We start from the raw sequence: 72,089 nt of genomic DNA on the forward strand, positions 1-72,089 counted from the left end.
GGTCAATTTTTTAGGGAAATTCATCCCTAACCTCGTCTCTCATACCACGACTCTCAGGAACCTGGTCAGGAAGACGACAGACTTCCAATGGCTCCCTGCCCACGAGCGCGAATGGAGGGAACTCGAGGCAAAACTGACCATGGCCCCGGTCTTAGCCTTCTTTGATCCAGCAAAGGAGACCAAAATTTTGACCGATGCCAGTCAATCCGGCATTGGGGCAGTGCTCCTTCAACGTGATGAGGTCTCATCATGGGCCTCCGTTGCATATGCGTCACTTGCGATGACCCCCACGGAGCAGCGCTACGCGCAGATAGAAAAGGAGTGCCTGGGCCTTCTGACTGGTGTTGTTAAATTTCACGATTATGTCTACGGACTTCCTCAATTCACCGTCGAGACTGACCATCACCTGCTGGTCAATATAATACAGAAAGACTTGAACGACATGACGCCTCGCCTCCAGCGTATTCTTCTCACGCTCCGGCGATACGACATCCAGCTGGTATACACCCCAGGCAAGGACGTCATCATTGCTGACGCTCTCTCCAGGGCAGTCAGCACTCCATGTGACGCAGCGGGATTTGTCTGCCAGGTTCTCGCCCATGGACCACATTGTCATCCCGCATAGCATGCGCCAGCTTGTCCTGGAACAACTACACGAGGGCCACCTTGGCGTGGAAAGGTACCGCCGACTGGCCTGAGAGGCAGTGTACTGGCCCGGCATTATGACGACATAGCCAACACAGTGCTCAACTGCCCCACTTGTCAGCGCTTCCAGCCGGCCCAACCACGTGAGACCCTGCAGCCCCATGAGTTGGTCACGTCACGGACTTGCGGTTGTGGCTACACGGAGCTAAGTCGCACGTTCGGCAGCTCCCGCTAAAAATTGACTTTTGGGCTCTTTTTAGGGCCTGTAACGGCGCTTGTTCGACGTTTCCCGGTGTGGGAAGGGGACAGCAACATTCCGTTGTTAGTGTATGGATTGGACCAGGAGTGGGGCGATTAAAAAAAGTGGCATTGAAGCAAAGAAAGGTGCGAGGGAGGAGGACCAAGATGGCGGTGGGCGGAGACCAGGCAGCATGGAGGCAGTGGGCGCGAGAGTAGCAGGAGCTTCTCCAGCGCTGTTTTAAGGAACTGAAAGCCGAGCTGCTGGAGCCAATGAAGGGTTCAATCGATAAGCTGCTGGAGACCCAGACGGCCCAAGGGGCGGCGATCCGGGAGGTCCGACAGACGGTCTCGGAGAACGAGGACGAGATCCTGGGCCTGGCGGTGAAGGTGGAGGTGCACGAGGCGCTCCACAAGAAATGGCAGGCGAGGTTCGAGGAGATGGAGAACCGGTCGAGGCGGGAAAACCTGCGGATCCTGGGTCTCCCGGAGGGGCTGGAGGGATCGGACGTGGGGGCCTACGTGATCACCATGCTGAATTCAATTCGCTGATGGGAGCGGGGGCCTTTCAGGGGCCCTTGGAGCTGGAGGGGGCCCACCGGGTGCTGGCGAGGAGGCCCAAGCCCAGCGAGCCGCCGCGGGCGGTGCTGATGCGGTTTCACCGGTTTGCTGATCGAGAGTGTGTGTTAAGGTGGGCCAAGAAGGAGCGGAGCAGCAGGTGGGACATCGCGGAGGTCTGGATCTACCAGGATTGGAGCTCGGCGGTGGCAAAGAAGAGGGCCGGTTACAACCGGGCGAAGGCAGTGCTGCACAGGAAGGGGGTGAAGTTCGGTATGCTGCAGCCGGCACGTCTGTGGGTCACCTATAAGGATCGACACCATTATTTCGAGTCCCCGGAGGAGGCGTGGGCCTTTGTTCAGGCCGAAAAACTGGACTCAGACTAAGGGTCGGGGATGAGGGGTCGCGGTGGAGGGATGGTTGGGGATTGTTGGGTTGTGTTTCGAGGGGGCGGTTCTTTGTTTTTTGGGGGTTGATTGGGCATTGTTTTAATTAGGTCCGCCAGGCAGGCTCGTTGGGGGGGGGGGTGGGGGTAGGTAAACTGCTGGGGGGGTTGATGTCGGTAAGGGAGATGCGGCCCCACAGGGGGGGGGAGGCCTGGGTTGGGGGTAGTGGACCGGGCCTGGAAAGGGTGCTGCGCCATGGGAGGCAGGGCCGGGCGAGAGGAAAGCGCGGGCTTTTTCCCACGTTCAGGGCTAAAAGGGGCGGGGCCGGAGCTGGGAAGCATGGGCTTTTATTCCCGCGCTGGGAGTGGAATGGATGAGATCCCGCTGGTGGACCGGGGGGGGGGGGGGGTGTTCCACACTGGGGGGGGTTGATGGAGCGGCGGGAGTGGCCGGGGTCAGCAGGAGTCAGCTGACTTACGGGAGTGCAATTGGGGGAGCAATGCAGCTCGGCGGGGACCTAGCTGGGGCAGGAGGGGTGGGGCCGGGTTGCTGCTGGAATGGCCAAGAAGGAGCTGGAGTTGGTAGAGGAGGTGGGGGCGGGGGTCTGCCGCTGTGGGGAACGGGCCGTGCGGGGGGTGCGGGCACGTGGCTGGCCTAGGAAGGGCTATGGCTAGTCGGCGGGGGAGTGTGGTGAGTAGCCCCCTGATCCGGCTGATAACCTGGAATGTAAGGGGACTGAATGGGCCGGTCAAGGGGGCCCGCGTGTTCGCGCACCTGAAGGGGCTGAAGGCGGATGTGGCCATGCTTCAGGAGACGCACCTGAGGGTGGCGGATCAGGTAAGGTTGAGAAACGGGTGGGTAGGGCAGGTGTTTCATTCGGGTTTGGATGCAAAAAATCAGGGGGCGGCGATCTTGGTGGGGAAGAGAGTGTCGTTCGAGGCGTCGAGCATTGTGGCAGACAATGGCGGTAGGTATGTGATGATAAGTGGCAAGTTGCAGGGGGAGCGGGTGGTGTTGGTCAATGTATGTGCCCCGAATTGGGACAATGCGTGGTTCATGCGGCATATGCTGGGCCGGATTCCGGACCTGGAGACAGGGGGCCTGATAATGGGGGGGGATTTCAACACGGTGCTGGATCCGACATTGGATCGCTCTAGGTCTAGGACGGGCAGGAGGCCGGCGGCGGCCAAGGTGCTGAGGGGGTTCATGGACCAGATGGGAGGGGTGGATCCATGGAGGTTTGCGAGGCCGGGGGCCAGGGAATTTTCATTCTTCTCCCATGTCCACAAGACCTACTCCCGGATTGACTTTTTTGTCATGAGCTGGGCGCTGATTCCGAGGGTGGAGGATACGGAGTTCTCAGCGATAGCCATTTCTGATCATGCTCCGCACTGGGTGGACCTCGAGTTGGGGAGGAGAGGGACCAGTGCCCGCTGTGGCTCCAGACGAGGAGGTGAGCGGGCTGGTCCGGAAGTGTATAGAGAGGTAATTGGAGGCTAATGACAATGGGGAGGTGCAAGTAGGGGAGGTCTGGGAGGTGCTGAAGGCGGTGGTCAGAGGAAAGCTGATCTCCATTCGGGCACACAAGGAGAGGGGGGAGAGGAGAGAGAGGGAGAGGTTGGCGGGGGAGATGGTGAGGGTGGATAGGAGGTACGCGGAGGCCCCGGAGGAGGGATTGCTTAGGGAGCGGCGTAGCCTCCAGGCTGACTTGTTGACCACCAGGAAGGTGGAGGTGCAGTGGAGGAAGGTGCAGGGGGCAGTATCTGAATACGGGGAATAGGCGAGCCATATGCTGGCGCACCAGCTTCGGAAGCGAGAGGCAGCTTGGGAGATCGGGGGAGTTAGGGATGGAGGAGGGAGCACGGTGCGAAGTGCGGTGGGTATCAATGGGGTCTTCAGGGACTTCTACGAGGAACTGTACCGGTCTGAGCCCCCACTGGAAGAGGGAGGGATGGGGCGCTTCCTGGACCGGCTGGGGTTCCGAGGGTAGAGGAGGGGCAGGTGACGGGGTTGGGGGTGCCGGTTGGGTTGGAGGAGTTGGTCAAAGGGATAGAGAACATGTAGGCTGGGACGGCACCGGGGCCGGATGGGTTCCCGGTTGAATTTTATAACAAGTATGCGGACCTGCTGGGCCCGCTGTTGGTAAGGACCTTTAACGAGGCAAGGGAAGGGGGGGCTCTGCCCCCGACGATGTCTAGAGCGCTGATTTCCCTGATCCTGAAGCGGGGCAAGGATCCCCTGCAGTGTGGGTCATATAGGCCGATCTCACTCCTAAATGTAAACGCAAAGTTGCTGGCAAAGATTTTGGCCATGAGGATAGAGGACTGTGTGCCGCAGGTCATACACGAGGATCAGATGGGGTTCGTGAAAGGGAGGCAGTTGAATACTAATGTACGGAGGCTCTTGAATGTTATAATGATGCCGGCGATGGAAGGGGAGGCGGAGATAGTGGCGCCGATGGATGCGGAGAAGGCCTTTGATAGGGTGGAGTGGGGGTACCTGTGGGAGGTGTTGGAAAGGTTCGGGTTTGGGGAGGGGTTCGTCAGGTGGGTGAGGCTGCTGTATGAGGCCCCGGTGGCGAGTGTGGCCACAAACAGAAGGAGGTCAGAGTATTTCCGGCTACACCGGGGGACGAGGCAGGGGTGTCCCCTGTCCCCCCTGCTCTTTGCACTGGCGATTAAACCCCTGGCCATGGTGTTGAGGGAGTCGAGGAACTGGAGGGGGCTGGTGCGGGGTGGGGAGGAGCACGGGCGTCGCTCTATGCGGATGATTTACTGCTGTATGTGGCGGACCCGGTGGGTGGATTGCCGGAGGTGATGAGGATCCTTAGGGAGTTTGGAGATTTCTCCGGGTACAAGCTTAATATGGCGACGAGTGAGTTGTTCGTAGTGCACCCGGGGGACCAGGAGAGGGGGATTGGTGAGCTCCCGCTAAAAAGGGCGAAGAGGAGTTTCATGTACCTGGGGGTCCAGGTGGCTCGGAGCTGGGTGGCCTTACATAAGCTTAACTTCACGAGGCTGGTGGAGCAGATGGAGGAGGAGTTTAAGAGTTGGGACGTGCTGCCACTCTCCCTGGCGGGTAGGGTGCAGTCAGTTAAAATGAAGGTGCTCCCGAGGTTTTTGTTCCTGTTCCAATGCCTCCCCATCCTGATCCCTAGGGCCTTCTTCAGGCGGGTTAACAAGAGTGTTATGGGGTTTGTGTGGGCGCAGAAGACCCCGAGGGTGAGAAGGGTGTTCCTGGAGCGGTGCAGGGATGGGGGGGTTGGCGCTGTCTAACCTCTGTGGGTATTATTGGGCCGCCAACGTGTCAATGGTGCGTAAGTGGGTGATGGAGGGGGATGAGGTGGCATGGAAGAGGCTGGAGATGGCGTCCTGTGTGGGCACGAGCCTGGAGGCGCTGGTGACGGTGCCGCTGCCGCTTCCTCCAACGAGGTACACCACGAGCCCGGTGGTGGCGGCTACCCTCAAATATTGGGGGCAATGGAGACGTCACGGGGGGGGAAGTGGGGGCCTCGGTGTGGTCTCCGATTTGGGGGAACCACCAGTTTGTCCCGGGGAGGATGGATGGAGGGTTTCTGAGCTGGCACAGGGTAGGTATTAGAAGGATGTTTGTGGACGGGAAGTTCGCGAGCCTGGGTGAGCTGGAGGAGATGTTTGGGCTCCCCCCGGGGAACACCTTCAGATATATGCAGGTAAGGGCGTTTGTTCGGTGGCAGGTGGTGGAGTTCCCACTGTTGCCGCCACGCGGGGTCCAGGACAGGATGCTGTCGGGGGTGGGTTGGAGAGGGAAGGATCTCGGCAACGTATCAGGTGATGCAGGAGGAGGAGGAGGCCTATGCGGAGGAGCTGAAAGGTAAGTGGGGGGAGCAGTTGGGGGAGGAGATCGAGGCGGGGACGTGGGCAGATGCCCTAGGGAGGGTGAACTCTTCCACTTCGTGCGCGACTCAGCCTCATACAATTTAAGGTGCTGCACAGGGCTCACATGACCGGGGCAAGGATAAGCCGGTTCTTTGGGGGCGAGGACAGGTGTGTTAGGTGCTCAGGGAGCCCAGCAAATCACACCCACATGTTCTGGGCCTGCCCAGCGCTGGAGGACTTTTGGAAGGGTGTAGCGAGGACGGTGTCGAGGGTGGTAGGTTCCAGGGTCAAGCCAGGCTGGGGGCTTGCAATATTTGGGGTGGCAGAGGAGCCGGGAGTGCAGGAGGCGAAAGAGGTCGGTATTCTGGCCTTTGCGTCCCTGGTAGCCCGCGAAGGATTCTTCTTCAGTGGAAGGATGCGAGGCCCCCAAGCGTGGAATCCTGGAACAGCGATATGGCGGGGTTTATTAAATTGGAGAGGGTGAAATTCACCTTAAGGGGATCGGTACAGGCGGTGGCAACCGTTCCTAGATTCCTGGCAGAACGTTAGAAGGTGGTCAGCAGTGGCACAGTGCTCAACTGCCCCACTTGTCAGCGCTTCCAGCCGGCCCAACCACATGAGACACTGCAGCCCCATGAGTTGGTCACGTCACCATGGACCAAGGTGGGCATCGACCTGTTCCACGTGCTGGGTAGAGACTATGTCCTGATCGTGGACTACTTTTTGAATTACCCGGAGGTGATACGGTTACATGCCCTCACCTCGTCTGCAGTCATTCGTGCATGTAAAGAAACCTTTGCTCGACACGGCATCCCGCTCATGGTTATGTCGGACAATGGCCCCTGCTTCGCCAGCCAAGAATGGTCCAACTTTGCCAGGTGGTACAATTTTGCCCATGTGACGTCCAGTCCCCTGTACCCCCAATCCAATGGCAAAGCAGAGAAGGGAGTACATATCATCAAACGGCTCCTATGCAAGGCTGCCGATGCTGGATCTGATTTCTACCTTGCCTTGCTGGCCTATCACTCCGCCCCACTGTCCACTGGCCTGTTGCCAGCCCAGTTACTCATGAGTCGCACCCTGAGGACGACGGTGCCGTCCATCCATGTCCCAGACCTCGACCACGTTCCGGTCCTTCGCCGGATGCAGCTGTCTCGTGCACAGCCCAAGGCGGCTCATGACTCCCGTGCAGCTGATCTCCCTGCTCTGGCTCCAGATGACAACGTTCGCGTCCATCTTCCGGATGGTGGCTGTTCTGCAACCGCTGTTGTCCTTCGGCAGGTGGCACCCCGCTCGTTCCTGGTTCGTCTACCGGATGGCTCTATTCTGTGCCGCAATCGACGCGTCCTTCGTCTTGTTCCACGCTCGCCACGTGATCCTCCAGTGTTGCCTCGCCCTCCTGCTGACCCTGCCACGGACTATGCAGAGCTCCCTGTCACTCTGCCTCCCCCTGACTTTGACGCAGTCCTGCCCGCTCCTGAACTGGCGGCTCTCGACCCACCCTTGAGGCGGTCACCAGAATTTGTCGCCCATCTCAGAGACTAAATTTACGAACTTTTCGAATTTATGGACTCTCTGAATTGTTTCGTTGCTTTGTTTGATCGTTTCCCTGGTTTGTATATAGTGTTGATCTGGTTACTCTTGTTGCATACTGCTTCTCTGCACCAGGCACCTTCCCATGTAAATAGCTTAGTTCTCATTTACGTAGTCCTCTAAATATGGCTTCGCACCCCACACGTAGTTAGGAACATTCTCACCAGACATTATTTATTGCCGCACACATACATTTTTTATAAAAGGGGGATGTCATAATATACACCAGTACATCATGGTGCAGACACACACACAGATGGACACACAGCAAGACCAATCAACACACACAACACCACAGCCAATCACCAGTTAGAGCACACTCACTATATAGACAGAGGGCATCAGAGTTCCCGCTCATTCGGGATGCAGCCTCTCAGAAGGACAGAGCTTACAGCTTACAGCACAGATCTTCACCATGTGCTGAGTGCATAGACTGGTTAGGACAGGTTTTTTGCTTAATCTAACATCGTGTTAACCCACAGTAAAAGTATGTTCAACAGTTTTTAACTTAATAAAATAGTATTGTACTATTTTAAGTGTTGGTGGCCTGTATGTGTTCCACGGATCCAGAGCTCCCAACACATCACTGAAGACTTTGAAAAAATAAAGCCTTCCACACTATCCAATGATTAGCATGCTTTAGACGAGGTGAAGCACTAAGCATCCCCACCCAACTTTGAGAGAATCCACTGCCAGCAACATTCTTCCCACAACCAACAGCAAAAGCCCCCACCACGGCATGGTGGCTCAGTAATTAGCACTGCTGCCTCACGACATTTGGTTCGATTCCAGCTTTTGGCGACTGTCTGTGTGGTGTTTGTATTTTTTCCCTATGTCTGTGTAGGTTTCCTCCGGGTGCTCTGGTTTCCTCCCACAGTCCATCAGTACAGACATGATGGGCTGAATGGCCTCCTTCTGCATTGCAGAAATTCTATGAATATTGCACATGATCTTTTTCTTTGACCATGTGCACCTGGAATGAGAGACTCACCATCAGCTGCTCTCTTGTGAAGAGGCCCTTGTAATTTTCATGGCCCTCTTCTCCACAACCTTGATTGCCCATAGCAGGGGCACCCCACCCTTTGTCTGGGTTATGACAAAGGGTGGGGTGCCCCTGCTTTGTTTACTCGTTTCTCCTCCAAGCACAACTGTTTACGAGAGATAAGGCAGTGCAGTCAAGCTAGGAGAAAGACAGCTTCTCCAGATGGTTTGAGTCAGCATTTAGCTGTTTCTAAGTGAGGCCAGGAGCACTAGGTAAATATTCTGGGCACTAATTTCTCCTAAATTGAGAAACAGCATGCAACTCGTGTCTTCTAACTGCTGAGGGTGGGTGTCAAAAGTGCCTCTTTGAATAGCTGGAGTTCTCATTCACCTTTCCAGACCTCAGTAGGTTGTGGCATTTCATCTTGCACTGGATCTAAATGTGGTGATCTGCTTCAGAGGCATTTACTGCCTCTGCTTTTTATACACCTGTCCTCTTTGTGAGAGTTGGGAACAGTTTGTGATCCTTTGGATACAGGATGTCTCTGCTCTCCTGGGATCAAAGTCCTGGTCACAGAAACTTGGCACTGATGAGCCCCATCATGGCAGCTGGGTTGCCATGATATTCTAGCACTAGAGTAATGAAGTACATTGAATCAGTATGTGTCTGCCTTGTGTGAGATGCATCATTAATCAGGTATAATTTCATGAAAGTGAAGGCTGGTGATTTGTGGATTGAGTACCAGTGATGGGTACGGAGAGTGTAGGCTTGGTGCCCTCCCCCCCCCCCCCCCCCCCGGCGTGTGAATGCCTGTGTGGCATGGTTTTATACTGTGCAGCAAATCTCTTGGGGGCCAGGGCTCATGAGGAACATACTTGCATGGGGACCATGTGTGGCTCAGAGGGGTCAGGACATTGCTCAGTTGTTGCTCTCCTCTGATGATGAAGTGATGGGGTACAGTCAGAGGCAGTTCCCTTGAGGGCAGTTGCTGAGCTGGGTTGCTGTGTTTTGACCTGCTGAAGCTGCACATGCCAGAATACAGCCACTTGCAGAGTAGAGCTGTGTGATGAACGGTTACTGCCTTATCATCATGTAAGGTGATGTCCCCTTTAAGACCAGGCTTGGAACCCTGGGGACTCCGCCTCTGGCTCCGCCCATCTGGGAGCCATACATAAAGGCCTGCCTCATGGTCTGTATAGCAGTCAGCTCTCGTCCAAATCTGTAGCATAGTTATTAGCCTAATAAAGCCTTCTTGACAGTTTAGTCTCTAAGCATCATTATTGAGGGTACCTCAATTTATTAGGCTAAACTAGATTCAGGATTGACGCAGGCCTAAAACCAGAGAAGCTCAATCTGGAAGCACGAACGCCGGAGGCAAAGGAAATTTTTAAATACTGGCTGCGGTGCTTCGAGGCCTACCTGGACTCCGCAGAGACTCCCATCCTGGGGCCACGCAAGCTGCGTCTACTCCACGCCCGGGTGAGTCACAGAATCTCCGCCACGCTCGAAAAGGCGACGAGTTATGAGGAAGCGATTGAGTTGTTCCGCAAGCGGTTTGTCAAACCCGTCAATGAGGTGCACGCCCGGCATCTGCTCTCTACCTGCCGGCAGCGCTCGGGGGAATCGCTCGACGAGTTTGTTGAGAAACTCACCGCGCTGGCCAGGGACTGTGACCATCAGGATGTGACAAGGGAAGTCCATATGAACCTGCACATCAGAGATTCTTTCGTGTCCGGCATCCGCTCGACCTACATCCGGCAGCGACTGCTCGAAAACGGGGCAAAAGACCTCCAGGAGACGCTAACGCTCGCCTCCTCGCTGGAGGTGGCCCAACATAACTTGGGTACGTACCCCGCGGACTCTGCCAGCCCCCCCCCGGACTTCCTCAGACTCGCCCGTATTACAGGCCTGCGCCACGCGGCGACCCGCTCACCATGGGGGCACACCTTGCTACTTCTGCGGGCAGGGCCAGCACCCACGTCCACGCTGCCCAGCCCGCTCCGCGATCTGCAGCGACTGCGGGAAGAAAGGGCACTTTGCGAGGGTCTGCCTGGCCAGACCCAGGGGCCAGAAAAACAAAGAACAGCCGGCCCGAAAATCAGGCTCTCAGGCCCGCAGGCCTCGCAATGCTGCTGCGCACCAACCCGACACGTCCTCTTCTGACGCGTCATCAGCCTCGTGCGAATCATGGGAGCGGCCATCTGGTCGGCGGCCATCTTCTCGACCCGACACGTGCGACCAACGGCAGTGGCCATTTTACGACTCCGACTACCCGCGACTGGGTGCGATCACCCTCGATCAAACTCGGCCAAAACACCTGCAGAACTCCATGATGCAGGTCCAGGTCAACGGGCACGACACTGCATGCCTCTTCGACTCGGGGAGCACGGAGAGCTTTATCCACCCTGAAACGGTAAGGCGCTGCTCCCTACGCACCCATCCCACATCCCAAACCATAGCCCTCGCATCTGGGTCCCACTCGGTACAAATCACGGGGTACTGTATTGCGGATCTCTCGATCCAGGGTGCCAAATACACCCGTTTCAAATTTTATATCCTCCCTCACCTCTGTGCCCCCCTGCTGCTCGGACTGGAGTTCCAGTGCAGCCACCGAAGCCTGACACTGAAGTTCGGCGGACCCTTGCCCCCCCTCACGGTGTGCTGCTTTGCGACACTGAAAGTCGCACCCCCCTCGCTATTCGCTAACCTCACTCCCGACTGTAAGCCCGTCGCCACCAGGAGCCGGCGCTACAGTGCCCAAGATATGGCTTTTATCATGTCAGAGGTCCAGCGTTTACTGGGAGAGGGGGTCATCGAGGCTAGCAACAGCCCTTGGAGAGCGCAAGTGGTGGTAGTCCGGTCCGGGGAGAAGAAACGGATGGTCGTGGATTATAGCCAGACCATAAACCGATTCACGCAGCTTGATGCGTACCCCCTTCCTCGCATTGCGGAAATGGTAAATCGGATCGCCCAATACCGAGTCTTTTCCACGGTCGACCTCAAATCTGCCTACCACCAGCTCCCCATCCGACCAAAAGACCGCCCCTATACTGCCTTCGAAGCAGCCGGCCGGCTCTTCCACTTCCTCAGGGTCCCCTTTGGTGTCACAAATGGGGTCTCCGTCTTTCAAAGGGCGATGGACCAAATGGTGGACCAGTACGGTTTGCGGGCTACATACCCGTACTTGGACAATGTCACCATCTGCGGCCATGATCAGCAGGACCATGACGCTAACCTCAAAAAGTTCCTCCAGACCGCCCGAGCCCTTAACCTGACCTATAACGAGGGCAAATGCGTTTTCCACACCACCCGGCTGGCCATCCTCGGCTATGTCATGGAAGACGGGGTCCTAGGTCCCGACCCCGACCGCATGCGCCCCCTTAAGGAACTCCCTCTCCCCCGCAGCCTCAAGGCCCTCAAACGGTGCTTGGGGCTTTTCTCCTATTACGCCCAGTGGGTCCCCAAGTATGCGGACAAAGCCCGCCCACTCCTAAAGACCACCACTTTTCCCCTCTCGGCTGAGGCTCAATTGGCCTTTAACCGCATCAAGGCCGACATCATCAAGGCCGCCATGCACGCGGTGGACGAAACCATCCCTTTCCAGGTAGAGAGCGATGCATCAGACATCGCCCTGGCTGCTACCCTCAATCAAGGAGGCAGACCAGTAGCGTTCTTCTCCCGAACCCTCACCGCCTCCGAGATTCGACACTCTGCAGTCGAAAAGGAGGCACAAGCCATTGTGGAGGCTGTGCGGCGCTGGAGACACTACCTCGCCGGTAGGAGGTTTACCCTCGTCACCGACCAACGGTCGGTCGCCTATATGTTCGATAACACGCAACGGGGCAAAATAAAAAACGATAAAATTTTGAGGTGGAGGATCGAACTCTCCACCTACTCGTACGATATCAAGTATCGTCCAGGGGAGCTCAACGAGCCCCCAGATGCCCTGTCCCGCGGCACATGCGCCAACGCGCAGGAGGACCGCCTGCAAGCCATCCACAATGACCTCTGCCACCCGGGGGTTACCCGGCTCGTCCATTTCATCAAGTCCCGCAACCTACCTTACTCAACCAAGGAGGTCAAGGCCATGGTCAGGGCCTGCCAGGTCTGTGCGGAGTGCAAACCGCACTTCTATCGGCCAGACAAGGTTTGGCTCGTGAAGGCCTCGGGCCCCTTTGAGCGACTGAGCGTGGACTTCAAGGGGCCCCTCCCGTCCACCAACCGTTATGCTTATTTCCTCACCGTGATCGATGAGTTCTCCCGTTTCCCATTCGCCATTCCCTGCACCGACATGACCTCAGCCACGGTGATTAAGGCACTGCACAGCATCTTCACCCTGTTCGGTTTCCCTGCTTATATCCACAGCGACCGGGGTACATCGTTCATGAGCGATGAACTGCGTCAGTATCTGCTTGGCAAAGGCACCGCCTCGAGCAGAACGACCAGCTATAACCCATGGGGAAACGGGCAGGTGGAGAGGGAGAACGCGACCGTGTGGAAGGCTGTCCTTCTGGCCCTGCGGTCGAGAAATCTCCCAACCACCCGCTGGCAGGAGGTCCTACCCGATGCCCTACACTCCATTAGGTCACTTCTCTGCACGGCCACAAATGAGACCCCTCATGAGCGATTGTTTCTCTTCCCCAGGAAGTCTACCTCCGGGGTCTCGCTTCCACCTTGGCTGACGGCTCCGGGACCTGTTCTTCTCCGAAGGCACGCGAGGAGCCATAAAACGGACCCCCTAGTTGAAAAGGTCCGACTGCTCCACGCCAACCCCAGTTACGCCTACGTGGAGTACTCCGACGGCAGGCAAGATACGGTTTCCCTCCGGGATCTGGCGCCCGCTGGATCCTCCACCACAGACGCCCCTTCCCGCGCCGCTCCCCTGCAGGACCCGTCGCCCCCTACAACACACCCCCTTCCAGCCCTACCACCCGTTGGTGAGCTCCTACCGTGCGCCTCCCCTTGTGCCCCCCCTTTACACACCCCGCCGGCGCCGGCTCCGCTACCCCCGGCCCTGCCTAGTTCCTCTGCCCCGACCCGGACCGAAGCTCCGACCGCTGTGCTCCCAGATGTGCCCTCAACCGGGACGTCCGTGCCCGCCGCACCACCGCCCGAACTGAGGAGATCGAGGAGGACGATCCGGCCGCCGAGACGGATGGACCTATGATGGCACTTCACCCCCGCCGGATTCCTTTTTAAACAGGGGGTGAATGTGATGAACGGTTACTGCCTTATCATCATGTAAGGTGATGTCCCCTTTAAGACCAGGCTTGGAACCCTGGGGACTCCGCCTCTGGCTCCGCCCATCTGGGAGCCATACATAAAGGCCTGCCTCATGGTCTGTATAGCAGTCAGCTCTCGTCCAAATCTGTAGCATAGTTATTAGCCTAATAAAGCCTTCTTGACAGTTTAGTCTCTAAGCATCATTATTGAGGGTACCTCAAGCTGAGAAAAGAATGGGCCATCAGTGGTGAATTTCGTTTTTAAAAAAAAATATGTTTATTAAAGTTTTTTAACACAGTTTTTCACCCTTACAAACAATAACCCCCCCCCCCCCTTGTAACAAGATAGAAAGAAAACGCACATAGCAAGATATATACATGGTAAAACGATCAGTGGTGAATTTCAACGGAAGCAGGGTAAGGACTTGAGGAAACCTGCAATGAGTTGGGAGTTTACTGAGGTTCTCTTCAAAGTTATCATAGTTATCATAGAATTTACAGTGTAGAAGGAGGTCATTCAGGACATCGAGTCTGCACCGGCCCTTGGAAAGACCACCCTACCTAAGCCCACACCCCCACCCTATCCCCGTAACCCAGTAATCTCACCTAACCTTTTTAGACACTAAGGGCAATTTATCATGGCCAATCCACCGAACCTGCACATCTTTTGACTGTGGCAGGAAACCGGAGCACCCGGAGGAAACCCACTCAGACACGGGGAGAACGTGCAGACTCCGCACAGACATATTTTTCAGCCAAAATCTCTGAAACTTAAAGGCCTGTATTTATATAGTACCTTACATGGCCTTAGAGCTTCCCAAATCAATGAAATCCTTTTGAAGTGTCATTGTTTTTATATTGGAAACAAAGCACATAATTGGCAATGTTCTCACAAACAGCAGTACAATAATCTGTCTTAATCTTGTTGGTTGAGAGATAAACATTTACTAACTGGGGAGAAATCATCTGTTTCTCTTCAAAGTAATGCCATGGGACCTTTTGCATCCACTTGAGAGGGCAGGTAGAAGCTCAGTTCAATGTCTTATTCTGAAGGCAGTACATTAAACCAATGTTCCCAATTACAAAGTTCCCACGCAGGCTGCAAGTTGGCCCCTGCACATCAGCCGTCGTCTTACTGAATAGCAGAACAGGCTCGAGGGACCGACTGACCTACTCCTGCTCTGGGTTTGTATTAAAAGTTCATTTTTACGAGATGTGGGCTTCGCTGTCTAGACCAGCATTTTTGACCGTCGCTAATTGCCCTTGAGAAGATGGTGGTGAGCTGCCTTCTTGAACCACTGCAGTCCATGTGGTGTAGGTACACCCACAGGGCTGGTAGGGAGGGAGTTCCAGGACTTTGATCCAGCGACAGTGAAGGAGCGGTGATATATTTCCAAGTCAGGATGGTGAATGACTTGGAGGGGAACATCCAAGTGGTGGTGTTTCCGTGTATCTGCTGCCCTCGTCCTTCTAGATGCTATGGTTATAGGTTTGGAAGGTGCAGCCTAAGGAGCCTTGGTGAGTTCCTGAAGTGCATCTTTTAGATGGTACACACGGCTACCACTGTGCACGGGTGGTGGAGGGAGTGAATGTTTGTGGAAGGAGTGCCAATCAAGTGGCTGCTTTGTCCTGGATGGTGTTGAGTTTCTTGAGTGTTGGTGGAGCTGTACTCCGGCTTGGGTCACTGTCTGTGTGGAGTCTGCACATCCTCCCTGTGTGTGCGTGGGTTTCCTCCAGGTGCTCCGGTTTCCTCCCACAGTCCAAAGATGTGCAGGTTAGGTGGATTGGCCATGATAAATTGCCCTTAGTGTTGGGTGGGGTTACTGGGTTATGGGGATCGGGTGGAGGTGTTTGACCTTGGGTGGGGTGCTCTTTCCAAGAGCCGGTGCAGTCTCGATGGGCCGAATGGCCTCCTTCTGCACTGTAAATTCTATGTTAATCCAGGTAAGTGGGGAGTTTTTCCTCACATTCCTGTCTTGTGCCTTGTGGGTTGTGAAGTCAGGCTTTGGGGAGTCAGGAGGTGAGTTACTCACCACAGGATTCCTCGCCTCTGACCTGCTATTGTAGTGTCTATATGGCTAGTCATCTCAGAACCTTGTTCTTTTAGAAGATTTTTTGTTCTTTTAGAAGATTTTAGTTTAGACGGGCAGCATGGTCGGCGCAGGCTTGGAGGGCCGAAGGGCCTGTTCCTGTGCTGTACTTTTCTTTGTTCTTTGTTCTTCTTTGTAGTCCAGTTCAGTTTCTGGTCAATGGTAACTCTCAGGATATTGATAGTGGGGGATTCAGTGATGGTAATGCCATTAAATGTCAAGGGCGATGGTGTGATTGTTTCTTATTGGAGATACATGGCACTTGTGTGCGAATGTTACTTGCCACTTGTCAGCCCAAGCCTGAATGTTGTCCAAGTCTTGCTGCATTTGCATGTGGACTGCTTCAGTGTCTGAGAAATCGAGAATGGTGCTGAACATTGTGCAATCATCAGCGAACATCCCACATCTGACCTTGTGTTGGAAGGAAGGTCATTGATGAAACAGCTGAAGATAATTGGACCTAGGACATTACCCTGAGGAACTCCTGCAGTGATATGCTGGGACTGAGATAACTAACCTCCAACAAGCACAACCATCTTCTTTTGTGCTAGGTATGACTCCAACCAATGGAGTTTTCATTGACTCCAGTTTTGCTAGGGCTTCTTGATGCCATACTCGATCTAATGCTGCCTTGATGTCAAGGGCAGTCACTTTCATCTCATCTCACCTTTGGAGTTCAGCACTTTTGTCCATGTCTGAAACAAGGCTGTAATGAGGTCAGGAGCTAAGTGATCCTGGCAGAACCCAAACTGTGCATTCATGAGCAGGTTTTTGCTATGTGTGAGCTGCTAGATAGCATTGTTGATGACTCATCCCATCACTTTAGTGATGATTGAGAGTGGTCTGATAGTGCGGTAATTGGCTGGGTTGGATTTGTCGTACTTTTCATGTACAGGACATACCTGGGCAACGTTGGGAGGGTTTCACGCCGGCGTCAACATGCCCTCAGGAGCAGTGATTCTGACCCCTACAGGGGTCCAGCACGGCACTGGAGCGACCTATGCCACTCCAGCTGCCAATACCGGTGTCAAATGGGCGTCGTGGGTTTGCGCATGCGCAGTGTGGCGGCGCGATTGCCGCATGTGCGGTGGCTCCCTTCTCCGCACCGGCTCCGACGCAACATGGCATAGGGTTACAGGGGCCGGCGCGGAGCAAAAGAGGCCCCCAGCCCAAGAGGCCGGCCCACCGATCGGTAGGCCCTGAATGCGGGTCAGGCCACAGCAGAGACCCCCATCCCCCCAGGGGTCGGACCCCCCCCTCCCCTCCCCACAGGCCGCCACTGGATGGATGCACGCCGAGGTCCCGCCGGGTAAGACCACATGTGGACGGCGGCGGCGGGACTTGGAGTTTTTTTACGGCTGCTCGGCCCATCCCGGGTGGAGAATCGGCAGGGGGGCCGCGTAGGGCGGCTCCCAATCGGCACTGCGCTGACCGCGCCAATGGTGTTGATTCTCTACTCTCCGGAGAAACGGCGGACCAACGTCGGGGCAGTGTCGGGCGATTCACGCCCGGCCTGGCATTCTCCGGTCCGGACTGGGCTGAGAGAATCCCACCCCATATCTGTAAAATTCTCAGACACTTCGACCAGTTTATTCTTCAAAAGCTTTACCCGGGTGCCTTTATTTGCAAGATGAACAAAGGACAAATACAAGTTTACAGATCAACCAAATTTATTATGAAACACAGTAAAAACCGTTACTCCCAAATTATCCCAATTACAATCATCCCAAGATTCTTAATACTACCCGTGTTCAGTTGAGCTGCGGATCCAATTCTCTGAGTCTCGGTTGGCTCAAGGCCTCCGTCCGCAAAGGTAGGTCTTGCACGCTGCTTCCTTCCACCCTCTGGTCCATCGTTGAACCTCCTCTGCCGCCTCTGTGCTGTGTCTTCTCTGGAGATGGTCCTGGTAATCGATTCTTATATTCCTCTTCGCGCCTTTCCAGAAAGTTCTCTGGCCCGCAGCCAATAGGTTCTTGGGGCGAGGGTCACAACACCCAATAGAGTTGCAACTCTGCAGGACACTAGGAGCCCACCCCCAGGTGCCCATCTCCAGGTACTGTCCGCACGTAATCTTACTCCATATATGGTTACGGTGGGAGATCTGGGTGCCAGAACGTCTAGCTTCATCTGGGTAATCCACAACAATTGATCCTTTTGAACGGATTATCTCCTGACATCCTGCTTACAGTCTATCACTTGCTGCTTATGTTGTTTGGCATGCAAGTCGTCCTGTGTTATATCTTTACCAGGTCGACACCTAATTTTTCAGTATGCCTGGTGTTGCTCTTGGCTTGTTCTCCTACAGTCTTCATTGAACCAGGGTTGATACCCTGGCTTGATGGTAATGATAGAGTGGGGGGATATGCCAGGCCATAAGGTTACAGGTTGTGGCTGAGTACAAGCCATTAGACTTCATGAAGTTCAGAGTCGATGTTGAGGACACCAAAGGCAACTCCCTCACAACTGTATACTACTGTGCCACATACCCAGGGATGGTGAAAGTGGTGTCTGGGATATAATCTGTAAGGCATGATTCCATGAGTATGGCAATATCAGGCTGTTGCTTAACTGGTCTATGAATCAGCTCTCCCAACCTTGGCACAAGCTCCCAGATGTTAGTAAGGAGACCTTTGAGTGTCGACAGGGCTGGGTTTGCTGTTGTCGTTTCCAGACCCTAGTTCGATGCCGGGTGGTCCGTCCAGTTCCTATCCTTTTTACTGACTTTGTAGCGGTTTGACAACTGAGTGACTTGCTAGGCCATTTCAGAGGGCATTTCAGAGACAACCACATTGCTGTGGATCTGAAGTCACAAGTGGGCCAGGCCAGGTAAAGATGACAGATTTCCTTCCCTAAAGGACATAAGTGAACCCCTGTTTTTTTTATGACAACTAAAATGCTTTTGTGGCCATCATTATACTTTTAATTACAAATATTTATTTGATTCCATTTCCACCACCTGCCATGGGGGGATTCAAACCTGGGTCCCCTGGGTTATTACCCTGGATCTCTGGATCACCAGTCCAGTGTCAATACCACTATGCCACTGCCTCCCCTCATGTTACCTCATGTGTGCAACCAAGCAAAAAAATTTAAAGGACCCTGCACTTATCTGGAATGGCCTCACACTACAAAAAAAAAAGGCTACATTGCCTCCAGCAGTGCAGCATTCCCTCAGTACTGCACTGGATTGGCAACCTGGATTACAAGCGCAAATCTCTGGAATAGGACTTGAACCCACAATCTCTGACTCAGTTGGTTATCACTGAGCCACAGCTGTGCCCTTTAGAAAGCCATCTATTATCTCTTTAAAACATTTGTACTACAATCTATACTGGCCTTATCTGATAACTTATTTCACTAGTTTAGTAAACTGTATTTAGAACCATGGCTCAATGAGAGTTAAGAAAATGCTGAACGTCACACACCATGAACATTTTATGTCTGCACTAAGCTATCTAGTCTCAGTGGAGCTACAATTGATCCCACTGCACATAAATGCATCACAAATCCCACTCTTGATTGCCATCCATTGATCTTACACTGAAAATGTGCATTTCTAATATCATTCAAGAACAGAATCAGAGTTACCGGTGATGCACCTCATGGTCACCACTTGCACACTGGCCATTTAAACTATTTTTTTTGAAAAATATTTTATTGAGGCATTTATATATTTACACATCAAACACAATCACAAACCAAAACAAGACAACAGGGCTGCAAGTAACCAAATCAACTAAATATCTAACACCCACCATCCCACACCCCACTCCCCAGCTCCCCTACCTACCTTTTATCCCCCCCCAACCCTAGTGGTTAACATTTTAACTGTTCTCAAAGAAGTCAATGGACGGCTGCTATCTCCGGGCAAACCCCTCCACAGACCCTCTCAAGGCTAACTTTATCTTCTCCAACCTGAGAAACTCCGCCAGGTCACTCACCCACACCTTCGGTTTCGGTGGCCCCGAGTCCCTTCATTCTAATAATATCCGTCTCCGGGCTACTCAGGAGGCAAAGGCCAAAAATTGGCCTCTCTCGCCCTGGATTCCCGGATCTTCTGGCACTCCAAAGATCGGCACTTCTGGACTCGGGACCACCTTCACCTTCAGGACCTCTGACATAACGTCGGCAAACCCCTGCCAGAATCCCCCAAGCTTCGGACAGGCCCAAAAACATGTGGACATGATTCGCGGGCCCACTTGCACAACGCCTACACCTATCTTCCACCCCTTCAAAACAGTTTGCTCATCCTGGTCACCGTCATGTGCCCCTGTGGTCCACCTTAAACTGAAAAGGCTAAGCCTAGCGCACGACGACGGTGCATTCAGCCTCCTCAGAGCCTCCTCCCACAGCCCAGCCTCTAAATCCCTACCTAACTCTTCCTCCCACTTATGCTTCACTATCCCTATCGGGACTCCCTCCCAAACCACCAGCTCCTTGTAAATTTCTGACACTTTATCCTCACCTACCTCTGTTCTTGACACCATCTTGTCCTGCAGCCCCTGGGGCGGCAGGTGAGGAAAGGACAGTACCTGCTTCCGGACAAAATCCCTCACCTGCAAATACCGGAACCCATTCCCGGTGGGCAACTCAAACTCTTTGACCAACCCCTCCAAGCTCGGAAAACTTCCCTCAACAAGTAGATCCCCAAACCATTCAATCCCATTCTGTTGCCACTCCCGAAACACCCACATCCAGCTCACCCGGAACAAACCGGTGATTCCCACAACTCGGTGCCCAAACCAGTTGCAGCCTGTGTTATCTCAGAGTACATAACATAACATGTTACCAGGAGACTGCTTAATCTAGGTGGTTTACATCAGTCCATTCCGTAGCGACCAGCGAATGTATCCCGGCACCATGGAGAAGATTCAGGCTCCTCACCAGTTCAGGGCCCGGCAATCTCAGTGCCAGCTGGTGGACATTCAAGCAAAAGTTTCAGCTTCAAACTTCGTGGGTGCGTCTGATGCAAGGAAGATCGCGCTTCTCCTCTCAACAGCGGGTGATCAAGCCATCGAACTCTTCAACTCTTTTCATTTCACTGAAGGCCAGGACAAGACAAAGTTTCAGACCATCCTGGACAAGTTTGACAGTCACTGTGAAGTGGACACTGATGAAATCTTCGAGCGCTACATATTCAAACAGCGTCTACAAGGTAAAGATGAATCTTTCAACTCCTTCTTAACTAACCTCCGCCTGCGAGCGCTGTCCTGCAACTTGGGTGATATTGCTGACTCCATGATCAGAGACCAAATCGTTTTTGGAGTTCACTCTGATCCTCTGAGAGAGCAACTACTGAAAATCAAGCATATGACCTTTCCAGTCGCGATTGAAACATGCACAGTGCATGAGCACGCCAAAAATCGCGATGCCCAGTACAAATCGGCTGAAAATAAGAAACTTTCCTCCCTCGAGGCAGAGAGTGTGCAGGTCAGCGCCTCAGCATTGATGAAAGTGGCCATTTTGCGCGCTTTTCCCGGAGCCCCACGCATGCGCGATGCGAACGGGATAACGAAGCGGCCGACACCCACACTGCGCAGGTGCAGACGTCTGCCAACCGCACAGCGCATGTGCGACGACGTGCGGAGCGTCAGGTAGGTGATGTTTAAACTGCGGGACCCTGGACACTATGCAGCCTTGTGCAGGTCTGCACCACCAGTCAGGGGCCAGCGCTCCCAATTCCGACAACGGTGCGTTCAGAGTGTGCAACAACGATTACAGGATTCTGATCCTGGCAGCACAATGGATCCAGAGGAAGAATGCCTGAACTCCGCCTACTGTGTGGGCATCATTACCAAATGTGAATATGCCACATCCAACTCATCACAAATTCAATCCATCCTCGCTGTGGATTCTGCGGACAAATGGCGTGCGGTGATGCAGGTCAACCACTGCTCCATCCAGTTTAAGCTGGATACAGGTGCTTCTGCCAACCTCCTCTCACAGGCAGATTTCAAACGCATCAAGAAGCCCCCCAAGGTCCTTCCTGCAGCCTGCAGGCTCCTGGACTACAACAGAAATGTCATCACGGCACTGGGATCCTGCCATCTACTCGTCTCCAACCGGAGCACCCATGCACGGTTACGTTTTGAAATTGTCAAGCCAGACAGGGCATCCCTACTTGGCGCGCATGCCTGCAAGCAGCTGAACCTCGTGCAGCGGGTTTACACAACAACATCCTCCAATGTGGATCTTCAGGCCGGCATTGCCGACGTCCTCGCTCAGTATCCGATGTGTTCGACTGGATGGGCACGCTGCCATATCGATACAAGATTCTGCTACGACCTGATGCCAAGCCAGTGGTCCACGCACCACGCCAGGTCCCGGCTCAGCTCACGGTGCGCCTGAAGGCACAGCTCAAGGATCTTCAGCAACAGGGCATCATTTCCAAGGTAACCGAACCAACTGACTGGGTCAGCTCGATGGTATGTGTTAGAAAGCCTTCGGGAGACCTGCGCATCTGCATTGATCCCAAGGATCTCAATAAGAATATAATGCGTGAACACTACCCCATCCCGAAGCGGGAGGAAACTCACCAGTGAGATGGCACACACACGTTTTTTCACCAAGTTAGATGCGTCACATGGATTTTGGCAAATCCAGCTGGATGAGTCCAGCAGAAGGCTCTGCATCTTCAACACACCGTTTGGCAGATACTGCTATAATCACATGCCATTTGGCATTGTCTCGGCATCGGAGATCTTCCATTGCATCATGGAGCAGAAGATGGAGGACATTGAAGTGGTTTGTGTGTACGTGGACAACATCATCATGTGGTCCACGACCCCTGAAGAGCATGTTTACCGTCTCCAGCATGTATTCTGCCGTGTCCATGCCAATGGCCTGAAGCTAAACAGGTCCAAATGTTGCTTTGGCATGTCGACACTCAAGTTCCTAGGTGACCAGATCTCTCAGTAGGGCATGCGCCCGGACACAGACAAGGTCAAGGCCATCAAAGCCATGAAGGTCCCTGAAGACAAGAAGGTGGTGTTGCTTCCTGGGCATGGTCAATTTTCTGGGCAAGTTCATCCCAAACATGGCCTCACACTCCACGGCCCTACAAAACCTGGTGAAAAAGTCCACTGCCTTTGAGTGGAAGGCAGCACATCAGGCAGAGTGATTGGAGCGGAAAGCCAAGGTCACCACTGCACCCGTCTTGGCATTTTTTGACCCAGACAGGGAGACAAAGGTCTCAACAGATGCGAGCCAGGATGGCATCGGTGCGGTGCTGCTTCAACGCGATGCCACTTCATCCTGGGCACCGGTAGCCTACGCATCGAGAACCATGATGCCCACCGAAACAAGGTATGCGCAAATAGAGAAGGAATGCCTGGGTCTTCTCACTGGCATTCCCAGGTTTTATGACTATGTCTACGGCCTGCCAACATTCACTGTCGAGACGGATCACAGGCCTCAGGTCCACATTATCCACAAGGACCTGAACGACATGACGCCTCAATTGCAGCGCATCCTCCTCAAACTCAGAAGGTACGACTTTGACTTCATGTACACGCCTGGCAAGGAGCTCATCATCTCTGATGCATTGTCCCGCTCCATCACATTGCCTAGTGAACCGCTGGAAATCATCCGGCAGATTGAATCACAAGTGCAGCTGTGCACTAGCACCCTCCCGCCGTCTGAGAAGGCGGTTTGTATCCGCAAGGAGACAGCCAAAGACCCCTCTTGCAGCGTGTCATGCACCACCTCGCCAATGGCTGGCAGAAAGGGCAGTGCCCTCAATTTTACAATGTAAAGGACTACCTGACGGTGATTGATGGTATCCTCCTCAAGCTGGACCGGATTGTCATTCCACTCACTCTCCAGAGCTTGGTGCTGCACCAAATCCATGATGGACACCTGGGCGTTGAGAAGTGCAGATGCAGAGCCAGGCAGGCTGTCTACGGGCCCGGTATTAGCCAGGACATCTCGAACATGGTCCTCAACTGTGCGACCTGTCAACGCTTCCAGCCAGCGCAGAGCAAGGAGACGCTCCAGCAGCATGAAATCGAGACTTCCCCGTGGTCCAAGGTTGGCATCGACCTCTTTCGTGCGAATGGTCGTGACTACGTGTTGATTATTCACTGTTTCTCCAACTACCCTGAAGTCGTGAAGCTCTCAGACCTCACATCTCGGACCGTCATCAAGGCCTGTAAGGAGATATTCTCCAGGCATGGTATCCCACTCACTGTCATGAGTGACAATGGCCCGTGCTTCAGCAGCCACGAGTGGTCTATGTTTGCCAAGTCATACCATTTCAAACATGTCACTTCCAGCCCACACTATCCGCAGTCCAATGGGAAGGTTGAAAAAGGGTTGCACATTGTGAAACAGCTCATCTGCAAGGCCACGGATTCTGCTTCTGACATCTACCTCTCGCTGCTTGCGTACAGGGCCACCCCACTGTCCACTGGCATGTCGCCGGCTCAACGCCTGATGAACAGTGACCTGCAGACGACACTTCCAGCCATACACTTGCCCAACCTGGATCACCACCCGGTGCTGCAGAAGGTGCAGCAGCTCCGAAACCAGCAAAAGCAGGGCTATGATGCTCATGCCACCGATTTGCCCGTGTTATCCCCGGCAGACACTGTCAGGAACAAGATACCGGATGGTGGCTGGTCTGCTCCAGCTGTCGTTGTTCGACAGGCTGCGCCCCACTCGTATGTTGTACTTACGGCTGATGGTTCTGTTGTGCGACGAAACAGACAGGCACTGCGCAAAGTTGCCTGCCCCAACCGCTTTCTTCTCCGTTTCTGTCCGTTGTTTTGCCACCTCCTGATAACTCAAACTACAAGGCCACCAGTCAGGCTTCCATCCCACCTGTCAAGGCGCCGTCATCCCCACCACCACCTCTCCGGCGGTCGACAAGGATCAGACGCAAGTCCCAGAGATTGGACTTATGAACACTTATTATGTTTGCTATGTTCTGTTTTCTCACATTAGACAGCTATCTTCACATGTAAATACGTTCACATATGCCGCCGCTTGTAAATATGTTAATATATACCAACACATGTAAGAGAGATGTCATGACATGCAGATAATGATATACAGACCGGCACAGAAAGGCAGCTAATGAACACAGAGAACAGGACATGACCAATGAGCAGGCAGGACACTCAGGGGTGGTATCTCACTATAAAAGGCACGAGGCACTCACACTCTGCCTCTTTCCACTGATGAACATCCACAGAGTGAGTCAGGGTGTATGTACAGTATCACACCTCCAGCACGTGGCCAAGAGCTAGTCTGGTTCAGTCAGACAGAGTAACCACACTTAGGTTAGCAGAGAGTCGAACTCATAGAGAACTGTGCTAACTGTGCTACTGGTTCAATAAATCAGATTGAACTAACTTCAAGATCTGGAGTATCTTTTGGTTAAAGCTGCATCCAGTTGCAGCCTGTGTTATCCCAGAGTACATAACACAACACTCTGCACTCCCGGTGTAGACAGCAGACTGAATGGTCATGGTTGTTCAGCTGTTGTGTTTGTAAATAAAAGGAATTCTGGTGATGGGACTTCGGCCTCCGTGGACTTATTACACTTGGCATGGATTGAGAGTTGTTTAATGGAGAGAAAACAGAAAGTATGGATAAAGGGTCACTCTCAGATTGGTGGGCGAAGCTTTGTGGGGTACTGCAAGGGCCAATGCTTGGGCTACAGCTATTCCCAACCTAATTCAATGATCTGGTTGTGGGAACCAAATGTAATATTTCCAAATTCGCTGATAACAGAAAACTTTGTGGGAATATGAGTTGTGAGGGTGCCAAGAAGCTTCAAGAATATTTAGATACATTGAATATCAAGTGGAACAATGTCAATTATCCACTTTGGTATGAAAACCAGAAATGCAGAATATCTTTTAAATGGGGAGAGACAGGGATGTGTTGATGTCCAAAGGGACCTGGGCATTCTTATTCATATGTCATTGAAAGTGTGATGAATGTCGACATTGTTCTATATTATATTTCATATTTGTGGCAGTAATCTTGTTAAAGATACTGGTTTAAAATACATATAGGCAGTGTATCTACTAAAGCTGTAATTAAGGAGTCATAAAAGGTGAGTTAAAGAATGATTTTAACCGTTTACTTGTTTACAGAGAGATGGTTAATGATATATTGTTTTGATTGCTGGAGATTCTCTTGAATAGATAATTTGAGTGATTGTATTTAATCCTAGCTAAGCAGGTGATGGGACATCTTAGTGAGATATAGATGATGTAATTAATGGGAGGAGCCAGGTCTGTCTGTAATTTGCAGTTTTGCCAAATGCTGTTAGGTTGAACAAAGGTCAGACAAGACAGGAGTGTACTGAATCTGCTCTGAAAAAGGATCTCTCTCTCCAAAGGTTTGCACAGATAAGCAACTGTTGTGGAAAAAAATAGCCAGCACTTCGAGGTTTCGCAAAGGTCTTTTATTATAACACAAAGTTCGTGGAGGGAGTTAGAGTGACCACCGTCCTTCTAATTGTCCCCACCTTACAAGAGTATAGCAGTACTTTATATGGTTTAATAAGCAATATTTAGAAAAAACGAGGCATTCCTTTGATAAGCCCAGAGACAGAAAAGCGAGCAGAGTTAAACAACAGGCCTTGAATTCCCAGCCTAAGAACAATAATAATTGTCTACTCTCAGCAAAATGTGCAGCTGTGCACTTGTTTACATAGTCTGACCTTCTGCCTATTACATGCAGAACTTCTTGACTGAAATAAAGCTAATATACCCATCATGCTTTGCCAAGTGCCTATTGCCATGAAATATAGTCAAGCAGCCAGTTAAGAAGGAATACAGGGTATTAAGATAACTAATCCGCCAATTAAAGTCCCTTCTACAGCAACTAACCTGTTTGTTAACTTTATTTATAAGTTGCATTTGAGCTGTATTGGGTTGCTAAATTGAAATTAATGGCAGGTGTAGATAGTAAGAAAGTTTTTACTTTTACTTAAGAACTGTTTAACTGTTCATTGTAAAGCTATGTATTTGATGTTAATGTGGTTAATTTGGTGTTTAAATTAAAGTTTTATTTAACATGAAAGATGCCTAATTGGCAGAGTCATCTGGGGTGAAGTATCTGTCGTGCTGGGTGTTCTGGTGTACAAACGATCCAACACGGCTGGAGATGGTGTAACTCAATTTTATTTACTACTTAACTATAACAGCACACAGCTAACTACCAGCTAATCTGTGGACCCTGTCCTATTAATATCTGGGTGAGGCACTCAGCACATGGTGATTGTCTGAGTGGCAGGCTCTGATCTCGGTGCTCTGAGCTGGCTGCTGCTGGAATGAACGGGAACTGTAATGTCCCCTGTTTTTATAGTGCGTGTGCTCTCACTGGTGATTGGCTGTGATGTGTGTGTGTCACAGTTTTACAAAAAAAACATTGGGGTCTGGTCTGGTATCCTAACAAAAGTTGGGGTCTAGTCCAGTATTCTAAGAAAAGCTAACATGAAGGTACAGCAAGCAATTAGGAAGGCAAATGCTACGTTAGGCTTTATTGCAAGAGGATTTGAGTCCAGGAGTAAGGAAGTCTTACTGCATTTGTGTAGAACCATGGTGTAACTGCACTTGGAACATTGTCTGCAGTTTTGGTCTCCTTACCCAAGGAAGGTTATAGTTGTCATAGAGGGAGTGTAACAAAGGATTACCTGACTAATCTCTGGGATGGCAGGAATGTCCTATAAAGAGAGATTGATGGGACTGGGACTATATTCTCTCGAGTTTAGAAGAATGAGAGGTGATCTCATTGAATTTTACAGAATTCTTACAGGGCTCGACGGGTTTTGTGCAGGAAGATGTTTCCCTTGGCTGTGGTGTCTAGAACCAGGGAACACAGTACCAGAATAAGAGGGAGACCATTTGGGACTGAGATGAGAAGGAATTTACTGGGAATTCTTACCCCAAAGGGCTGTGGATGCTCAGTCATTGAGTAAGTTCACAGCAGAAGATAGATACCAATGATATAAAGGAATATGGGGATAGTGCGGGAAAATGGCATTGAGGTAGAAGGTCAGGCAATATTTAATTAAATGGTGAGGAAAGCTTGAGGGGCTGAATGGCCTACTGCTATTCATATTTTTATTTTTGGAGACTGTAATAGCCAACATACAATGTGTGTCTATGAAGGCATCAATTATAACAAAGAAAAAATTGTATGAAGGGCTTCACTAGAGAAGATTTTTTTTCTTTTTGATGCCAAAGTTTGAGGTACATTCCGTTCATCAAGGTGACAAAAGGACTATAATTGATACCTATGTTTCCTCTATAAACAGCAAAAAAAAGCCAATCATCACATCCAGAATTGTCGTTGATGACTTCCCCAATAGTCAACACAGGCGTTGAAATGCCTATCATTATGTCAACATCAGAACCATAATGGAATTTCAAAAAAACAGACTGGGAAAGCTTCCAAAAGTTAATTGACACCACATCAGGTGAATTCTGCCAACTTCCTATGCCTTCAACAGATTTATAGGATCGATTAAAACTGGCACAAAATACAACGCATCATAGGAGTTTAGAAAGACAGAAGAAAACAAGGCTCTCTATCGAGAGTGTTTGCTGAACAAGAAGCCAGCCACATCCACTACAATACTGCAGCCCTCGAACCTGGCAAGACATGAAAAGTGGAAGAGCCTTGTGGATAAGATTAACTTCACTCACTCCAGCAGGGAAGTATGAGCCATGCTTCATCAAGTGGATGGCGCAAACTCTATTTATAATCACAGGTAAACCACCAGAGCTGAGGCTATTGCATCCTAATTGATCCAAATGTGAAAAACTCCAGTCAACATAGAATTTCAATGCCAAGTATTATGGTTCTTTTGATGATCGCCAACTATGTCTGATCCCTTCACCCTGTCAACAACCATACTGGAATACACTGGTGGTCTAAATGATATTTTACCCAGATTTCTAAAAAACACTAGGACCTAGTTGGCAACCAGAAAAATTCCAACTTTCTGAAGGGGGTTAAAATAATTGCCGTCGTAAGATAAGGAAATAATGCTTCTAGTGCTTCCAGCTTCCATCGGTCCACTGCCCCCATCTGTTCCATGAAATGTTCAGCTTTCTCGCCATGTTTGACTGTTTCCCTGCTTTGGGGCTGGGTCTGTCAGTCTATGGGTCCTCTATAGTTAAAGTCTATGTTATTCTCTAAGTCTGAATAAAGATTGTAGACTTCCAGTTAACACAAATACTTTATTCAGTGGGTTTGTTCTGTTTCCAGAGCTTAATTAGATATAATAGTCAAGAGGTACGACCAGTGAAGCTAAGGTAAGCTGCCTATGCTGAGCTGTCTCTGTCTGCTGCTGCTCACTAGCCCTGTGCTTCTGAAAGAGGCGGATCCTCCCTTGGGCTGGACCCTTTATACCCGTCTCTGATGCTGCCCTCCAATGATGCTGCGGCTGTTACATCTGTGCTGCAGTCCCTGGTGTATGTGCAGATGTATGTACAGATCACTACAAAGTCTACCTCCCATAAGAATCAGTGGAAGTCTATGTCAGGGATTTCTGCCAATGTTTTCTTTATGAATTCTGCGCCCTCCCAGTTGGGAGTGTACACAGTTACAAGGACCACCGGTGCCCCTTCAACGACACCGCTAATCATGACATATCATACCCCTGAGTCCATAACCATCCTCGTTGCTTGAATGCCATCCTCTTATTGGGCAGTATGGCCATCCCCATAGCCCTCCTCCCGTAATACGACTGGTATGTGTGTCCTACACAGCTCTCTCTTACCCTCAGTCGGTCTTTCTCCCGCAGATACGTCTCTTGGAGGAAGATTACATTGGCCCTCAGACTTTTCAGGTGAGCGAAGACTCAGGATCTTTTCACTGAGCTGTTAAGCCCCCCGATGTTCCAGGTGACTATTCAGATGAGGCGGTTTCTGTCCCACTTCCTTCCTGCGGGCAACCATGCTTACTTCATGGATGCGCCCCAATATCCTATTTGCCTGGAAGAACAATCTCATGCATTCCGCATATTGTTTCCAATCCTCCAGACCTGCATCATAAGAACATAAGAACTAGGAGCAGGAGTAGGCCATCTGGCCCCTCGAGCCTGCTCCGCCATTCAATGAGATCATGGCTGATCTTTGTGGACTCAGCTCCACTCTCCAGCCCGTACACCATATCCCCGAATCCCTTTATTCTTTAGAAAGATATCTATCTTTTTCTTAAAAACGTTTAAAGAAGGAGCCTCAACTGCTTCACTGGGCAAGGAATTCCAGAGATTCACAACCCTTTGGGTGAAGAAGTTCCTCCTAAACTCGGTTCTAAATCTACTTCCCCTTATTCTGAGGCTATGCCCCCTAGTTCTGCTTTCCCCGACCAGTGGAAACAACCTGCCCGCATCGAAGGTGTTCAATTTCCCGAATGACAGCATTTAATTCCGTACGGCATGACGTTCCCCACAGTAAACATCTGGCAGCTAGGTGGACGGATGGGCAAGTCCGGAGTTTCTGTTGATCTTCATCGCCATGTAATGACGTCGAGGAGACTGACAGGAAATGTAAAACAGATTTATTTATATGTGTTTACAATGGTCAGCATAACGCAGCTTCTCACTCCCAGTGCAATCTCACCAGGCCCTGACCTGCACCTGCTTTCACCCTTTGGCCATAACGAGTTCCAGGTGATTGGCCTCCACCCCCTATCTGGGGGCTCATACTCCACGAATCCCACGGGAAGATCAATGATGGTTTCCATGTGGTCCTCATGGGGGCTATGTTAGCTTCTGGCATGGAGTTTCCCACCTTTTTTGGTTTATTTTGCAGGCTTTTATGTGGATGGGGCAACTGCCCACGAGCCTATGCAATCCACGGAGTCATGTGAAACCTTGGTGTCACCATTAATTATAGCCCAATTAAATACTCAAAGCCCCTCCTGCCTTGCACATTGGACTGCTTGATCCAAAGTAAGATCATCTTTGGTCTGCAGAAATTCAGAGTTTTTCGTCCAGGGCACCCACGGGTGCCCGATCACAGATTAGCTCATTCCTCAGCGTCCCATATCTGCAAGAGTCAACCAGGTGATATCGGATTCAGTTCGGAGTAATTTAATCAATCCTGCAGTTCGTTGTGAGCACAAGTTAAATTGTGTTTGTTCAATTACTATTATTTGGTTCTAAAATCAGAATCCAAGTCTTTAATATTAGACATGATGTGGAGATGCTGGCGTTGGACTGGGGTGAGCACAGTACGAAGTCTTACAACACCAGGTTAAAGTCCAACAGGTTTGTTTCGATGTCACTAGCTTTCGGAGCGCTGCTCCTTCCTCAGGTGAATGAAATTAATATTAGAGTGAACGTCTGCTGTGGACTCCTGCTGCATCCTGCCTTCGGAGAACATCATCTGCTACTGGAACTATTTCATGAAGAAACAAACTAACTTGAAGCTTTGGTTCTTTGCCGTGAAGACCTGATGCCGCCCGGTACTGGGAAAAATTATGTTTCCATAACTAACACTGCTGGCCTCTCTGTAGGCCCTTGAAACAGTCAAACAGGTAGGGAAAAGGCAGGGACTACTTACTAAGTACCGTCATTGTTACGTCTCTCCTCTCTGCCTCCTTCTACCACCAGAAATTCTCAAGATGCTTCAAATGTTTCTTCGCTCTGACACCAATGTCTCTTTTCATATCGATGTCTCCATCGCTGCCACCATGTTCAGAGATTGGATCCTTCTTTCTTGTACTCTCGGCGTGGAATTTGGTTCTTAGACAGACTGCAGACGTACTCTGATATCTGTTTGACACACTTGTTTATTAGTACACATTTTAAATAGGTTACAGAATAACCGTTGAGCTTTTAGGCATGATTCCAACCTCTCGTGAATCTAACACATGATAGGTTAGTGTCAGTGGTACAACATCATCTATGCCATACATTAGCATATCCCATCTGTTAACCCTTTATGCTACAGTGGCAGCCTCCCTCTGTGCCGCACTAGTCTACGATTCTATACTAAGCAGATTTCTTTTGGAGGACACAGCATTCTGTAGAATCAAATGTTCTCTGCAGTCAACAACTATCAATGAGAACAGAACCAGTCATGATAGATGCTGCCACCTCCTCCAGAAATGGAAGATTAAAGCACCCTGATAATGCAGCTGCAGAACTCTGAAGCACATAATTGAAGACTCCCCTCAGAGGAAATTCATTTGCTGAATATCCACACCGTCACATTCGAAGCTTTGGCCTCGATACCGGACTTAAATATTGCTATTTGGTTTGGTTTTTTTACTATTACCATATGAAAGAAGGATGTGTTGCTAGTCAGTAGGATGGTTATAAATAATTTATACATATGTCAGTTACAATGAAGCAGTCATCAAACGCCCCTCCCCCACATGCGAGCTGTGCCACCGAACAGCTGTGTTGTGCATGTGTCAGACGCAGTCATCTAGCATAGATGAGCCCACAACACTACTTCATACAAATCACTGACAGTCAAAAATATCTATGGAATAGCCAATTCCAGACTACTGTCACAAAGTCCTTCACACACAACGGAATCAAAATGTGGAATAGACTTTTGGGTAGGACTGTGAGGGCAAGGATTCTGGAATCATTCAACAATTACATGCCATAGACTCCTGAATGAAAAAGGAAAATTGGGTTGAAAAACCTCTTTTACCCAAAGATGTGCTCGACGAGATGCCAGAACAATTTGTCGTTGACATTTGAAATGTCATCGACCTGCAACGTTAACCCTGGGTGCGATTTAACCACCGCGTTGTGCCCGGCCTGGATCTGGGCATGCCAGTTAAATAGCGGGAAAGGCGAAAAGCGAGATTCGCGCCATCACTGTCTAACCGGCCTGCTCCTGACAGAGAGTCCCGGATCCAGCCCAAATATAGCGTGTATATCATTGACCCCAATTAGCACTGCCCCAGTGCTCGAGGGCGGGCGGGGGAGGGGGGGGGGGGTGGAGGGGGGGCAGTGCGGGACCCCTCGGGGGGGGGGGGGTTGGTTGGGGGGCTGAAGCTTTCCAGGTCAGGGGTCGCCCCTGAGCCAGAGGAGGGGGGGGGGGTAGGGGTTGAGGGGCTTTTCATCTGTGAGGCCTTCAAACTATCTATAAATATTGTGGATATTCATAACAGGGGCAACTACAGCTGTTGCCTGTATGTCCTACCAAGTTCTTCCAGAACAGAACCCAGCTCCTGTCTCTATGCTGAAGGCCACTTTGACTACCTTTGACTGTGAGCAGCCTCTAGCTTCACAGCTGAAGGCTGTTGCTAATGAAGAACTGACCTTGTTAGTTGTGATAGCACTTCACAGCTGCATGTTGTGTTTGCTGCTCACTCCTGCTGGTGGCTGCAAATGCCTGAAGGCTGCTGTTGCTGTTTCCTTCCGTTTCTGTAGCTGGAAAGAAGGACAATTTTTTCTAAAAAACCTGGGTCCTGGAACACTGGGCTCAGGGGGACGTATGAGTCCAGAAGGCAATCAGGTTTGAAGCAAGACGATGCTGCGGGACTTGGTGCGCGACACTTCCAAATGGGCCATGTGCTAACGACATTGAAGAAATGCTTTTGCAGATTGCTGATGCGGTGAGTGCTGCATGTAACTGGCACAGCGCCATGGGCTAAACACACTGGAAGTCAAGGATGTTCACCTGCGCCAGTTGGAATATGTGGATGCCAGGATTTGGTTCCGGTGAGATTGGGCCATGTGGGAGGGTCTGCACAGCTGCTGCTCCTGGACAGAGAATGGCACTCATACATGGAACAATTAACACATTGATGGACAGATCATTTCAATGACAAGGTTCTGTATTTATAACAATCTCAGGCTTATCGAAGCAGAAATCCAAGGGGGAGAGGGGGGCTAGACTACTGCTTTATTGGTGGGGGTGTGAAGAATGTGATGGGGATAGAAATGTTTATTGTACCGTGTTTATGTTGCTGTTATTGCTATTATTATAAAAACAAATACCCCAATAAAAATATTTTTAAAAAAAAAATCTCAGGCTTATTCCCCGTTTGTGTTGAGGAACCTGTGAGGGGTGATACCATGTGGTTTTCTTTTCTGAAAATGAGCTGATCCAATATGGAACAGTGACGTTCTTTCTTGTTTAATGGTTCGTGTGATATGTGGAATGTTACACAATTGATTTTCAAATCTTTGTTACTGTAGACCATTTCACAAATAAAATATTCTTATGTGGATTCTTGTGGGTACGCGAGCCATATCTCAGATGATGATTATTGCCTAGCATTTCAATCAAACTGTGAAGCCTGAACAGTTTGCCTGAACTTGAGAGGTGTCAGCACCATCGAGGCAGCAGCCAACAATCAAACACTCAGGAGCTGGGCTTCAGCACCCTTGCTACCAAAGGGTGAGTGTGTGGATCAGGGTACAGCGCCTGAGCACTGTCTCCCAAATGTTCCTGACAGGGGTCTGGGGTCTCTGTGCTGATGCTGTAGCAGGGGGTGAGTGTGCAGAGCGAAGTTTTCTAGCACAACTGGCTTGGTGGATGGCACTCTGAGAGAAGGTGGGACATGTAATGGTGGGGACGCTTGGGGGATTTGATGGTCCCGGGGTGGAAGCCCTAACTGATTGTCGATTTCTCTCCTTCTCCAATTCCTTACAGATACCAAATGGATGGTAGTGTGGATCTCACAGAGGCTACCCTCGCGGTGCTGGTGGCAGCCCTCACGGCCAGTCACTGGAGAAGGTGGCAGCAGTGCCAACGCAGGCTGGAAGCAGCACCCCATGTGCAGAGGCTGCCACACATCCTGGACACCTGGCCACCCATCAGGCCGACGAGGAACCCAGAGGGGGGCGCCGGCAGCGGCCCAAGATGTACAGGCGTCATTGGTCTTTCGAGGAGGTGACGGACAGCAAGTGTTGCAGGAGACTCTATCTCAACAAAGAGACAGTGTGGCAACTGTGCCACGTCCTCGCAGACTTGGCACACCTTGGAGGTGGAGGATACCCGCTCCCAGTGGCCATGAAGGTTACCACAGCCCTGAACCTTTATGCAACGGTTCATTCCATAGCTGGAGCAGGGCCTGTGAGCCATTTCCCAAGGTCACATTCCGCTGTGAGGTCACGAATGCTCTGCATGCCGGGCAGCTGACCAAATTAACTTTCAGCTAGACCAGGCGCACCAAGATGCCTGGGCTGGAGGATTCTCTGTCATCACAGGGATGCCTCAGGTCCTGGGGGTAATTGATGGCACACATGTCATCTTACGCACACCTGGGTGTCAGGGAGTGCCCTTCATTAACAGGAAGGGGTTTCACTTCCTGAATGTTGAACTTGTGTGTGACCACCACCTCCAGATCATGCACGTGTGCACACTTCCCAGGGAGCGTACATGACAGTTCCATCCTGGAACGCTCGGAGAACCCCCGCGTCTTTGAGGACCACCCAAAGATGATGGCCTTCATGAATAACCGCAGCTGGTGCAGGAATTGAACCCACGCTGCTGGCCTTACTCTGCATCACAAACCAGCTATCTGGCCAAGTGAGCTAAACTGGCCCCCTGAGCTAAACCGGTGCATGTATGTCCCTGGGGGACTCGGTGGGATAGAGGGGCAGATGGAGAGGGCTCCAGAGGCCTCTGCGTCATCTGGCTTCACAGGTCCTGGCCCCTCTGCCCTCAGCGGTGCTCCTCAGTTACTGTGCCACTCTGCAGTACTCCGGTAATGATCCCCCTGTTTGAACCCTGTTTCTTTCCTGTTTTCCCCTTATATTTTTTGCTATTACTATTTTGACCTATGGATGATTTATGGATATGTGTCTTGAAATCAACCTGTATCTGTAACTGAAGCAGAAGCAGTGACCTGCAGCTTTAAGAAAGCAGTCTGCATGAAGCAGCCTTTAATTCAAACCAGCAGATTCCAGGGCGATTTGACTGACATCAGTGATGACTCAAATTGATGGACTTGGCTGGAGGCCAACGAACTGGCTCAAGATGCTGGGCTTTACAGATACCCGTGGTGATTGGTTCTGATTCCTCCGGAATGTCTCTCTCCCAGTAAGGCTGGGTTGTAGTTTTGCTTTCAGTTCAGAAACTGGAAGTAGCTTCTCTGATTTTCCCTCCCTGATATGATGAAATCTCTTTGAAAGATCAAGTGTAAGAACTCTTTTTTTTCGCCAGTAGGGCTGGAGGTAATTTTAGTGAAACTGTAAAGGATTGAGAATTAAAGAAACGGACTGGGAACTGGATTTGATGCGAGACCAAGAGTCTTATGAATGAAGTTGACTCAAAGGTGGACGTTTTGAGTGGAAAGCCCAGTTTAATAAAGGCTAAAGGGTCTCGCCAGATGTAATCCTACTGCCTGTGAGTACTGAATGCATGTTTCTGCTAGAAGACCATCACCAACTGTACACCGGTGGCTTTGATCACTCAGCGTGCTGAGAGGGCAGCCTACTGCAAAGAATACAACATTGAAAGAAAGGACTTTTATATTTCTTTTTATCTTAATCTCTATTATATTTACTCCTCCCCACCCCTCTGTGTTTATTTGTATTGTGTGTGGATAGAGGGTGGGATGGTTAAAAGGAGGGCAGTAGGTTAGCTTGCCATTATTCCATTGTAATTACTGCATATGTCATGTTTATTTCTGTTATAAATAAACAGTAATTGTGTTTAAACTTACAAACCTGGTGATTGTAAATTATTGGGCAGCCAAGGACCAAAGAATTTGAGAATTTTATACAAATTATTAGTTAATTTACTTGCATTGGGACTCCGGGGCCTGTGGGGCTGGAATCGACTGTGCACTAGCCCAGAGTGTTGTAACACCCGGCAATGTCCATCTGTGTCTGTGACACATCCCTCAGCAACTGGGACATGCTCTGGAGTGTCGCGCCAGTGTTCACCTGCGCCTGGGATATGTCCCTCATCACTGGGACATGATGTTGAGGCCCTCAGCCATGGTCATCAAAGACTGAGCCATGCCTTGGGCACCACCACTCAAGGCGCTGACGTCATGCTCTACTTCACATCGCCACCCAAGCAGTGCTGGCCTCGGTGCCACACATTGTCCGCATCATCCCATGTGCCCGTAGCCTTTGAGACTCTTCCAATCGGCTCTGTACTCACCAGAATGTCACTGACAAATCCTCCTGAATCTCAAGGCCGAGTGCTAGCACCTGCATAGGCTCTGGGATAACCTTGTCCAGAGGCTCGGCATCTGACTGGGACCCAACTGAGTCCTGGGATCCAACAGACCTCTGACTGCTGACTCCCTTGGATGTTGCTGCCTCCACCTGATGTGCATTAATAACTGTGGTGCTCACCAGTTGTGGCCCAGAAGCCTGTCCATGGATTGTCTTTGTGCTGGTGGAAGGTGGGAGTGATAGCTGTGACATCTTGATGGTGGTCTCCTAGGAGCTTTCCTCAGAGGTGTTCTCTTGGGGGCAAGGGGGGGAATGACACTGGATGGCCCGGCCCCATCAGATGGCGATCCTGCGAGAGAATGTGGTCAGTGAGAGGGAAGGATCATCTTGCCTGACATGAACAACTGACTTGAGACACGTCATCTGGGTGAAGGGCTGTGGATTGTCAACCTCTGTGACGCAGGCCAACCTCGCTGTTGGTCACTGCTCTCTCCTCGGACAACCCCGTGACCTCCAGGGTCCATTCCTCATAAGGGGTGAGGACTTGGATCTCAGGTACCCTGCCCCCTATCTTGGCCTTTCATGCCTATTATGGGCTATCTTCTCCTGCGGGGACAAAGAGATGGCATTGTGAGCCACACGCTTGATGGATCAGTGGAGGTCTACGCTAAGTGGCATGTGTGGGCACCCCAACTGGGCGCAAAGGGATTGTGCTGGCAGGTGCCGGAGATGCTGAGGATGTGGGGAGGGTGCGATATGTCAGCCAGTGATTTGTTCTGAGGGGTGTTGGGAATTTTGAGGTGGCAGGTGGAGCTGATGCCAGGAGAGAGGTGTAATTTACCCTTGCAGCTGGGCGACGGTTGTTGGTCTTCCTCCTACATTGGACTGCGGTTCTCCTGGTCATGCTGCCGGAACTGACAGCCACTGCCTTCCAGGCAGCATTGTTGACCCTGCTGCTGGCCCTCCAACTCCCTCGGGGGAACAGGATGTCCCGTCTCACCGCCACAGCGTCTAGAAGCCTGGCCCGGTCGGCATCTCCAAAGCTAGGAGCAGGTCTGTGCGCTGCCATGCTTGTATGTTGACTGGGAGTGAGCAGCGAGGGAGCATTTAAAAGCAGCGAGCAGCTGCAGGGGCACGAGTCTGGCGAGGCAGCCAGTAATAACGAGAAGCTCATTTCCGGCACTAAGTGCTGGTAAATACGGGCCACAGTCTTGCCAACGTGGCTATTGAGAAACATTCTGCCAATCACGCTCAAAAGATCAGCAAGGTGAGCTGGGGTTGTTTCAAAAGTACCAGCAGAAAATACTAAAAAGACTGTAAGGAAGCAGGGACCATTTGAGGTGGATCCCAAATAGACCAATCGGAACAGTATCCTGGATGAAGTAGAAATGCAATTGGGTGGAGAATCGTTTTTGACACCAAAATCGTAGCAGGAGCCGGTTTGACGTCAAATTGCAATTCTCCGGCGCCTCGACTGCGGCGTCAATGAGTTCCACTCTGCGTGTACAGTAAACGCCGTTGGCATATCATTAGCGGGCCTAAACGGGTATTCTCCAGGGCCTCCGAGATTCTTCACCTCCACCGGGGCATATTCCCGACGGCAAGGTTCACTTGTGCTTTTAAAAACTGTGAAAGAGCGCCGCGGCTGATGAGGGAGCGAGGGGAGTTAGGACATGCAGAGGCACGATCGTGGGCTGCTGGTCCTGACAGTGGCCAGACTGGCTGGGGTGGGGGTGGGGGGGGGGCTGTGACCAGGGGACAGGCCATGGGGCCAGGGTGTTTCCCTCACGAGACTGGGCACGGACCGCCATTGCCACAGCCTGCACAACAGCCATCTTGTTGCGCACCCCACTGACCACCCACCATGGCCTGTGGTTCTGCAGAATGACACCGGCTGTGGAGCCGTGGAGCTTACTGCTGGCACGGGCCTCGCGAGCCAATGGTACCCCTGGCAGCAGGGACAGGCGCCAGCCCAGAGTGTCGGGAGAGGGGAGGGGCAACATGCAGGGGGAAGAGTCCGTAGTGCCAACTGGGGCCACGGTGTAGCTGTGGTGAATGTATAATTACTGATAATTCACCAGTGCACTGTGTTATGTTATGTTATGTTATCAACTCTGTGGGCTCCACCTGTGGGCCATTGTGTGGCTTCACCCACAGGGGATATGTTGGGGCATGTATGGGCTCTGCCCATGGCTCCTCCCCTTAAGATGAAGTATAAGAGCAGCTGACCTGCTGGGCCGCCTTCAGTATTGTACCGGTCACAGGCAGGCACTGTTCTAAGCTGATTAAAACCACGGTTTACTTCTCCACGTGTCTTCGAGTGAATTGATGGTCGCATCAATTTAATCAGCTTGAAATACGACTTTGGAATGAGCCCTCAAACCTGACAGACTGGAACTCGATCCACAGGCTGCGGAGGCGAAAGAAATGTTTTCACATTGGCTTTGATGCTTCAAGGCCTATCTCGCCGCGTCGTCTATGCCATCCGTCACTGATGAACAGAAGCTGAGCCTCCTCCACGCACGGGTGAGCCATCGCATTTCTGTCCAGCTCGACGAAGCCGCTTCCTGTACAGAGGCCCTCGCACGACTCGAACACCTCTACGTGCGGCCTGTGAACGAGGTCTAGCCGCGACATGTCTTCACCACTCGCCGCCAGCACCCCGGGGAGTCGCTAGATGATTACCTACGCGACCTCAAAGCCCTCGCGCGCAACTGTAACTACCAGGCCGTTACGGCCACTCAGCACATGGAGCTTGCTGTCTGAGACGTTTACGTGGCGGGGGTCCGAGCGAACTATGTGAGACAGCGTCTGCTCGAGAAAGGGGCCCAGGACCTCGACGACACGGTAAAACTGGCTACACCTCTGGAGGTCGCTTTTCAGAGCCTTACTGCGTTCCCGGCCGACCACACGACCCCCTCGTGGGCCCCCGACCAGAGGCTACCCCAGGCCTGTGCCGCGCGGCCACCCGCCCATCATGGGGGGCTACCCTGCTATTTTTGCGGCCAGTCCCAACACCCCCGACAGCACTGCCCGGCCCGCAACGCGAACTGCAGCAGCTGCGGGCGAAAAGGACACTTCGCCAAGGTCTGCCTGGCCAGGTCTAAGAACTCGAACTCACAGACCCGATCCACAGACTCACAGGCCCGCAGAACCCGCAAGGTGGCAGCGTGTCTGCCGCCTCCGCCTCCGCACAACATGTGCGACTCATGGGGGCCGCCATCTTGGCCATCCTCCCCCACGCGGCCAGCCATGTGCGATTCATGGGGGCCGCCATCTTGGACGGCACCTTCCTCACTGCCCACCACGCTCGGCCATCGCGGGGCCGCCCCAGCACCTCCGATCACGCCGCCGGCTACCCACAACTCAGCGCGGTCACCCTGGACCAGTCGCGACCTAAGCACCTCCGGAGCTCCATGATGGCCGTCCGGGTTAACGTGTACGAGATACCTTGCCTCTTCGACTCCGGGAGCACAGAGAGCTTCGTTCACCCGGACATGGTAAGACGCTGCTTGCTCCCAATATTCCCGATGCAACAAACTATCGCCCTCGCCTCTGGGTCGCACTCGGTGCAAATCCAAGGGTGCACTACTGCAAACCTAGCGATACAGGGCGCTGACTATGCTAATTTTCAACTATATGTGCTCCCAGACCTCTGTGCTCCTCTCCTTTTGGGACTTGACTTCCAGTGCAACCTCAGGAGCCTAACTCTTAGGTTCGGGGGGCCCCTGCCCCCTCTCACCATATGCAGCCTCGTGACCCTAAAAATCGACACCCCTCCCCCGCCTTCGCAAACCTCACCGCCGATTGCAAGCCAGTAGCCACCAGAAGCAGGTGGTACAGTATGCAGGACAGGACGTTCATTAGGTCCGAGATCCAGCGTCTCTTGCGGGAGGGGGTCATAGAGGCCAGCAATAGCCCCTGGAGAGCTCAGGTGGTGGTCGTCAAGACCGGGGAAAAGTTCTGGATGGTGGCTGATTACAGCCAGACCATTAACCGGTTTACGCAACTCGATGCGTACCCACTTCCCCGGATTGCAGACATGGTAAATCAGATCGCGCACTACCGCGTGTTCTCCACGGTGGTTCTGAAGTCTGCATACCACCAGCTCCCAATCTGCCCGGAGGACCGCCACTACATGGCGTTTGAGGCAGACGGCCGCCTTTTCCATTTCCTCCAGGTCTCCTTTGGCATCACGAACGGGTTTTTGGTGTTCCAACAAGCGATGGACCGAATGGTGGACCAATTCGGGCTGCGGGCCACGTTTCCATACTTGGACAATGCCACCATCTGCGGCCATGATCAGCAGGACCACGACGCCAACCTCCACCGATTTCTCCAAACCGCCCAAAAGCTCAACCTCACCTACAACAAGGAGAAATGAGTTTTACGCGCAACCAGGCTAGCCATGCTCGGCTATGTCGTGGAAAACAGAGTCCTAGGGCCCGACCCTGACCGAATGCGCCCCCTCCTACAACTCCCTCGCCCTCAGTGTCCCAAGGCCCTGAAGAGGTGCCTTGGATTTTTCTCCTATTACGCTCAGTGGGTCCCCCAGTATGCGGACAAAGCCTACCCACTATTTAAGGCCACCCTCTTTCCACTGGCAGCTGAGGCCCGCCAGGCCTTCAACTGCATCAAGGTGGACATCGCCAAAGCCACGATGCGCACGGTGGATGAGTCCGTCCCCTTCCAGGTGGAGAGCAATGCCTCAGAGGTCGCTCTCGCCGCCACCCTCAACCAAGCAGGCAGACCGGTAGCGTTCTTTTCCCGCACCCTCACCACCTCTGAAATTCGACACTCCTCGGTCTAAAAAGAAGCCCAAGCCATCGTGGAAGCCGTGCGGCACTGAAGGCACTACCTCGCTGGTAGGAGATTTACCCTCGTCACCGACCAACGATCGATTGCCTTCATGTTTTATAATACACAGCGGGGCAAGATCAAGAATGATAAGATCTTGAGGTGGAGGATCGAACTCTCCACCTATAACTACGATATAGCATATCGTCCTGGGAAGCTCAACGAGCCCCCGATTCCCTGTCCCAAGGCACATGCGCCAGCGCGCAAGGTGACCGATTACGGGCTATCTACGATGACCTCTGCCACCCAGGGGTCACCCGGCTCGCCCATTACTTCAAGGCGCGCAACCTACCCTATTCCAACCAAGAAGGTCAGAGCTATAAGCAGAGACTGCCAAATCTGTGCGGAGTGTAAACCACACTTCTATCGACCAGATAAGGCCCATCTGGTAAAGGCGTCCCGGCCTTTTGAACGCCTCAGTATCGATTTCAAAGAGCCCCTCCCCTCCAATAACCGCAACACGTACTTCCTTAACATCATAGATGAGTTCCCCCGCTTCCCGTTTGCCATCCCCTGCCCCGATATGACCACCCCCACTGTCATTAGAGCCCTGCATAGTGTCTTCACCCTGTTTGGTTTCCCCAGTTATTTCCACAGCGACAGGGGCTCGTCGTTCATGAGCGACGAACTGCGTCAGTACCTGCTCAGTAAGGGCATCGCCTCGAGCAGGACTACCAGTTATAACCCCAGGGGAAACGGGCAGGTGGAGAGGGAGAATGCGACAGTCTGGAAGGCCGTCCTCCTGACCCTACGGTCCAGGAATCTCCCAGTTTCTCACTGGCAGGAGGTGCTCCCCGATGCGCTCCACGCTATTAGGTCCCTCCTTTGCACAGCCACAAACCAGACTCCTCATGGCCGCTTGTTTGTTTTCCCAAGGGGAGCTACCTCGGGGGACTCGCTTCCGCCCTGGCTGATGACACCGGGTCCAGTCCTCCTCCGAAAACACGTTCGGAGCCATAAGACCTACCCCCTGGTAGAGAGGGTCCAGCTCCTGCATTCCGACCCACACTATGCGTATGGCGAACACCCCGCTGGCCGGCAAGATACCGTCTCCCTCCGGGACCTGGCGCCCGCAGGCTCCAACACCACTCCCACTACTGCATCCCACACACTATGTCCCGTCCAACCTCCCATGTTCAGCGCCCCCACCCCTATATGGTTCCCACGCTCCCTCCCACCCGCCGTACCGGGCCACAGGAATGAAGCTCCGGAAGAGCCGCTCCCGGAGTCCACGCCTGTGCCTGCTCCGGACCCACTTCCACAGCCACCCGGACCGGCTGCAACACCAGTGCTTCGACGGTTGCAGCGCACGATCCGGGCACCGGACCGACTGAATCTATGAGCCCGACACCCCCGCCGGACTTCATTTTTTAATCGGGGGTGAATGTGGTGAATGTATAATTACTGATAATTCACCAGTGCACTGTATTATGTCATGTTATGTTATTAACCCTGTGGGCTCCACCTATGGGCCATTGTGTAGCTTCACCCACAGGGGGATATGTTGGGGCATGTATGGGCTCCGCCCATGGCTCCACCCCTTTAGAGGAAGTATAGGAGCAGCTGACCTGCGGGGCCACCTTCAGTATTGTACCGGTCGCAGGCAGGCACAGTTCCAAGCTGATTAAAACCACGGTTTACTTCTCCACGTGTCTTCAAGTGAATTGATGGTCGCATCAGTAGCCTGGTGGACCTGGTTGGGCATGGGGGTACACATCATGCTAACATATACGAGCTGGAGTGCTCGAGGAGGAGGACGCTGCAGCAGCGGAGCATGCCCCAGGGGAACAGGGGTCAGTCACCGAGGATGGGAGCCGGCCGCCCAACAGGCCGAGGAGGAGGGGGTGCAAAGGAGGCTCTGCATGAGGCCTCGTGTGTACCAGCAGGCCTGTCATTTGAGGACCTGCCAGACTGGGCATGCCGTTGTCGACTCTGGCTGAGCAGGGGGACAGTGCGACATATCTGCCATATCATGGCGCACCTGGCACCGCGGGGGAATGAGGGAGGTCCCCCGCTCCCGGTGGCAGTCAAGGTGATGGTCACCCTGAACGTCTACGCCACGGGGTCCTTCCAGGCGCTGAGTGGGGATCTGTACGGGATCTCATAGAGATTGGTGCACAGGTTCATCCGTGCCATCACAGAGGCCCTATATGCCCAGTCGGCATAATACATCTATTTCAATGTAGTTCGAGCCCACCAGAATGCCCGGGCAGTGGGGTTCTCCACCATCTCCGAGATGCCCTGGGTCCAGGGTGTGATTGACGGGATGCATGTTGCTCTGCGAGCACCTGCAGATGACAGGCCGGTCTTCACAAACCAAAAGGGGTTCCACTTGATGAACGTGCAGCTGATGTGTGACCACATCAGCTGCGCATTAAAATCTTTTTATTATTGTCACAAGTAGGCTTACATTAACACTGCAATGAAGTTACTGTGAAAATCCCCTAGTCGCCACATTCTGACGCCTGTTCGGAGAATTCAGAATGACCAATTCACCTAACAGCATGTCTTTCGGGACTTGTGGGAGCAAACCGGGGCACCCGGGTGGAAACCCACGCAGACACGGGGAGAGCGTGCAGACTCCACACAGACAGTGAGCCAAGCTGGGAATTGATCCTGGGACCCTGGCGCTGTGAAGCAACTGTGCTAACCACTGTGCTACCGTGCTGCCCCTAAAAATAAAGATGAAAATATGTGGTTGGGTTTGGATGCTAATATTCCTGGTGAAGCAAGAGGAAGCTGGATCTGGGTTGGACTTTGGAGCTTCCATCTAGCTATCGTTGAGAACGCTGACTCTGTCAGAAATCCCAGAATGGGCTATTTAAAGATCATATGCAGGTACCTAGGCCTTTTCAGGTGCAACTGGAGTGCCTAGCTGAGGGCGGGGAAGGTAGATATTTCAGCTTTCTATTGCGTAAACTCTGGAGAAAAGCAGTGACATATTTCCTGGAGGGGGCAGCCTTACACTGCTTAAATTTTAGTGTCACTCTAGCGTAGTATTAAATGTACTTTTCATAGTCCTTAACGGGTCTCTTTGACTTCAAGACACTTTTAAAATCTGCAATTCGTGTAAATGTTGACAGCAGAAAATGGTTTTGCAGTCTTCAGCTATTTCAACCATTGGGAAAGGCCTTCCTCTTAGGAATGCAAGCAATCCTGTGGAGAACCCTCTCGTTGACAGCAGAATAATAGTTCCAGCCAGCTCTGAATCAATACTGCAGCTACCAGTATAAAGACAGCATTATAGGAAGACATGTTCTATATTTGTCGAGTCTTCATGCTTTCAGCCAATAATTTGCGGCACACTTGAAGCTAGAATTGGAGATTTAGGTTCCCTAACTCCAAACAAACACTGACACATTCCTGATGCCCCTATTTAACATGAGGAAAAATGGGTGCTTACACATCTGTATCATCAAGGAAGAAATAGCGAGGCATCTGGATGGAAATTGTCCCATTGGGCAGACGCAGCATGGGTTCATAAAGGGCAGGTCGTGCCTAACTAATTTAGTGGAATTTTTTGAGGACATTAACAGTGCGGTAGATAACGGGGAGCCAATGGATGTGGTATATCTGGATTTCCAGAAAGCCTTTGACAAGGTGCCACACAAAAGGTTGCTGCATAAGATAAAGATGCATGACATTAAGGGTAAAGTAGTAGCATGGATAGAGGATTGGTTAATTAATAGAAAGCAAAGAGTGGGGATTAATGGGTGTTTCTCTGGTTGGCAATCAGTAGCTAGAGGTGTCCCTCAGGGATCAGTGTTGGGCCCACAATTGTCCACAATTTACATAGATGATTTGGAGTTGGGGACAAGGGCAATGTGTCCAGGTTTGTAGATGACACTAAGATGAGTGGTAAAGCAAAAAGTGCAGAGGATACTGGAAGTCTGCAGAGGGATTTGGATAGGTTAAGTGAATGGGCTAGGGTCTGGCAGATGGAATAGCATGTTGACAAATGTGAGGTTATCCATTTTGGTAGGAATAACAGCAAAAGGGATTATTATTTAAATGATAAAATATTAAAACATGCTGCTGTGCAGAGAGACCTGAGTGTGCTAGTGCATGAGTCGCAAAAAGTTGGTTTACAGGTGATTAAGAAGGCAAATGGAATTTTGTCCTTCATTGCTAGAGGGATGGATTTTAAGACTAGGGAGGTTATGCTGCAATTGTATAAGGTGTTAGTGAGGCCACACCTGGAGTATTGTGTTCAGTTTTAGTCTCCTTACTTGAGAAAGGATGTACTGGCACTGGAGGGTGTGCAGAGGAGATTCATTAGGTTAATCCCAGAGCTGAAGGGGTTGGATTACGAGGAGAGGTTGAGTAGACTGGGACTGTACTCATTGGAATTTAGAAGGATGATGGGGGATCTTCTAGAAACATATAAAATTATGAAGGGAATAGATAGGATAGATGCGGGCAGGTTGTTTCCACTGGAGGGTGAAAGCAGAACCAGGGGGCATAGCCTCAAAATAAGGGGAAGTAGATTTAGGACTGAGTTTAGGAGGAACTTCTTCACCCAAAGGGTTGTGAATCTATGGAATTCCTTGCCCAGTGAAGCAGTAGAGGCTCCTTTATTAAATGTTTTAAGATCAAGGTAGATAGTTTTTTGAAGAATAAAGTGATTAAGGGTTATGGTGTTCGGGCCAGAAAGTGGAGCTGAGTCCACAAAAGATCAGCCATGATCTCATTGAATGGCGGAGCAGACTTGAAGGGCCAGATGGCCTACTCCTGCTCCTAGTTCTTATGTATGCTACTAGGGATAAAATTTAGCCATGAGTTCCCACTGCTAGTGGACAGATTGTCCCTCCTTTCTGGGTGCTTCATAACCCACATAGGAGCCTTCTGGAAATAATGGCCACCTGTCCCTAGCAACTGACCAACCACCAGTCCTCCAAACCTTCTCTCCGATCGCTGGGATCTGCCTGCCTGGTACTCGCTGTAGTGCTGCTTGTATTATTCCTTGTGTCTGAATAAAGCTCGTAGTCTTACAGTTGAAGTAGATGCTTTATTGTGTGAGTTTGGTATCTCTCCAGCACTTTACTAGATGTTACATCTGAGCTGCTTGTCTGTGTCCTGTGCACTAGCTGCCGTTCCTGTGAAGAGTGCCCCTTGACTTCCTGTTTGTCTATTATATACATCTCTGATGCTCCCTCTAGTCGTTACTTAGTTGTAGTGTATTTACATTAACCCCTTGTGTATATACAATGATGCATATCACGACATCCCCCCTTTTTTCTTTTTACATATTTTCTGTACTTTGTTAAAGAAAATTGTACAAAACAGGTAGATAAATGATGATATGTACAAGTTGTGATGATATTGATGATTATACAAAGCCAATTAATATTTATGAGTCCAATCTTAATAAAAACATTTATGAGTCCAACTTTATGAATTTATTCGGTTGAGTTTTTTTTTCTTCTTCTGTTGCTGACGTGGTGATGTTGATATTGTAATTTCTTTGTGAATGTCGTCAGTGTTCTTGTGTTTAAGTAACCAACAAGTCATCACGAGGTGTGCGAATGGTCGAACCACTGATGTTGACTGACGTGGACCTTTTGCTGTACTTGTGGTATCGATTTAGTGTGTCATCTGCCTTGGAAGCTGGTGTGCCTGTTTGTTCTGGAGCAAATGTGAATTTGTGAGATTCATTGTCATGCCATGGTATGTTTGTACTCTTGTCATTGTTTTGGAGTGTGCTGTTGCATTGTCCTTCGTGTGCAGAGTTGTGCCATGTTGTGCAGGTCATCGTTTCATTGTTCTTGTTTCTGTCTTTGTTGTTTTCATTGTTGTTCTTGTTGTTTTTGTCGTGCTTGTTGTTTTTGTTTTTGTCGTGCTTGTTGTTGCTGTTGTTGTCTTTGTTATGCTTCTTGTAGTTTTTGTTTTTGTTCTTGTTGTGCTTCTTGTTGTTTTTGTTGTTGTTCTTGTTTCTATTGTGCTTCTTGTGGTTTTTGTTCTTGTTGCACTCAATGACTGTTCCGTGTGGATAATTTGAGTCATTCTCAAAGTTATTGGTGTCAGTGTCCTTTGTGGTATCTGATGTTTCATTGAGCGTTTCTTCTTGTGGATTGTGAGAATGATCTGATGTTGCATTGATCTTGGTGACATCAGTTATTTGTGGTTGATTTGATTCCTCTTTGCTTCCTTGGCGCTCCTTTTCTGAAGTCATTTCTGGTTGATCTGCTTCATCTGTGATCTCTTGGTGCTCCTCTTCTGGAGTCATTTCTGGTTCATTTGAATCATCTTTGGTTTCTTGGTGCTCCTCTTCTGGAGTCAACATCTTCAAGATTTCATTTTCTTGTGGGTAGTTTAGAGTAGATGTGGTTTCAATTAATGTGGTCTCACTGGACTCATGAGTGGTTTTACTTTGATTGTTGAGTGCTTCTGCACAGACGAGCTGAGATCTGTCAGTCTGGCTGTGATCTTGCACATCTTGTATGTCGATTGTGATCACATTGTCAGTGTTCTCACATACAGTGGGTAGACATTCATTGACATCTTGTTGATTAAATGAGCTTGGTAGACTTTCATAGTCTGCTGCTGGTTGCTCAGATAAGGTGGATAGACCTTCATGGTCTTGTTCATGCATAGAGTTTGCTATGGAGTCTTTAGTTGCTTCCACTTTGGAGTCTGTCAACGAGCTCTCTGTGGAGGCTTGCGTCGCTCTCTCTGAGGAGTCTTTCATCACTCTGTGTGTGGAGTTGTGCAGTATTCTCCCTGTGGAGTCGATCTGTGCTCTCTCACCGGAGTCGGTCAGTACTCGCTGTGTGGCGTTGTTTTCTTCTTGGGTATTTGACAGGTTGCTGTCATCCAATATATCGATGATCTGCCATTGCACCATGGTATTGGATTCATCTACCATGAGTAGAGTCGTGTTGAGCTTTTCAACCGTGTTGCTGATGCTATTATGATCATATCCGAACAACTCAGCCATATCTGAGTAATACTTTTCAATATACCAATCATCTTTTTTTTGTTTCGGATTTGTTATTGTGTTCTTCACTTTGGGTGGTGTAAGCTGTTTGTTCCAGGGTGCTGCGAAAGTTATTTTCAACTGTTGGTAGAAGTTCAGGCAATGTTGTGCCTTTTGAGGTTGAATTTTTTGTGCCTTTAAGAGTCTTGTTTGTGATTTTGCGGGCATTTCCCCAAGTGGGCGTGGTCTGAATCTTCTGATGTCATAACGCTCGTGACGCAAAGCATAGGAATCGATTGTGCATGTGCACATCAATTTTCCTTTACTGTGCGCTTTTTCTTCAACTGCGCATGCGCAGATCTATCTTCGAACGCCGTTCGATCTTCTTCTGACTGCGCATGCATGGGTGCGCATGCGGAGAATGATCTTCATCCAAAACATCTTTTTTCAATTGCGCATGCGTAGAACGGTCTTCGCACAAAACGGCTATTTTCAACGGCGGTTGCGGTTTCCTGCGCATGCACAGAAGCAGATTTGCGTCTTTTGTTCCCCGGGCAGTTTAAAATGTGCTCAGACGCCATTTTAACTTCTCTAGACCCGTGGAGAAGGACTTTTTCAGCGTTCTTTCTAGGTAAACACTCAATGTTATTTTTTTCTTGCGATCTGCACTTTTCAATCGTGATTTCCAGCATTAAACCTTTCTGTTCTGAGTTTCGCATCACTCATTCCCTGTGCAATTTGGTCCCCGAGCATTGAATGTCTTAAAGCAGCATTGTTACTCGTGTTACAGTGATCCTCAAATATTTGGAGTATTACTTTTAATTTGGTGTTGTCTTCACCTTTCAAGTAATTAAGGCAGTTATAGATTTCTCTAGCTTGATGTCCTGCTAGTAGCAGTGCTATTTTTGTTTCTTCAGAGGCCGTGCTCAAATAATTTGCTGCGATATATATTTCGAACATTTGTTTAAAAATTTTCCATCTATGACTTAAATTACCGATTGTTTTCAGCTGCGGTGGAATTCCAACGAGTTCCATCAAATCAGCGACGTCTCCCCACGTTGAATGTCCAGTACGTGTTTTCTTGTCATTTCGATCTTTCTTTGTCTGCATCTTGTATAATCTTCTTGTAAGCATTCCTGGAGTCTCCTGGTACCATGTATTATTCCTTGTGTCTGGATAAAGCTCGTAGTCTTACAGTTGAAGTAGATGCTTTATTGTGTGAGTTTGTTCTCTCTTCAGCGCTTATACTAGATGTTACATCTGAGCTGCCTGTCTGAGTCCTGCTCACTAGCTGCCGTTCCTGTGAAGAGTGCCCCTTGACTTCCTGTTTGTCTGTTATATACATCTCTGGTGCTCCCTCTAGTGCTTACTTAGTTGTAGTGTATTTACATTAACCCCTTGTGTATATACAGTGATGCATATCACTACACTGCTGAGCTGCAGGCTCTCTGCCCTTTGACTGAGCGGACAGCTCTTGACTATCCTTAATTTGACAGCAGCCCTGACAGCAACCACTTAATTGGCCATTACCAAGAATATCCTTTCCCAGATCTTGGGGCCAACTCTCACTTTCAGACCCAGCTGCTGGACTTCTGAAGAAAAATTCAGTCCCACGAGTCCAAATAGGCACTAAAACGGCATTGCCAACTCTTTGCCATGTAGTCTGTGTTTAGCAATTAATCTTAATAACAATAAATTGTTTACTGTGTTTTGCATGGAAACCTAAAAGACTGATCGCTGGATTCTCCGTTCCTGAGACTAATTGACACAGGATTCATGAACTTCCACGACAGCAAAACTGGTGCCGCACCTGGACTGATTCAGCAACTGTTAAGGGGCTAGACCGGTGCCACGTGGAACACAATCGATTCCAATATGAAATGGTGCGGGATTCGTCAAATTTACAATTGACACTCAGGAGGCCGACAACCTGCAGCTGCATAGACACACTTCACTCCCCACACACAGCATCCCAGCCAACAAGATGGCACTGGTTGTGCTAGAATGCGCCCATACAGCTGATGGGTCGGCTGGGGCCAGAGGGCACCTAGGAATGAGTGATGCAAAACTCATATGCACCTTGGCAGGACACCCATATGATCTTTTGTCCAAAGTTCATAATGTGCAGTCCGCTGCGTGCGTAGCTGTGTGGTTGCCTTGCAGGCTATGGCAATGGTGTTCCGTGTCTGTCCACCCAAACCCCACAGCCAGCTTCCCAGCCACCCCCCGCTACTTCCCCGGCCCTGGCAGAAGCCCCCCTGCCAGCGGCACAGCTGTCAGCAAACTATGGCGATGTTGGACACTTTTCATACCCCCTCTCTCTGCCCCATCAGCCACCACGCCTGTTTCATGGTTATTGAAAGCAAAAGTTGAACCTCGCTGTTGGGAATTCAGCTCATTGGAGGCGGAGAATCATGGAGGCCCTGGAGAATATTGGGCTAGGCCCGCTAATGATATGCCAAGGGTATTTACTGCACGTGCGTTCTGGAATGCATTGACGCCGCGGTCGAGGCAACGGAGAATTGAAATTTGGGGTGAAATTGGCGTCCGCTGCAAATTTGGCATCGGATCCAATTCTCTGCCCAATTGCATTTCCCGGTTCCATCAGCGGCCGATGGAGAATCTCGCCCTGAAAATATATTTGTGCTTAGATTATAGACCAATAGACTTACATCCGCTGTTTTCCACTCTCATGGAACGTTCCTCGATCCAGGGAATTTTCGAAAATTAAAACAAATCACAGAATTTATAGTGCAGAAGGAGGCCATTCGGCCCATCAAGTCTGCACTGGCCCTTGGAAAGAGCACCCTGCCTAAGCCCACACCCCACCCTATCGCCGTGACCCAGCAACCCCACCCAACCTTTGTGGACACTAAGGGCAGTTTAGCATGGCCAATCCACCGAACGTGCACATCTTTGGACTGTGGGAGGAAATCGGAACACCAGGAGGAAACCCACGGAGACACAGGGAGAATGTGCAGTCTCTGCACAGACAGTGACCCAAGCCTGGAATCGAACCTGGGGCAACCTCGAAGGCCTGGATTCAAATTCCAGCTGCAGTGAGCACTGTGGGAGGCCTTCAGTGCTCATGGATTCAGTGGAAGAAAAGGTTCAATGACCTGCTGCATTCTGGCAAGGTGAGTCGCTTGGCTGAGAGCTCTGAGAAAAGGCTTATACCTGCATTCTGCAGCTAAAGTGGGATGTATGGCACATACCTCTGCTTCAGCACTGATGATTGTATACATTTGCAGCTCATGTAGGTGCACAAAGAATATGTATGAGGACTGCAATGCACCGACGCAGTGAAGAGCATTTTCCCTCTGTTACAATCATGTAAAAGGCATGGACCACGTGTGTGCGTGCCTTTTAAATTCACTTTAATTTATGAGTGATTCAACTTAAAAATAACTCAGCAGACAAGTTTTAGTCTTAAACAAGGTAAAGATTAGTTTATTAAAAATTACTGTTGAAAAATCTGATAAATATTAACTAAAATACAAGTATAAAGTTTAAAATGCAGATAATGAAAAAATGTACTTAAAGATGACATTTCAGATACTACAGATTGATAGGAGGTATGCGGAGACCCCAGAGGCAGAGCTTTTAAGGGAACGGCACAGGTTACAGGTGGAGTTTAGCTTGCTGACCACAGGGAGGGCGGTGGAGCAGCTGAGAAAGGCGAGGGGGGGGATCTATGAACATGGAGAGAAGGCCAGCAGAATGCTTGCACAGCAGCTTAGGAAGAGGGAGGCAGCTAGGGAGATAGGGAAAGTAAAGGACGGAGATGCAAACCTGGTTGGTGATTCAGCAGGGGTGAATAAGGCTTTTAGGGATTTCTACAGCAGGCTGAATGGGCGGAACCCCTTGCAGGGCCGGAGGGGCTGAGGCACTTCTTGGAGGGGCTGAATTTCCGAAAGGTGGATGGGGAGCAGGTAGAAGGGCTGGGGGCCTCAGTCGGGCTGGAAGAGATAGTGGAGGGTCTGAAGGCCTTGCAGGTGGGTAAGGCCCCGGGTCCGGACGGATACCCAGTAGAGTTTTATAAAAAGTTCTCTGGGATATTGGGGCCGGTGTTGATGAGGATGTTCAATGAAGCAAGGAAGAGAGGGGTGCTGCCCCCGACGATGTCACAGGCAACAATTTTGCTGATTCTTAAGCGGGACAAGAACCCGAAGCTGCGTGGATCCTACAGGCCGATCTCCCTGTTGAACGTAGATGCCAAGTTGCTGGACAAAATCTTGTCCTCCAGGATCGAGGATTGTGTTCCGGACGTTATTGGGGAGGACCAGACGGGGTTAGTTAAGGGCAGGCAGTTGGTGGCCAATGTAAGAAGGCTGTTAAATGTGATCATGATGCCCCCGGAAGGTAGGGAGGTGGAGGTAGTGATCGCAATGGATGCAGAAAAGGCTATTGATCGGGTAGAATGGGACTATCTGTGGGAGATACTGGGACGGTTCGGATTCAGGTGGGGCTTTATTGACTGGGTCAGGTTACTGTATCTGACTCCACAGGGTTTCGCTCTATGCGGATGACCTGCTTCTGTACGTTTCGGACCCAATAGAGGGGATTGAAGAAATCATGAGGATTCTAGGGGAATTTGGCCGGTTTTCGGGGCATAAGCTTAATATGGGAAAGAGTGAGATGTTTGTGGTCCAGGCGAGGGGACAGGAGAGGTGACTGGGAGAGCTGCCGTTTAGGTTAGTAGCGGGAAGCTTTAGGTACCTAGGCATCCAAGTGGCGCGGGAATGGGACGGGCTGCATAAATTGAATCTGGCCCGGCTAGTGGACCAAATGAAGGCCAATTTTCGGAAATGGGACGCGCTCCCGTTGTCATTAGCTGGGAGGGTGCAAACGGTGAAGATGACGGTCCTCCCGAGATTCCTATTTGTATTCCAGTGTCTCGCCATCTTTATTCCGCGGCCCTTTTATAAGCGGGTCAACAGAGTGATCACGGGTTTCGTCTGCGCTGGCAAGACCCCGTGAGTAAGGAAGGTAATGCTTGAGCGGAGTCGGGGAGAGGGCGGGCTGGCGCTGCCAATTTAGCAACTATTACTGGGCGGCTAATATAGCCATGATCAGGTGGTGGGGGAGGGGTCGGCATGGGTGCGTATGGAGGCGGCTTCATGTAAGGGCACTGGTATGGGAGCGTTGGTAACTCCGCCTCTGCTGTTCCCGCCGGCACAGTACTCCACCAGTCCAGTGATGGTGGCGGCCCTGAGAGTTTGGGGCCAATGGAGGATGCATGTGGGAGCAGTGGGAGCATCGGTCTGGGCCCCAATCTGTGATAATCACCAGTTTGCCCCGGGGAATATGGACGGGGGTTTCCGGTTATGGCGGAGAGCGGGGATTGAGAGGATGGGGGATATGTTCCTAGAGGGGAGCTTTCCGAGTATGAGGGTGTTGGAGGAAAAGTTTGGGTTGGCGAGGGGAAACAAATTCAGGTATCTACAGGTGCGGGACTTCCTTCGTAAACAGGTGTCAACCTTCCCGCTCCTACCGCTAAGGGGGATTCAGGACAGGGTAGTTTCCAGAGGGTGGGTAGGAGAAGGGAGCGTCTCGGACATTTACAAGGGGCTTATGGGGTCGGAGGAGACGCAGACCGAGGAGCTGAAGCTCAAGTGGGAGGAAGAGCTGGAAGGTGAGATGGAGGATGGTCTATGGGCGGACCTGTTGAGTAGAGTCAACGCATCCGCAATATGTGCCAGGCTCAGCCGGATCCAATTTAAGGTTGTTCACCGGGCTCACATGACAGTGGCCTGGATGAGCAGATTCTTTGGGCTGGAGGACAGGTGTGCAAAATGTGCGGGAGGACCGGCGAACCATGTCCACATGTTCTGGGCATGTCCAAAGCTTAGGGGATTTTGGCAGGGGTTTGCAGATTTCACGTCCACGGTGTTAAAAACAAGGGTGATGCTGAGTCCAGAGGTGGCGATTTTCAGGGTGTCAGAAGACCAGGGAATCCAGGAGGAGAAAGAGGCAAATGTTCTGGCCTTTGCTTCCCTGGTAGCCCGGAGACGGATACTATTAGTTTGGAGCGACTCAAAGCCCCTGAAGTCGGAGACTTGGTTATCGGACATGGCTAGCTTTCTCTGTTTGGAGAAAATCAAGTTCGCCTTGAGATGGTCACTGTTCGGGTTCACCCGGGGGTGGCAACCGTTCATTGCATTCTTTGCGGAAAATTAATCGTCAGCAGGCGGCGGGGGTGGGGGGGGGGGGGGGGGGTGGGGGGTAGTTTAGATTAGAGTAGGGGGTCAATATGGGTGGGGCCTGTACGAAAGGTAAATGGCTTTTGCACTATGTTTATGGTTTCATGTATATTGTTTATTTTGTTGTTACTATACCAAAAATACCTCAATAAAATGTTTATTAAAAAAAATAAAGATGACATTTCAAATCTATAATATTTCCGATTCACCAGTTTGGTAAATAACAATTGCAATGTTTATGTTATAACCTGACTGGCGGCCACACGGTTTGGACCACTAGATTCCCCGTGGCCTCACCAGAATACGATCTTCCCCGATGAGGGGGGCGGGGCGAAACCCATAACCGGGGAGCCCGGTTGAGGACCGGTTGTGAGAGTCCCCCTCACCCCTTGGGGAGTAGAGTGTGTAGTTAAGTAAGTCTTATGAAACCTTTTGTTCCAAACCAACATCACTTCCTTGTGGTCGCTTGCCTGGATTTTACAGTTTATGTACATAGAATTACCATACAGACACTGCAGCTGCAAGTCAGCTTCCAGGATCGAACTGATGGAGAACCCAGGTATTGCTCGGGTGATCCCCCACTCTGGTCCCTGTTGGTTACCTGGGTCACGTGACCCACATGGCAGAGGGGACAAACACGCATGATATCACTGTAGGCCTGTTGCATGAGTTCTTTCTTTCCCGGGATTGAAGTGAAGGGATTGAACCTTGAGGTTCAATTTAGCAACTGCGATGGCAGTCGGTGTTCCCTTCTTCAGGTACACACAGTGGACCAGGGGTTTTTGGGAGAGAGAGAAGGTTTCCTATTCTTCACTAATTCTGCAGTAATGGCACTGTCAGATTGCCTGGATTCTTTCCACAGAACAGCAATTGATTTCTTAATACCCCCCTTTGTCCTAATAACCTCTCTGATGGTGTTTCCTGGCGTTCTGCATGCAAAATGGATGTTTTCAGATTTGATACAGTTCGAAACTTCAAAATGGCTGCTATTCCACACTGTCGAATCATGCTTCTATATTAGGTACTGGGTAAGTCTCAGCGTGAGGACCATCTTAACGTCCATTGCTTTTTAGCTGAGTTAACTAACCTTTAATATGCCTCAGCTATTAACTTGAATGATTCCCATTCTCCCAAGTTTAAGGAGATGGAAAGAACTATTCGCACCTCCAGGGATACCAAAATGAGGGGTGCGATCTACCGTCCATGTCCCACCGAAATCAGAGTGTGGGTCAATCTCTCAACAATCGGCCAGTAAATGTTGAGAGAGGCCTCCCAAGGTCTTCCCGATGTCCGTAGTCCCTCATGAGATCTAACCAGATCTTACAAAGCAGGGGTTCAGGATACCAGCCACAATTGGCGGGACCCAGTCTCACACAGCTAAGTGGGTTTGAGAATCCACTTAACCATGCTGACGTCAGATCTAACCAGCTCCCGGCATCCATTGGCTGACATGGACCAGGCGGAATGGCACCTAGGTGGTTCTCAAGCCATTGGCACCCTGGCTCTCCACCTGGCACATTGGCCTGCCAGGCTGGCACCAAGGCACTGCCACTCTGACACTGCCAGGGTGCACAGGTGGCACTGCCAGGCTGACAGGGTGTCAGGGCGGTACTGCTAGGGTACCCATATGCCGGATCGCACTGTCAAGGATCAGGGCCTGAGGAGGGCCATGCCTATGAAAGGAGGGGTGAGGGGGTTATGAAAGGTGAGGGAGGGGTGAAGGGTGGTTTGAAGGGGATTTTGGAAGGGTGGGGGTCCTGGAAGGGGAGGGGCCCAAAAGGGGTGTGGGAAGGCCTGAATAGAGGCGTCCTCAGTGACTGTTAGATGGGAAACAGAGGTACAGCAGACCAACCTTTAATATCTGCAAACTGTAATACATCAGGTTATCCCCTGACTTGGGAATCAGTGGGCAGACTACAACAAACAAGTGGGGCATGATGTGTTGGGTGCTGTGGATCCATGGAACACATACAGGCCACCAACACTTAAAATAGTACAACACTATTGTGGTATTATAGGTATTACGGTACCTGATAGGCTAAAGCACCATTGGTAGAAACTGTATGCTTTCTATTGGTTAGAATGTATGATAGCTCCGCCCTGCTAGGCAGGGTATAAGAACCCGTGCCACCCCAGCAGCCTTCATTCTGTACCTGAGCTGCTGGGGGAAACATCTAGCTTATTAAAGCCTTCAGTTGGACTGCAACCTCGCTTTAGTGGTCATTGATCGTGCATCAACTATTTTATTAAGCTAGAAACTGTTGAACATACTTTCACTGTGGGTTAACACGATGTTACATTAAACTAAAGACCTATGCCTGTCCTAACCAGTCTATGCACTCAGCACATGATGAAGATCTGTGCTGTAAGCTCTGTCCTTCTGAGAGGCTGCATCCCGAATGAGCGGGATAACTGATGCCCTCTGTCTTTATAGTGAGTGTGCTCTAACTGGTGATTGGCTGTGGTGTTGTGTGTGTTGATTGGTCTTGCTGTGTGTCCATCAGTGTATGTGTCTGCACCATGATATACTGGTGTATATTATGACAGGGCGATTTGAAACACCAATCTTGGCATCTGTGAAAATGGAACATTTCTATGAAGCAATCATTCTCCTTTAACAGGGTTTTTTCAGCAATGGAATCAGTGACTGGAAGGGAAGGGAAAGGGGAAAAGGTTATTTCCTTTCCCAATCAGCATCCCAATCAGCTCCTATATCCTGGACACTGTGCCTGAACCCTCTGGGAGGCCACACAATGGATGCAGTGGCCAACATCCAAACACTCAGGGGCTGGGCCTCAGCACTGGGGACATTTTGGCAACCAGAGGTTGGGCGTGTGCACCGGATAGGGGACCAGCGCCTGGTCCAGGTAAAGTTACGTGCAGGTGTCAGGGGTACAGGTTGTGGGGTCCAGTGAACAGCGGCCTTCCCTGCGGCTGGGGGTGCATGGGCAGGGCGTGACAGGTGGCAGGGGATGTGGGGGGGGGGAGCAATGGAGGAATGGGGGGAGGGAGCAATGGGAGAATGGGAGAGAGGGGGAGCAATGGTGGAATGAGGGAATAGGGGAATGGGAGATGGAGCAATGGGGGAATGTGGGAGGGGGAGAAATGGGGGATTGGAGGGAGCAATGGGGGAATGGAGAGTTCCAGGGTGGGGGACACAGCTAGTTCTCAGTCTCTCACCCTCTCCAATTCCTTACAGATATTCCACGCAATGGATGATATCTTGGACTCCGCGGGAGTTGCCTTCGTGGTGCTGCTGGCGTGCCAGGCGGCCAGACACCGGAGGAGGCAGTGGCAGCACCATTGACAGAGACACGAGGCAACGGCCCATGTGCATGGCCCAGCTTCACACTGAGGACCCGGTCGTTGGATTTTGCTGGCCCATATTTAGGATCCATGTTTCTCATCTTGGTAAATGTGCACTTGAAGTGGTTAGAGGTCCACAAAATGGTGTCCATCACCTCCCACGTAACCTCCGAAAGGTTGCGCACCATTTTCTTGCCCTGCAGCATACTGGAGATACTCGTTACCCACAAAGGGACCTCGTTTACCAGTGAGGGGTTTGCTGCATTCACGAAAGCAAATGGCATTTGCCATGTTCGCACTGCTCCTTATCACTTGATGTCAAACGACTGGCATAGAGCACTGTACAGATGGTTGAGCTTGTTGCTCCCCCACATTGACACAAAAGTGCACCATACACAAGATTTGCAAGTGTGTTGCCCAACTAGATGTCATTGCCTTTGACATTTCGCACCTGACAAAGCTGTTTATGCCTGTAACTTTGGTAAAGGTTGTCACTGGCTCCTGCGATTTGTTGTTTGTCAATTCGGTCCCGTTTCATACCAGGTCCATGTTCAATCTCCGCTGATGAAACATCACCTGGATCACCACCATGCCCAGACGGTCGCCACTTGGGAGGCTCCTCGCGAGAACTCCACCGTAGTCCACCGGTTGCTCCGGTTTCGCGGCACTTGCAGCCGGTTACTTTGTCTTCTTTGTCTCATGATTGGGAGATGCCTGATGCCTGGTCGTCTGATTCTGATATGTAGACAGAGACTTCTGGGGTCTCTGACTCGGATGTCATAGTTCGGCTGCCTTCGGATGGTTTTCTGCCCAGACATTCCAGCCGCAAGCGTCGCTCTCCGGCTAGGAATACATCGGCCGACCCGGTCCCACCTCTTGGCAGTGATGATATGTCGGAGCCAAAGTGTCAACATCGTCCTCCGCCACCAGGGCCACACGGGTTTCTTCTGGTCATTCCTCGCCATCGGTGTTTTTGACGTCTTCTTGTACTCCTCGTCTTCATCGTCCTCATCTTTTTCCTTGGGGGTCTTCGGACTTTGTGGGGGGAGGGGTGTAATAACCAGCACAGGAAACACCAAGCGGAATCGATTGTTTTCATGTGTGACTCGAGGAGTATGAGCTCCCCCGCTAACTACGTGGCTGATAACCATGTTGTCTAAATGGTCAGCCAGTCAGGAACCGACCGACATAGAGAGTGGACCTGGTGAGGTATAACCGGGCCACATGTAAATAGTTGTTCTTATAAATAAACATCTTATTTTGTTTACTGATCGGACTCCCCTCACCTTTATTAAAAAGTACACATGGAGCAATGTGCGGAAAATGTTAATAAGAGCTGAGGCAGTCACTAAAAACAATCTGCAGTGTTATAAATAACTAATGGGATATTCTATCAAATTAACAATATTCCATGATGCTGTTAATGTAGTATTTGTACTCTCCTACTTTGTTTAATATTAGTAGTGGGGCCATTTATGGGACACACAAACTAAAATTGCATTATATCTTTGCTGTTCTTCATATTAATGACCATGCCATTTTTCTAACAGACTATGTTGTAATCCGATACAAACATGGGTGTTATTGTTTTACCAGATCCTTTCTGTGATTGTATGGTTAATTAATTGGTGAATCTTGAAAGGGGAAAGAATATCATGCATGATTGAGGGGGTGGGTTAAAGGTGGGTGGGGGAGGGCGTGGGGAGGCAGGGAACAGTGTGGGGAAAATAAGGGGTCCAGAAACAGGCGCATGATTTCTCCCCCTGGCCCCAGAATAGAGGTCTTAGGGACCAACTAAACCTTTCTGGGAACCTCTCTTCAATGTCAGTGGCAAGTCCATCCCTTTGCCACGGTTCACATAAGCCAGGCCAATTAATGAGAAGTGTTTTCGAGATACCTGGGAAAGCGACTAAACACACTGAGCATTTCATTTCACTGTCTCTTCTCCAGAAATAGCTTTCCCCTAGGATGCTGGCAATTAAACAATTTTACTCGATTAAAACAAACTGCTTTGCTTTATGCAGTGTGACACAATCTGTGGGAGAGCATAATTACAGTCATCAATTCAACCAATCCCATTCTCGCAGCAGTTTATTTATAAACTTTAAGAAAATGCTTCTGGCAAGATATGGGCACCTTTTCCACCAACTATAATTTCATAGAATTTACAGTGCAGAAGGAGGCCATTCAGCCCATCGAGTCTGCACCGGCTCTTGGAAAGACCACCCCACCCAAGGTCAACACCTCCACCCCATCCCCACAACCCGGTAACCCCACCCAACACTAAGGGCAATTTTGGACACTTAAGTGCAATTTATCATGGCCAATCCACCTAACCTGCACATCTTTGGACTGTGGGAGGAAACCGGAGCACCCGGAGGAAACCCACGCACACACGGGGAGGATGTGCAGACTCCGCACAGACAGTGACCCAAGCCGGAATCGAACCTGGGACCCTGGAGCTGTGAAGCAGTTGTGCTATCCACAATGCTACCGTGCTGCCCTAACCTAGAAGTTGATATTAGCTATTGTGAATTGCACTGAATAAGACTTACTGAGCTATAAGCAACCATTATTGAACTAACTTTATTTATACGTCCCCAGAAAGGGCATTATAACAAAGTTGGTATCTGGTTACAAACATATATGCTCCCTCTGTTAAAATAAAAATACATGCGTTAAAATACAAAATGGCACAGGTACATCATTTCCCAGAATACAACATGACTAAATCAACAAGAAGAATACCTGAAATTTATTAGGTTGAGTTGCATATTTGTTGCAACTGTTATCACAACCAAGGCATATATGACCAATACTACCAGAGTAATTTACATGTGAAAAAAAGTGTCAACACAGAATTTGTTTAATAAAAATATAATTTGACAAGTAGTAATGAAAATAACTTATTTCTTCTTCCTTTCAATTGGCCTATATGGAACCTCTCTCTTTCTTCTGCAAATCTCCTTTCATTTCCATTAGCTTGTCTCTGCTCCCCCAATTTTACTGTGCCAAATCTGAACTTTGACTACCAACTCTACTTCATAGCTGGGTCCTTGGTATTGATTGATTCTTAGTCAGACCCTGATTCACTTTGCTCATCCTGTGGATTCTGTGGTGACAGCAAAATTTCAGTTCTTTTGTAGATTTCACCTTCTTCCTGACTTGCACATTGGGGTTTTGGAGGAATATGGACTACAGGGGGTTTCTCCTGCTCCCCCTTTGTCAGATCTCCTCTCTCAAGCGAATGACATTGATGGAGTCTCCCCCCAGTCTCTACTAGACATGTGAATGCATCTGATCTCTTTGCAACAACTCCAATTACAGACTTCTCCTTACCACTTTGCTGTTTTTTCACCATAACTTTTTGACCAACACTGAACTCTCTAAGTTTCATGGCTCATTTATCATGACTCATCTTCACTTTCTTGGTTTTCTCTTACTTTGCGATTGAAGTCAGGCATAAGCATATAGAACAAAGAACAAAGAAATGTACAGCACAGGAACAGGCCCTTCGGCCCTCCAAGCCCGTGCCGACAATGCTGCCCGACTAAACTACAATCTTCTACACTACTTGGGTCCGTATCTGTTATAACCTGCCTACTTACCATTGGCTGGGGACTAATGACTATCCCACAATCCTGTGGGAGTATGAGCTTCCCCAATGAGGGGGGCGGAGAAACCACTAGTAAACTCCTAGTATAAATAAAGCTGGCCAGTTCAGGAACCAGCAGGAAGGAGTATGTAGCAAGGGAAGTTACTGCTACTGTTATGTATATATGTTATAGTAAATAAATGTTATTACTTTGTATCCTTAAAACTTGTGCTGGATTCTTCGTGGCCCTTACAAAATTGGCGACGAAGGTTAAAGTGAATAGCTGTCTACACTGCTGAAGCCACCTCCCTGGATTTTTGTTGGATACAGGTTGGAAGTTGTTTTCTATTATACCATGCCTCTGTACGGACGTTTGGATGTTTTTGATGCTGCGCTGGAAAGCTGGAACCAGTACACAAAACGGATGCGTTACTATTTCCGGGCAAACAATATCACCGAAAACGAGCGCCAGGTGGTCATATTGCTCACCACCTGCGGCCCGCATACGTTTGGGGTGATTAGGAGCCTTACGTACCCAGCTGCGCTGGACACCAAAACGTTTGATGAACTTGTGAATATAGTGGGGCAACATTTTAACCCAACCCCGTCCACGATAGTCCAGCGTTACCGGTTTAATACCGCTGAGAGGACCCCTGGAGAATCCCTTGCCGGTTTTCTATCCAGGCTACGCAGGATTGCGGAGTACTGTGACTATGGTGAGACCTTGTCAGAAATGTTACGCGATCGTTTGGTTTGCGGTATTAACAATGCGGCCACCCAGAGAAAGTTGTTAGCGGAGCCAACATTGACTTTTCAACAGGCCATTCAAATAGTATTGTCCCGAGAGAGCGCAGAGCGAGGAGTACAGGAGCTACAGGGAATGGAAGTGCATGCCTTGGGGCGCAACCACTTCCGTCCGAAAACGTCCCCCCGCACTCCTGCGGTACCTTGGGCGAGGCAACGTCCGGACCGACGCTAGTGGCCGTCGGACATTCCTCCCCGAAGGGAGCCTTCTCCAGAGCCAATGGATGAGGAGCCATGTCCGTGTCAGACTTGTAGGCGCCGACCCAATCGCGGACGGCGGTCCTGGGGGCGCCAGAGGTGCCGTCGTTCCAACCAAAACTGGGACCAGCCCAGGGGCCGTAACTGGGACCAGCCCAGAGGCCGTACCTTCCATGTGGATGAACCTGCGGCGACTACTCCTGGGGACGTGGAGACGGAGGACGACTGCCTGCAGCTGCATTGTGTGGCAGCTCCCCGTGTGGCCCCCATTAAGGTGACAGTACGGGTCAATGGCCACCCGCTTGAGATGGAGTTGGATACTGGCGCAGCGGTCTCCGTGATCGCCCAGAGGACATTCGACCGCATCAAGCAGGGTATACAGACCCTTACATTAACTGACTCACAGGCCAGGTTGGCCACCTACACGGGGGGACCACTGGACATTGCAGGAACTACAATGACCCCTGTTGTCTATGGACGCCAGGAGGGGCGTTTCCCACTTATCGTGGTGCGCGGCCATGGGCCCAGCCTGTTGGGTCGGGACTGGCTGCGCCATTTGCGGTTGCAATGGCAGCACATCCTCCAAACAGTTTCTGAAGGGTTGACTGAGGTGCTAGGATGATACCCAGATGTATTCCAGCCTGGTTTGGGGAAAATAAAAGGGTCCGTAGCCCGTATCCAAGTTGAACCAGGAGCCACGCCGTGCTATTTCCGGGCGCGCCCAGTGCCTTACGCCTTGCTCGAGAAGGTAGAAGGGGAGCTCACTTGTTTGGAGAGTTTGAGTATTATCAGGCCCGTCCGTTTTGCTGACTGGGCAGCACCAAGGGTACCTGTAATGAAGCCAGATGCCACAGTTTGCTTGTGTGGCGACTATAAACTTACAGTGAATACGGTTTCCCAACTCGACCGATATCCAATGCCTCGCATAGAGGATCTCTACGCGAAACTTGCAGGTGGACTCTCGTTCACAAAATTAGATATGAGTCACGCCTACCTGCAGTTGGAGCTGGACCCTGCCTCCCGAACATATGTAACGATTAATACACACCGGGGCCTGTTTGAATATACACGGTTGCCCTTTGGAGTATCCTCTGCCTGCGCAATTTTTCAACGTGTTATGGAGGGCATTTTGAGAGGTTTACCACGTGTGGCTGTCTACCTAGATGACGTTTTGATTACAGGGACGTCGGAGCAGGAACATTTGGAAAATCTGGAGGCTGTCCTTAGACGCCTTTCGGAGGCTGGAGTCCGTTTACGTCGCACAAAGTGCGTATTTCAGGCAAAGGAAGTAGTCTACCTAGGTTATCGGGTGGACCGCGAAGGTCTGCACCCCGTCGCAGAGAAGGTGCGTGCAATTCAACAGGCCCTCGCCCCGACTGACACTTTGCATTTTCGTTCTTTTCTCGGTCTTGTAAACTATTACGGGAAGTTCCTCCCCAATCTGGCAACTACGCTGGCCCCTTTGCACCTTCTGTTAAAGAAAAATCACACCTGGGTTTGGGGTCAGCCGCAAGAAACCGCTTTCCGGCGGGTAAAGCAACAATTGTCGTCGTCTGGGTTACTAACCCACTATGATCCTGGAAAGCCTTTGCTCGTCACATGTGATGCATCCCCGTATGGTATTGGGGCCGTCCTGCCCCACAAGATGGAGAATGGGGCCGAACGACCGATAGCTTTCGCCTCCCGCACATTGACTGCAGCGGAGAAAAAGTGCGCGCAGATCGAGAAGGAGGGCCTGGCTGTGGTTTTTGCGGTGAAACGCTTCCACCAGTACGTGTACGGCCGCCATTTCACTATTGTGACTGATCATAAGCCCCTGCTGGGACTTTTCAGAGAGGATAAGCCAATACCGCCCATTGCTTCTGCACGGATCCAGCGCTGGGCTTTGTTGCTTGCTGCATACGAGTATTCTCTGGAGCACAAACCAGGTACACAGATAGCAAATGCCGACGCACTGAGCCGATTGCCTTTATCGACTGGCCCCATGTCGACCCCCACGACCGGTGAGGTGGTTGCAACCCTAAATTTTATGGACACCTTGCCTGTCACGGCATCACAGATCCATGAGTGGACCCAGACGGAGCCAGTCCTGTCACAGGTTCGGCACATAGTCCTGTATGCTGGGCAGCATAGACAGCTCCCAGGTGAGTTGCGGGCATTTTCCTCCAAGCTGTCAGAATTCAGCGTGGAAGACGGCATCCTCTTGTGGGGGATGGACGCGTGTGATTGTCCCGGAAAAAGGCCAGGAGCTGATACTAACAGACTTGCACAATAGGCATCCAGGCGTGACCAAAATGAAAATGTTGGCCCGGAGTTATGTCTGGTGGCCAGGCCTCGACACCGACATTGAGAAGGTGGCCCAAAACTGCTCCATTTGCCAGGAGCATCAGAAGCTTCCGCCGGCCGCCGGCCCTACATCACTGGGAATGGCCAGGGCGGCCTTGGGCACGCTTGCATGCAGATTTCGCAGGCCCTTTTCAAGGATCCATGTTCCTTCTACTAATTGACGCCCAGTCCAAATGGCTAGAAGTGCATAAGATGCAGGGGACAACGTCCTGCGCAACAATTGAAAAGATGCGTTTATCGTTTAGTACGCATGGCCTCCCCGAGGTGCTGGTCACGGATAACGGCACTCCATTCACAAGTGAGGAGTTTGCGAGGTTCACGAAGATGAACGGCATCCGCCATATCCGCACTGCCCCTTACCACCCGGCTTCAAATGGGTTGGCAGAGCGCGCAGTGCAGACATTCAAAAGAGGCCTAAAGAAGCAGTCTTCCGGATCAATGGACACGAGACTGGCTCGCTTTTTCTTTACGTACAGGACCACCCCCCATGCAGTGACTGGGGTAGCTCCCGCAGAACTCCTAATGGGCCGGAGACTTCGCACCCGCCTTAGTATGGTTTTCCCGGACATTGGCGCAAAAGTACGCCGCACACAAGAACGACAGGGACAGGGATTTTCTCGGCATCGGCCGATTCGGCAGTTTGCGCCCGGTGACCCAGTGTTCGTTCGGAATTTTGCTGGTGGTGCCCAATGGGTTCCTGGTGTAATCTTTTGCCAAACGGGCCCTATATCTTATCAAGTGCAAGCCCAGGGTCGTCTCCAGCGAAAACATGTAGACCACGTTCGGTCCAGAAGACCATCCCCTCAAACGATTCCCCGCCCCCGGAGCTCATTTCAACAGCCGCAGAGACCAGAGACAAGGGAAGGTAGTCCTCACAATCTTCCACTGGTGCCTCACTCGAAGCCTGCGCAGGTCGTTACGGGACCGAATGGAGATAGAGACGCTGACATGACGGAGGCAGCAGACTCTGACTCCGAGATGGAGACACAGGATGCATCAGAGGGGGAATCCTCGGGTCCACGTGCCGTGGATGTACAACCGTTGCGCCGTTCATCACGGAAGCGCCGGTCTCCGTCTCGTTACACGCCACCTGATCCAGCGCCGCGTGCAAATGGTGTCCGGCCTGCGGCCAAACGAGCCGACGCCATCCTTCGCCAGGGTCTTCGGTGGATTCCTTGGACTTTGGGGGGGGTGGGATGTTATAACCTGCCTACTTACCATTGGCTAGGGACTAATGACTATCCCACAATCCTGTGGGAGTATGAGCTTGCCCAATGAGGGGGGCGGAGAAACCACTAGTAGACTCCTAGTATAAATAAAGCTGGCCAGTTCAGGAACCAGCAGGAAGGAGTATGTAGCAAGGGAAGTTACTGCTACTGTTATGTATATATGTTATAGTAAATAAATGTTATTACTTTGTATCCTTAAAGCTCATGCTGGATTCTTCGTGGCCCTTATAAAAGTATCCCTCTATTCCCATCCTATTCATGTATTTGTCAAGATGCCCCTTAAATGTCACTATCGTCCCTGCTTCCACCACCTCCTCCGGTAGCGAGGTCCAGGCACCCACTACCCTCTGCGTAAAAAACTTGCCTCGTACATCTACTCTAAACCTTGCCCCTCTCACCTTAAACCTATGCCCCCTAGTAATTGACCCCTCTACCCCGGGGAAAAACCTCTGACTATCCACTCTGTCTATGCCACTCATAATTTTGTAGACCTCTATCAGGTCGCCCCTCAACCTCCTTCATTCCAGTGAGAACAAACCGAGTTTATTCAACCGCTCCTCATAGCTAATGCCCTCCATACCAGGCAACATTCTGGTAAATCTCTTCTGCACCCTCTCTAAAGCCTCCACATCCTTCTGGTAGTGTGGTGACCAGAATTGAACACCAAGTGTGGCCTAACTAAGGTTCTATACAGCTGCAACATGACATGCCAATTCTTATACTCAATGCCCCGGCCAATGAAGGCAAGCATGCCGTATGCCTTCTTGACTACCTTCTCCACCTGTGTTGCCCCTTTCAGTGACCTGTGGACCTTTACTCCTAGATCTCTTTGACTTTCAATACTCTTGAGGGTTCTACCATTCACTGTATATTCCCTACCTGCATTAGACCTTCCAAAATGCATTACCTCACATTTGTCCGGATTAAACTCCATCTGCCATCTCTCCGCCCAAGTCTCCAAACAATCTAAATCCTGCTGTATCCTCTGACAGTCCTCATCGCTATCCGCAATTCCACCAACCTTTGTGTTGTCTGCAAACTTACTAATCAGACCAGTTACATTTTCCTCCAAATCATTTATATATACGACAAAGAGCAAAGGTCCCAGCACTGATCCCTGTGGAACACCACTGATCACAGCCCTCCAATTAGAAAAGCATCCTTCCATTGCTCCTCTCTGCTTTCTATGACCTATCCAGTTCTGTATCCACCTTGCCAGCTCACCCCTGATCCCGTGTGACTTCACCTTTTGTACTAGTCTACCATGAGGGACCTTGTCAAAGGCCTTACTGAAGTCCATATAGACAACATCCACTGCCCTACCTGCATCAATCATCTTAGTGACCTCCTCGAAAAACTCTATCAAGTTAGTGAGACACGACCTCCCCTTCACAAAACCAAGCTGCCTCTCACTAATACGTCCATTTGCTTCCAAATGGGAGTAGATAATGTCTCGAAGAATTCTCTCCAGTAATTTCCCTACCACTGAAGTAAGGCTCACCGGCCTGTAGTTCCCTGGATTATCCTTGCTACCCTTCTTAAACAGAGGAACAACATTGGCTATTCTCTAGTCCTCCGGGACATCACCTGAAGACAGTGAGGATCCAAAGATTTCTGTCAAGGCCTCAGCAATTTCCTCTCCAGCCTCCTTCAGTATTCTGGGGTAGATCCCATCAGGCCCTGGGGACTTATCTACCTTAATATTTTTTAAGACACCCAACACCTCGTCTTTTTGGATCTCAATGTGACCCAGGCTATCTACACACCCTTCTCCAGACTCAAAATCTACCAATTTCTTCTCTTTGGTGAATACTGATGCAAAGTATTCATTTAGTACCTCGCCCATTTCCTCTGGCTCCACACATAGATTCCCTTGCCTATCCTTCAGTGGGCCAACCCTTTCCCTGGCTACCCTCTTGCTTTTTATGTACGTGTAAAAAGCCTTGGGATTTTCCTTAACCCTATTTGCCAATGACTTTTCGTGACCCCTTCTAGCCCTCCTGACTCCTTGCTTAAGTTCCTTCCTACTTTCCTTATATTCCACACAGGCTTCGTCTGTTCCCAGCCTTTTAGCCCCGACAAATGCCTCCTTTTTCTTTTTGACGAGGCCTACAATATCTCTCGTTATCCAAGGTTCCCGAAAATTGCCGTATTTATCCTTCTTCCTCACAGGAACATGCCGGTCCTGAATTCCTTTCAACTGACACTTGAAAGCCTCCCACATGTCAGATGTTGATTTGCCCTCAAACATCCGCCCCCAATCTATGTTCTTCAGTTCTCGCCTAATATTGTTATAATTAGCCTTCCCCCAATTTAGCACATTCACCCTAGGACCACTCTTATCCTTGTCCACCAGCACTTTAAAACTTACTGACTTGTGGTCACTGTTCCCGAAATGCTCCCCTACTGAAACATCTACCACCTGGCCGGGCTCATTCCCCAATACCAGGTCCAGTACCGCTCCTTCCCTAGTTGGACTGTCTACATATTGTTTTAAGAAGCCCTCCTGGATGCTCCTTACAAACTCCGCCCCGTCTAAGCCCCTGGCACTAAGTGAGTCCCAGTCAATATTGGGGAAGTTGAAGTCTCCCATCACCACAACCCTGTTGTTTTTACTCTTTTCCAAAATCTGTCTACCTATCTGCTCCTCTATCTCCTGCTGGCTGTTGGGAGGCCTGTAGTAAACCCCCAACATTGTGACTGCACCCTTCTTATTCCTGATCTCTACCCATATAGCCTCACTGCCCTCTGAGGTGTCCTCCCGCAATACAGCTGTGATATTCTCCCTAACCAGTAGCGCAACACCGCCAACCCTTTTACATCCCCCTCTATCCCGCCTGAAACATCTAAATCCTTGAACGTTTAGCTGCCAATCCTGCCCTTCCCTCAACCAGGTCTCTGTAATGGCAACAACATCATAGTTCCAAGGACTAATCCAAGCTCTAAGTTCGTCTGCCTTACCCGTAATACTTCTTGCATTAAAACATATGCACTTCAGGCCACCAGACCCGCTGTGTTCAGCAACTTCTCCCTGTCTGCTTTGCCTCAGAGCCCCACTGTCCCTATTCCCTAGTTCTCCCTCAATGCTCTCACCTTCTGACCTATTGCTACCGTGCCCACCCCCCTGCCAAACTAGTTTAAACCCTCCCGTGTGACACTAGCAAACCTCGCGGCCAGGATATTTATGCCTCTCCAGTTTAGATGCAACCCGTCCTTCTTATATAGGTCACACCTGTCCTGGAAGAGCTCCCAGTGGTCCAGATAACAGAAACCCTCCCTCCTACACCAGCTGTTTAGCCACGTGTTTAGCTGCTCTATCTTCCTATTTCTAGACTCACTGGCACGTGGCACAGGGAGTAATCCCGAGATTACAACCCTAGAGGTCCTGTCTTTTAACTTTCTGCCTAGCTCCCTGAACTCCTGCTGCAGGACCTCATGCCCCTTCCTGCCTATGTCGTTAGTACCAATATGTACAATGACCTCTGCCTGTTTGCCCTCCCCCTTCAGGATGCCCTCTACCCGTTCGGAGACATCCTGGACCCTGGCACCAGGGAGGCAACATACCATCCTGGAGTCTCTTTCACATCCACAGAAGCGCCTATCTGTGCCCCTGACTATAGAGTCCCCTATTACTATGGCTCTTCTGCACTTTGACCCTCCCTTCTGAACATCAGAGCCAGCCGTGGTGCCACTGCTCTGGCTGCGCTGTTTTCCCCTGATAGGCTATCCCCCCCCGACAGTATAAATGGAGAACCGCAAAGGCTGAAGGGAAATTCAGCCAACACAGGCAAAAACTAGCAGGTGCAAGTTTACTGTGTATTAGACTCTGCAGAAACCAAGACAGCATCGATACAAGCAGCCATCTGCATAGGAATGTAGCAGCCATCTACATAGTAATGAGCGATCCCCGGGTACAATCGAAACATTTTAAGGTAAACAAGGCCAAGCCAGACTCCTCGGTGCCAGCAGGAGCCAACACAAAAGAGGTTAACGGACACTTAAAGACCGCCCAAAGATCAGGGAACAGCTCCAGTATTGAATGAAGTCCAATCACTTGGAACCAGGTACGGGGTCCGCCCACAAAGGCGGGAAGCCCCTGGGGACAATAAAGTAAAGCCCTCAAGTTCAAATCATCCTTCTTGACAGGGTCACTCAGCAACGCGAAGCAACCCCTGAGAGTGAACTGTCCGGCGGCCTCCAAGAAAGTAAGTCTCAAGTCAATGCTCGCTACGAGATAGGCACTCCTAACTACTAGTCCATACCAGCTTTGAATCCCGCAGACTCAGGACCTGAACGAAAGGCCATTTGTTCCCCTGACCTGGTGGGCCAGTCCGAAGCTAAGTATAGGCCTGTTAGTGATAGGAATAGTCTAGAAAGTAGAGTTTATGCATGAGTAGTGATTTACTGTGTATAATAAATGTGCTTTGCTTTAATCTTACTAATTGGTGTGTAAAACTTCAGAGCCTCTGAAAGAGCCATTGTCCACAACACACTCCCCACGTAAACTAAAATACCACACCTGAAAAGCAACCAGAATATGCTCACCCCTCGCTGTCTTTAAGTTCACTAAGCCAATCCAATAGATAGACTTTTATCCCCCTCGAGCCCCCAATTTGTTATGGGCCAGGGTTTAGAGAACCCCAAAGTGTAGCATGGAGTTCACCTGACCCACACCTTTTCATAGATTGTGGTATGGGGAGCACACGGCTCACTCTACAGGGGTGGTACAGCAGAAATGGAAAAGTAATTTTAAAAGCAAAACAATGTTTATTCTCTGAACTCAAGTTAACCTTTTTGAAATATACAGTGAACATCTTAGCAACCATCAATTCAAATACAACCCCCAAAGAATACAACACTAAGTAATCCTTAATAACTTCCCAAACAATATCCAGAAGAAAGAAGAAACACCTTTTAACAGAAGCACATCAGGTTTGCATTCACTACTGAAAACATTTATAATTCTGAATTTACCAAATGATCAAGTGATAGTCTTTTCATGGCAGAGAGATCAACAGTACACCTGCTTTGTCTGGCTTCAGCTTCAACACTGTAAACGAAACTAAAACACAACCTAAAACAGAAGTAAAAAGCTGACAGACAGCCCAGTTCCACCCACACTCTGACATCACTGATAAACACCCATTTCCTAAAGGTACATTTCTTAAACACCCATTTCTTAAAGGTACTCTCACATGACACAAGACTTCACGAAATCCGCATGATAGATCTCTTCAGTAAGGAAAACATTTACTTTATCCTCATCTTCTATTTTATTCACTTTCAACCAAATGTGTTGTAGTTATCTCTAAATACAGAAATAACCTTTGTTAGGTTGAATTCCCTCATTGACTTCAGTGTCATTTATCAATTGCTTACCGTGCTATTTCACTGTGTACCTGAATACAATGTTCACACTGAGCAATCAGTCAAATTGCTCAACCTTCCTCAAAATCAACTTTAGAAGTTCCAAAAATGTGTCACAATGTTCTTCAGTCCTTAATTTCTCAAACGGAACGTAAAAACGAATTCCATCCTGGCCTTCTTGTCACCTTTCTGTTGCGTATTGCACCAAGTAAGATTAACGTGGTCAACTGCAAGCGGCCATTATTAACTTTATTTACACCTCCCCAACAGAGGAGGCAACAGAGAGGACAATATATCAAAATACTCCAAATTTGCAATATACTATAACTATTGTGGCGTTTTAGTTCGGTTGGCTGGACAGCTGGTTTGTGATGCAGAGTTGATGTCAACAGTGAGGGTTCAATTCCGTACTGGAGCGCATTCAATTCCCATACAGTTGAGATTATTCATGAAGGCCTGCCTTCTCAACCTTGCCCCTCACCTGAGGTGTGGTGATCGTCAGGTTAAAGAACCTCTCCCTTTCAAAGGGCAAAGCAGCCTATGGTCATCCCAGACATTGGCGACTTTACTGTGGAGTTTTATGCATGGGTGCCAGGTGGCACAGTGGTTAGCACTGCTGCCCCAC

Source organism: Scyliorhinus torazame, chromosome 7 (genome assembly GCF_047496885.1).
Source record: "Scyliorhinus torazame isolate Kashiwa2021f chromosome 7, sScyTor2.1, whole genome shotgun sequence".
NCBI lineage: Eukaryota > Metazoa > Chordata > Chondrichthyes > Carcharhiniformes > Scyliorhinidae > Scyliorhinus > Scyliorhinus torazame.